This window comes from Crinia signifera, chromosome 1 (assembly GCF_055691185.1).
Source record: "Crinia signifera chromosome 1, ASM5569118v1, whole genome shotgun sequence".
Lineage (NCBI taxonomy): Eukaryota > Metazoa > Chordata > Amphibia > Anura > Myobatrachidae > Crinia > Crinia signifera.
This window is the reverse complement of record NC_139217.1, coordinates 345,001,383-345,073,471: the sequence shown is the minus strand read 5'-3', so window position 1 is coordinate 345,073,471 and position 72,089 is coordinate 345,001,383. Positions and strand designations below refer to the sequence as shown.

The 72,089-nt window shown below is 42.9% G+C and overlaps 1 long non-coding RNA gene across 1 annotated transcript; it reads left to right on the top strand.

Annotated features, from left to right (window-relative positions):
* The first annotated feature begins 37,325 nt into the window (after positions 1-37,325).
* On the top strand, positions 37,326-40,252 carry LOC146081211 (uncharacterized). Its single transcript, XR_014475086.1, has 2 exons — positions 37,326-37,612; positions 40,143-40,252. It is a non-coding gene; the product is annotated as an uncharacterized LOC146081211 (long non-coding RNA).
* Positions 40,253-72,089: the final 31,837 nt, after the last annotated feature.

Genomic DNA, 72,089 nt, shown 5'->3' with positions numbered 1-72,089 from the left:
CATTCGCAGAAAAGGTATTTTTGAAAAGTTTACTAAATTCTGCAAAATAATATATTCATTCTGAAATCTTTATTAGAAAAACAAGCTATGTTGATAAGCTATGGCAATAAGGGTTCATAGTTACATTTGAAAATAACTTTTTTTCTTATAACACCTTATTTAATATTAATATTTATTTGTGTATAATTTGTTGTGGAACATGGGCTGTATTTTATTTAGATAAAAAATGTAGTGGCTCATAGACAAGTACACTGTATACTCTATAAGTCATATACTTCATACAGTGTACTTGTCTATGAGAAAATACATTTTTGAGGTGAGGGCATGGGTCTTTTTAAAACCAAGTCATACAAATACAGTATGGATGACAAATTCATCACGTCATCATATGTTCTATTTTACTATATGCTCAAAAATTTTGTTTTTTTTCCCCCCACTATCATTTTATAACCAATCTTTTTTTTACCATCAGCAAATCATGCTATGTTTCATTTTCAAATCATGCTATCTGCATCTTGTATGAATTGCATAACGATACCATGTGTTCAGGAAGAGAAATTTGGTATTTTTGAAGTACAGTTCTTGAAAAAAAAAAAAAAGAATTCCACTGAAAAATCCTTATTTATTTGTGAGGTTAAAATAGGTTATTTTTTTCCATTTTCCTTTGTACTTTCACTCTACGTTGCAATTACTACTTCCAATATGTTCTGCTTTACTAATAATTAGAACTGTGGTCCAGATGATTGCTCTTTTAATGTCTTCCATTCTTATTTTTTGGCCATCAAGTCAAAATTAGTGTCTAAAAATGGATCAGATGTTTTGATTGAAGACTTTTTGATATTTAGAAAAATATATAGCCATCTGTGACTAATATTTCTGTGAGTTTTGAGCTCATTTAATGTCTGTTTACTTTCCTAGTAACAGTTGGAGCTTGTTAGCGTGTCTCGCCACCACCATCATTCTGCAGAACACTTGCGTGAATATAAATACATTTTTAGCTTTCTAAATGTTTAAATTTAAACTTAATTTAGATATTAATAAATACATTCCAATGTGGGATGCAGTGCTGCGGGTTTAGACTATTGTTCTGATATACAGTAAAGGAGGTACAGTGTACAATGCAACTGTGCATCTATAATGTAAGATATAGGGATTTCATGGAGATACAGTAAATGTTCTTAAGGGTGGCTTCATACCATATGGAAAGACAGTCACCAAGATCTCTACTGAGCATGTGAGGCAGACATCTTGATGTGTGAAGTGGCAAGGTGGGAGAAAGAAGTCTCCTACTTAGCTTCTATGAATGACATAAAGCTGTTCCAGCATACTTGCACCAATACCCATTTGCAGCGTATGCTCACCAGGTGGTAAGCTGTATGAATCCCACTCTGCTCAAACTAAGCTCCATCACCAGCAGCACGGATGGTATAATAGTTAGAATAACTGCCTAACAGCACAAAGGTCATGGGTTCGATTCCCACCATGGCTCTAACTGTGAGCAGTTTGTATGTTCTCCACATGCTTGTGTGGGTTTCCTCTGGGTACTCCGATTTCCGCCAAATCCAAAAATATATAGTAGGTTAATTGGCTCCCAACAAAATTAACCCTAGTGTAAATGTGTGTGTACATGTGGTAGGGAATGTAGATTGTAAGCTCCACTGGGGCAGGGACTGATGTGAATATAAAAAAAAAAAATCACTGTAAAATGCTGCAGAATATGTGTGTGCTATATAAGAAACTGGTAATAAATAAATAATACATAATAAACAATCACCAGTACACATGTAACAGTGAGTATGTCTGTTTCTGGTGTCTATCGATAAACCAACACCTGCTCTTAAGTAAATGCAGAACGGGGGGGAGGATATGTCATTCGCACAAGACAAAAATAGTGATCGGACCCCTTATTTGTCCTTTATATTTGTGACTATTACTTCTGGGAACAGGGGTGTGCTACCTTTGGACACAGCAGGATTAGAGCAAAATACAAGAAAGAAGAGAAAAGAGTGTCCTTTTGTTGGTGCACCTCTAACAAACAAACATTAAAAATTAACCTTTATTAATTAATTTTAAAAGGCTGCGTAAATTAAAAAAAAAACATATATCGACATACACGGTTGGGATGACACACATAAAACAAGGGTGGCGGGCAGGGATTGCTCTATGTATAATCTTTATTGGAAATGTGTTTGATGTTTTACACAGTGTGTAGATACCCGGATCCGTGCGGTAGATTGGGAGTTTTAAATCAGATCCAATCTCTTCCTGCTAACTGGATCCTCTTAATGGGTGTCTTATATGGACTGGGTTATCATGCCCCAAATGTCTCTTTATGTCACAGATAATTTCTAATGGTATATTAGGTGTGATTGATAGAGGGTTTTTACCCGGATGCTGCAACCATGTATGGTAGGGTGCAAGCTGGTAAATGGACCCATGTACTGTATATCTAATAGAAATAGTGTGGGGTGTCACTCTGTCTAATGCCAGAGGTACCTCTACCCCAGGAGTTGGCCCAAATGCAGACTATCTAGGCACCTACTCTGTTTAACACGAATACTGCCACCATAAATGGTAATCTGCAGATTGGTGAGATAAACAAAGCTCAGTTATCTCCAACAGATATTCAGCGGGGTGTCACTCTGTAAAATGTCAGAGGAGCCTCAACCCCTGGAGTCAGCCCCAATATAGGCTATCTCAGCACCGGGTGAGTCTGTGGGAGCACACCAAGAAGTTAGAGCCCTTACAAGGGCTTCAGTGACATGTCACTGCTGAAACACACAATCAAAATGCAGTATATAGAAAATAAAGAAAAGAGCAATCACAACTGCCCGCGCACCGCTAGCCGGCACGCGCTTCGCAGTTCAGCTTCCTCAGGGCCAACCTGACTGAGTACCCATGAGGGCTTAAGTACCTGTAGGGAAATCTTAAGATCCAATGGCGGCGGGGGATCAGGACGCACCTCCGGGAAAAACCTCGGGAGATCGTCCATCCTATCAGCTGGTGTTTCTCAATGGTAGCGTCTGGGTTGTCATAGCTACCCGTGTCACTAATGATGTGTTCAGGACAGAGGCCTGGTGTGGCCTATTCCGACTGGTGGAGTCCGTGTGGTTCCTATGGTTACCTGCGTCTTCACCGACGCATTATAGACGGAAGCCCTTCTGGTACATTTTACATAAGTCGCATCCGAAAGATCTGTGAGGATGCTGGTTACGCTCAATCTAGATTAAATTATCTTCGGGACAGAAGTGAGTCTGTGAGGGGGTCATATATGGACAGAATAGATGGGATTATACATAGAGCAATCCCATTTTAAAATGAATTAATAAAGGTTAATTTTTCTTGTATTTTGCTCTTAAGTAAATGGACTGTTCATAGTTGAAGTCATCGTCCGTTAATACATATAAGTAACATATGCAGTTAACAAATAATTTCCAACTAAATAAAAGACATAGGGTGAGATTTAATAGGATGAGAGATTCAGAAAGTGAGATATTTGGTAAGAAATCTCCAGTTTTTTTTAAGCAGCAATCATTTACACTGCAAATTCAGTTTGATTTTGCAGTGTAAATGATTGCCGCTTTAAAAAAACTGGAGATTTCTCACCAAATCTCTCATTTTCTCTCATCCCATTAAATCTCACCCAGAGTTTCTTTTTCAGATTAACCCCTTCCCAACATTTGACGTACATTTACGTCATGGTCGGGATGTACTTCCCGACACATGGCATAAATGTACGTCATGACTTTAAAGTGTCACTGCGTCTAGAGACGCAGTGACAGAGGGACGATGTCTGCTGTCCCTGACAGCAGACATGTCCCTGCATGCCCAGGGGGGGCTGCGATGCCGCCCCCCCGTCGGCGATCGCTGTGATTGGCTGTTCAGTGTGAACAGCCATTCACAGCGTTTTCCTGTGTTACCAGCGAATCAGACGCTCGGTAACACAGGTGTCAATCACCGCCGGGCGTCAGGGGGCATGAGGGGGTCATCGGTGACGACGACACCTCACCCCACCTGCCCCCAAGGCTGTGATTGGTCCGTGGGACCCACGGACCAATCACAGCCAAGGCGCGACATTTAAACTAACGGTGACTGCGCTGCAGACGCCATTCCGGTCTGGAATTGCGTGCAGAGCGGTCACCGTGCCTATCTGCCGTGATACTGACCTGATCCTTGCAAATACTTACCTGATCCTTGCAAATACCTTACCTGATCACCTGATCACTGCTTGTAGCGTGCTGGATGCTTCCTGGATCTGACTTCTTGTGACTTCCTGCTGCTGCTGCAGTGTGATAGAGAGATAGAGAGAGAGATAGAGAGAGATAGAGAGAGATAGAGAGATAGTGATAGAGAGTGCTATATTTTGTGTCTGCTACCCCCCCTTTTTGGGGCTGCAGGTTTTTTTTTTATATATATAACTGTCAGTGCTGCTGCTGCAGTGTCATAGAGTGATAGATAGTGATAGATAGTGAAATATAGAGAGATAGAGAGATAGTGATAGAGAGTGCTATATTTTGTGTCTGCTACCCCCCTTTTTGGGGCTGCAGTTTTTTTTTTATATATATATAACTGTCAGTGCTGCTGCTGCAGTGTCATAGAGTGATAGATAGTGATAGATAGTGAGAGATAGAGAGATAGTGATAGAGAGTGCTATATTTTGTGTCTGCTACCCCCCCTTTTTGGGGCTGCAGGTTTTTTTTATATATATATAACTGTCAGTGCTGCTGCTGCAGTGTCATAGAGTGATAGATAGTGATAGATAGTGAGAGATAGAGAGATAGTGATAGAGAGTGCTATATTTTGTGTCTGCTACCCCCACTTTTTGGGGCTGCAGGTTTTTTTTTTATATATATATAACTGTCAGTGCTGCTGCTGCAGTGTCATAGAGTGATAGATAGTGAGAGATAGAGAGATAGAGAGATAGTGATAGTGAGTGCTATATTTTGTGTCTGCTACCCCCACTTTTTGGGGCTGCAGGGTTTTTTTTATATACAGTATACCTGTCAGTTGCTGCCAGTTGCACTGTCAGTTGCACCAAAGGTTGTGCACCTGCTGCCCCTCACTGGTAATCAGTGTCGCATCAGTGATCACCTTTTTTTTTTTTGAGGGTGCTGTGGGGTCTTTTTTTAATTTTTTTTTTACACACACTGTGATTTTGTGGGTGTCCTGTGGCCACTGTGCGCTGATCAGTGACGTACATCACTGATCAGCTTTTTCGGCACAGGGTTGATCTTTTTTTTTTGATCAAATTCCTGTTGCCTTTGAGCGCTGTTCAGTGACGGACGTTACTGACCAACATCTGTGCTAAATTTTTGGCGCAGGACCTTTTTTTTTTTTTTTTCTGCACTACATACACACTACATTAAAATAAAGTTTGTACCCCCCCTACACTATACACGTGTTGAAACATTTCACTACCAGAAACACAAAAATAAAAATGGCATCCCAAATGTCATCCCAAATGTCATCCCAAATGTCATCCCAGTCATCCAGAAGAATGTATTCAGCGGAGGAGGCATATGCCATGCTTGCCTCTGACTCTGACACAGCCAGTGATGCAAGCGGGGAATTTGAAGGATTCGTCTTAAGCTCCTCTTCCTCCTCTGGTGATGAGGGACCCCCTCAAAGACGCCCCCGTAGAGCAGCTGAGACCCCCCCAATAATTGATCTCGTATGGACCCCACCACCAGACAATTTTGAGCCCCAGGTTCCTGAGTTTTTGGCCATGCCAGGAATCCAATTTGATTCCACAGGTCTCAGAGAAATTGACTTTTTCAAATTATTTTTCTCTGATGATTTTATAAATTTAATGGTGGACCAAACTAATTTATATGCCCAGCAGTTTATTGCTCAAAACCCCACGTCATCATTTGCTAGGTGGACCCCTGTAGATGCAGTAGAGATGATGACGTTTTGGGGTCTGGTGTTTCATATGGGCATAGTAAAAAAGCCAGAAATTAGGCAATATTGGAGTACAGATGTTCTGTACAGCACCCCATTTTACCGTATGGCCATGCCCCGGGCTCGATTTGAGACGATCCTTAAATTTTTGCATTACAACAATAATGCACAGTGCCCACCCAGAGATGATCCCACCTTTGACCGGCTATTCAAAGTCAGGCCGGTTATTGATCATTTCAGTGCCAAATTTGAAGAGATGTACATCCCAGATAAATTCATTTGCATAGACGAGTCCCTTATACATTTTAAAGGAAGGGTTAAATTCCGCCAGTACCTTCCCAGTAAGAGGGCAAGGTATGGCATAAAAATGTATAAGCTGTGTGAAAGCACCTCAGGGTACACTCACAGGTTTAGGGTATATGAAGGGAAGGATTCAAGAATTGAACCGCCAGAATACGAACTCCCTCGTAGGTGTTAGTGGAAAAATTGTCTGGGATTTAGTGCACCCCTTCCTGGATAAAGGTTATCACCTCTATGTGGATAACTTTTACACTAGCATCCCCCTGTTTAACCCCTTCCTGACAGAGCCAGTTTTTGCGTTCCTGACAGAGCCCTTTTTTTCAAATCTGACATGTCTCACTTAAGTGGGGATAACTTTTTTTTGCTTTTACTTATCCCAGTGATTTTGAGATTGTTTTTTCGTGACACATTGTACTTCAAGTTAGTGGTAAATTTTCGTCGATACGGTCTGTGTTTTTTTGTGAAAAATACCAAAATATCGTGAAAAAATGGAAAATTTAGCGATTTGCAAAATGTTAAATTTTCTGCTTGTGAGACAAATAATCTTACCACTCAAAATAGTGAATAACTAACATAGACCATATGTCTACTTTATGTTGACATCATTATTTCAACTTCCTTTTAATTTTTTTGGACACTAGGAGGCTTACAATATGAATAGCAAATTCTCAATTTTTCAAGAAAATTTCAAACACTGATTTTTTTAGGGACCAGTTCAGTTCTGATGTGACTTTGAGGGACTTGTATGTGAGACACCCCCATAAATGATGCCATTTCAAAAACTGCACCCCTCACAGTATTCAAAACAGCATTTTGGAAGTTTGTTAACCCTTTAGGTGTTTCACAGGAATTAAAACAAAGTGTAGGTGAAATTTCAAAATTTCTTTTTTTTTGCAGATTTGCAATTTTAATACATTTTTCTAAGGAACACAGTACATTTTACTAGAGAAATGTGACTAAAAATTGATTCCCCCAATTCTTTTGTTTTCATAAATATCCTATATGTGGCCCTAGTGTGCACGGTGACCAAACCACAGGCTTCATAATAGAAGGAGCACCTACTTGATTTTGGAGCCTCCTTTTTATGAGATTATTTTTTAGGCACCATGTAGGTTTCTAGGCACCATAACATGCTAAAAGTTAGGAACCCCCCCACAAGTGACCCCATTTTGCAAACTACACCCCTCAGGGAATTCATCTAGGGGTATAGTGTACATTTCAAACCCGCAGGGGTTTCACCAATTGTGGTACAACTGGGCAGTGAAAATGAAAAATTATTTTTTTTACACAAAAATGCAGTTCTGGCTCCAAATTTGTCATTTTCAGAAGGTATGAAGGAGACAAAGCACCCCAAAATCTGTGCCCCAATTTCTCCCGAGTACGGCAATGCCTCACATGTGACCAAAAAATACCAGTTGGGTGCATGGCAGGACTCAAAAGGGAAGGAGTGATTTTTGGATTTTGCAGCTCAGATTCTGGTGGAATTTTGGTGGGTGCTATGTCGCATTAGCAAGACCCCCCAAGCACCAATACAGTGGAACCCCCCCACAAGTCACCCCATTTTGAAAACTACACCCCTCAGGGAATTCATCTAGGGGTATAGTGTACATTTCAAACCCCCAGGGGTTTCACCAATTTTGATACAAGTGGGCAGTGAAAATGAAAAATTACATTTTTTTACACAAAAATGCAGTTCTGGCTCAAAATTTTTCATTTTCAGAAGGTATGAAGGAGAAAAAGCACCCCAAAATCTGTGCCCCAATTTCTCCCGAGTACGGCAATGCCTCACATGTGACCAAAAAATACCAGTTGGGTGCATGGCAGGACTCAGAAGGGAAGGAGTGATTTTTGGATTTTGCAGCACAGATTCTGGTGGAATGAATGGTGGGTGCTATGTTGCACCAATACAGTGGAACCCCCCCACAAGTCACCCCATTTTGCAAAGTACACCCCTCAGGGAATTCATCTAGGGGTATAGTGTACATTTCAAACCCCCAGGGGTTTCACCAATTTTGATACAAGTGGGCAGTGAAAATGAAAAATTACATTTTTTTACACAAAAATGCAGTTCTGGCTCACAATTTTTCATTTTCAGAAGGTATGAAGGAGAAAAAGCACCCCAAAATATGTGCCCCAATTTCTTCCGAGTACGGCAATGCCTCACATGTGACCAAAAAATACCAGTTGGGTGCATGGCAGGACTCAGAACGGAAGGAGTGATTTTTGGATTTTGCGGCTCAGATTCTGGTGGAATTTTGGTGGGTGCTATGTCGCATTAGCAAGACCCCCCAAGCACCAATACAGTGGAACCCCCCCACAAGTCACCCCATTTTGCAAACTACACCCCTCAGGGAATTCATCTAGGGGTATAGTGTACATTTAAAACCCCCAGGGGTTTCACCAATTTTGATACAAGTGGGCAGTGAACATGAAAAATTACATTTTTTACACAAAAATGCAGTTCTGGCTCAAAATTTTTCATTTTCAGAAGATATGAAGGAGAAAAAGCACCCCAAAATCTGTGCCCCAATTTCTCCCGAGTACGGCAATGCCTCACATGTGACCAAAAAATACCAGTTGGGTGCATGGCAGGACTCAAAAGGGAAGGAGTGATTTTTGGATTTTGCAGCTCAGATTCTGGTGGAATTTTGGTGGGTGCTATGTCGCATTAGCAAGACCCCCCAAGCACCAATACAGTAGAACCCCCCCACAAGTGACCCCATTTTGCAAACTACACCCCTCAGGGAATTCATCTAGGGGTATAGTGTACATTTAAAACCCCCAGGGGTTTCACCAATTTTGATACAAGTGGGCAGTGAAAAAGAAAAATTACATTTTTTACACAAAAATGCAGTTCTGGCTCAAAATTTTTCATTTTCAGAAGGTATGAAGGAGAAAAAGCACCCCAAAATCTGTGCCCCAATTTCTCCCGAGTACGGCAATGCCTCACATGTGACCAAAAAATACCAGTTGGGTGCATGGCAGGACTCAGAAGGGAAGGAGTGATTTTTGGATTTTGCAGCACAGATTCTGGTGGAATGAATGGTGGGTGCTATGTTGCACCAATACAGTGGAACCCCCCCACAAGTCACCCCATTTTGCAAACTACACCCCTCAGGGAATTCATCTAGGGGTATAGTGTACATTTCAAACCCCCAGGGGTTTCACCAATTTTGATACAAGTGGGCAGTGAAAATGAAAAATTACATTTTTTTACACAAAAATGCAGTTCTGGCTCAAAATATTTCATTTTCAGAAGGTATGAAGGAGAAAAAGCACCCCAAAATCTGTGCCCCAATTTCTCCCGAGTACGGCAATGCCTCATGTGTGACCAAAAAGTGGCAGGACTCAGAAGGGAAGGAGTGATATTTGGAGTTTGCAGCACAAATTCTGGTGGAATGATGGTGGGTGCTATGTCGCATTAGCAAGACCCCCCAAGCACCAATACAGTGGACCCCCCCCACAAGTGACCCCATTTTGCAAACTACACCCCTCAGGGAATTCATCTAGGGGTATAGTGTACATTTCAAACCCCCAGGGGTTTCACCAATTTTGATAAAACTGGGCAGTGAACATGAAAAATTACATTTTTTTACACAAAAATGCAGTTCTGGCTCAAAATTTTTCATTTTCACAAGGAATGAAGGAGAAAAAGCACCCCAAAATCTGTGCCCCAATATCTCCCGAGTACGGCAATGCCTCACATGTGACCAAAAAATACCAGTTGGGTGCATGGCAGGACTCAGAAGGGAAGGAGTGATTTTTGGATTTTGCGGCTCAGATTCTGGTGGAATGAATGGTGGGTGCTATGTGGCATTAGCAAGACCCCCGAAGCACGGTGAAATGATGAACCTAATATTCCATAGATGTGTGGTATATTTTAAAACACTCTTTTATACATAGGCCGGGTTTGTCGGGGCAAGTGTCACACTGGAAAATAGTTTGCTTTCTTATTCCCTTTTTATAGCAAACTTTGCACCTTTTTTGTGTCCTGCCCTTTTTTCCAGTGGAGGGGATTTCATCAGGAAAATGCTGCCCTGGTACAATACGGGGGCCAGTACTAGAAGTACTGGGGCCCTCTGCCTGCTGGTTCCCAAATATTAGGCCCTTTATGACTTCCTCTTGAAAGTGCATAAATGTCCCCCTCTGGCCGGTAGAACGGAATAGCACGTAAGCGTTATACAGTGCCATCTGGATGATATACACGGCCACCTTCTTGTACCAGATTTTTGTTTTCCGCAGGGCACTGTACGGCTTCAGTACCTGATCTGAAAGATCCACTCCGCCCATGTACCTATTGTAATCCAGGATACAATTAGGTTTTGAGGTGTGGGTACTGGTACCTCGTACAGGGACGGAGGTGGTACTGTCTCCGTGAATTGTTGTCAGTATAAGGACATCCCTCTTGTCCTTATATTTGACCAACAACATATTTTCGGTGCATATTCCCCTGCTTTCACCCCTTCTCATTACTTGGGCAATGTGCGTTTTTGGGAGGCCTCTTTGGTTCTTGCGCACAGTACCGCAAGCTGCTGTACCTCTTGAACCAAGGGCCTTAAACAGGGGGATGCTAGTGTAAAAGTTATCCACATAGAGGTGATAACCTTTATCCAGGAAGGGGTGCACTAAATCCCAGACAATTTTCCCACTAACACCTACGAGGGAGGGGGGGCATTCTGGCGGTTGAATTCTTGAATCCTTCCCTTCATAAACCCTAAACCTGTGGGTGTACCCTGAGGTGCTTTCACACAGTTTATACATTTTTATGCCATACCTTGCCCTCTTACTGGGAAGGTACTGGCGGAATTTAACCCTTCCTTTAAAATGTATAAGGGACTCGTCGATACAAATAAATTTTTCTGGGATGTACACCTCTTCAAATTTGGCACTGAAATGATCAATGACCGGCCTGACTTTGAATAGCCGGTCAAAGGTGGGATCATCTCTGGGTGGGCACTGTGCATTATCGGTGTAATGTATAAATTTAAGAATTGTCTCAAATCGAGTCCGGGGCATGGCCATACGGTAAAATGGAGTACTGTACAGAACATCTGTACTCCAATATTGCCTAATTTCTGGCTTTTTTACTATGCCCATATGAAACACCAGACCCCAAAACGTCATCATCTCTACTGCATCTACAGGGGTCCACCTAGCAAATGATGACGTGGGGTTTTGAGCAATAAACTGCTGGGCATATAAATTAGTTTGGTCCACCATTAAATTTATAAAATCATCAGAGAAAAATAATTTGAAAAAGTCAATTTCTCTGAGACCTGTGGAATCAAATTGGATTCCTGGCATGGCCAAAAACTCAGGAACCTGGGGCTCAAAATTGTCTGGTGGTGGGGTCCATACGAGATCAATTATTGGGGGGGGGTCTCAGCTGATCTACGGGGGCGTCTTTGAGGGGGTCCCTCATCACCAGAGGAGGAAGAGGAGCTTAAGGCGAATCCTTCAAATTCCCCGCTTGCATCACTGCCTGTGTCAGAGTCAGAGGCAAGCATGGCATATGCCTCCTCCACTGAATACATTCTCCTGGATGACTGGGAGGACATTTGGGAGGACATTTGGGAGGACATTTGGGATGCCATTTTTATTTTTGTGTTACAGGTAGTGAAATGTTTCAACACGTGTATAGTGTAGGGGGGGGTACAAACTTTATTTCAACCTGGGGGGTATGTAGTGTGTAGTGTTTTTTGTAGTGTGCAGAAAAAAAAAAATACTTTATACAAAAAAAAAAAAATGGAGGGGTTAAAAAAAAAAAAAAATTGAAGGGGTTAAAAAAAAAATTGAAGGGGTTAAAAAAAAAAAAATTGAAGGGGTTAAAAAAAAAAAAAAAAAGGTCCTGCGCCAAAAATTGAGCACAGATGTTGGTCAGTAACGTCTGTCACTGAACAGCGCTCAAAGGCAACAGGAATCTGATCAAAAAAAAAAAAAAAATTGATCAACCCTGTGCCGAAAAAGCTGATCAGTGATGTACGTCACTGATCGGCGCACAGTGGCCACAGGACACCCACAAAATCAGTGTGTGTAAAAAAAAAATTAAAAAAAGACCCCACAGCACTCACAAAAAAAAAAAAAGGTGATCAGTGATGCGACACTGATTACCAGTGAGGGACAGCAGGTGCACAACCTTTGGTGCAACTGACAGTGCAACTGGCAGCAACTGACAGGTATATATATAAAAAAAAAACCTCTGCGCCCCCAAAAAGTTGCTGATCAGCACAGATATACTGATCAGCAAAAAAGGGGGGGTAGCAGACACAAAATATACACTCTCTATCACTCTCTGTCACTATCTCTCACTATCTATCACTATCTATCACTATCTATCACTATCTATCACTCTAGGACACTGCAGCAGCAGCACTGACAGTTATATGTATAAAAAAAAACCTGCACCCCCAAAAAGGGGGGGTAGCAGACACAAAATATACACTCTCTATCACTCTCTGTCACTATCTCTCTCTATCTCTCTATCTCTCACTATCTATCACTATCTATCACTCTATGACACTGCAGCAGCAGCACTGACAGTTATATATATAAAATAAAACCCCTGCACCCCCAAAAAGGGGGGGTAGCAGACACAAATCTCTCTATCTCTCTACCTCTCACTACCTCTCACTATCTATCACTATCTATCACTGTATGACACTGCAGCAGCAGCACTGACAGTTATTTATATATAGAAAACCCCTGCACCCCCAAAAAGGGGGGGTAGCAGACACAAAATATAGCTCTCTCTGTCACTATCTCTCTATCTCTCTCTATCTCTCTCTCTCTATCTCTCTATCTCTCTATCACACTGCAGCAGCAGCAGGAAGTCTCAGGAAGTCAGATCCAGGAAGCGTCCAGCACGCTACAAGCAGTGATAAGGTGATCAGGTAAGGTATTTGCAAGGATCAGGTAAGTATTAGCAAGGATCAGGTCGGTATTCACGGCAGGCAGGCACGGTGACCGTTCTGCACGCTATTCCAGACCGGAATGGCGCCTGCAGCGCAGTCACCGTCAGTTTAAATGTCGCGCCTTGGCTGTGATTGGTCCGTGGGTCCCACGGACCAATCACAGCCTTGGGGGCAGGTGGGGTGAGGGTGGGGTGAGGTGTCATCGTCACCGATGACCCCCTCATGCCCCCCGACGCCCGGCGGTGATTGACACCTGTGTTACCAAGCGTCCGATTCGCTGGTAACACAGGAAAACGCTGTAATTGGCTGTTCACACTGAACAGCCAATCACAGCGATCGCCGACGGGGGGGCGACATCGCAGCCCCCCCTGGGCATGCAGGGACATGTCTGCTGTCAGGGACAGCAGACATCGTCCCTCTGTCACTGCGTCTCGAGACGCAGTGACAGTTTAAACTCATGACGTACATTTATGCCATGTGTCGGGAAGTACATCCCGGCCATGACGTAAATGTACGTCAAATGTCGGGAAGGGGTTAAGGCCCTTGGTTCAAGAGGTACAGCAGCTTGCGGTACTGTGCGCAAGAACCAAAGAGGCCTCCCAAAAACGCACATTGCCCAATTAATGAGAAGGGGTGAAAGCAGGGGAATATGCACCGAAAATATGTTGTTGGTCAAATATAAGGACAAGAGGGATGTCCTTATACTGACAACAATTCACGGAGACAGTACCACCTCCGTCCCTGTATGAGGTACCAGTACCCACACCTCAAAACCTAATTGTATCCTGGATTACAATAGGTACATGGGCGGAGTGGATCTTTCAGATCAGGTACTGAAGCCGTACAGTGCCCTGCGGAAAACAAAAATCTGGTACAAGAAGCTGGCCGTGTATATCATCCAGATGGCACTGTATAACGCTTACGTGCTATTCCGTTCTACCGGCCAGAGGGGGACATTTATGCACTTTCAAGAGGAAGTCATAAAGGGCCTAATATTTGGGAACCAGCAGGCAGAGGGCCCCAGTACTTCTAGTACTGGCCCCCGTATTGTACCAGGGCAGCATTTTCCGAACGAAATCCCCTCCACTGCAAGAAAGGGCAGGACACAAAAAAGGTGCAAAGTTTGCTATAAAAAGGGAATAAGAAAGGAAACTATTTTCCACTGTGAAACTTGCCCCGACAAACCCGGCCTATGTATAAAGGAGTGTTTTAAAATATACCACACATCTATGGATTATTAGGTTCATCATTTCACCGTGCTTCGGGGGTCTTGCTAATGCCACATAGCACCCACCAACATTCCACCAGAATCTGAGCTGCAAAATCCAAAAATCACTCCTTCCCTTCTGAGTCCTGCCATGCACCCAACTGGTATTTTTTGGTCACATGTGAGGCATTGCCGTACTCGGGAGAAATTGGGGCATAGATTTTGCGGTGCTTTGTCTCCTTCATTCCTTGTGAAAATGAAAAATTTTGAGCCAGAACTGCATTTTTGTGTAAAAAATGTAATTTTTCATTTGCACAGCCCAGTTGTATCAAAATTGGTGAAACCCCTGGGGGTTTGAAATGTACACTATACCCCTAGATGAATTCCCTGAGGGGTGTAGTTTGCAAAATGGGGTCACTTGTTGGGGGGTTCCACTGTATTGGTGCTTGGGGGGTCTTGCTAATGCGACATAGCACCCACCAAAATTCCACCAGAATCTGAGCTGCAAAATCCAAAATTCACTCCTTCCCTTCTGAGTCCTGCCATGCACCCAAATGGTATTTTTTGGTCACATGTGAGGCATTGCCGTACTCGGGAGAAATTGGGGCACAGATTTTGGGGTGCTTTTTCTCCTTCTTACCTTCTGAAAATGAAAAATTTTGAGCCAGAACTGCATTTTTGTGTAAAAAAATGTAATTTTTCATTTTCACTGCCCAGTTGTATCAAAATTGGTTAAACCCCTGGGGGTTTGAAATGTACACTATACCCCTAGATGAATTCCCTGAGGGGTGTAGTTTGCAAAATGGGGTCACTTGTGGGGGGGTTCCACTGTATTGGTGCTTTGGGGGTCTTGCTAATGCGACATAGCACCCACCAACATTCCACCACCAAAAATCACTCCTTCCCTTCTGAGTTCTGCCATGCACCCAACTGGTATTTTTTGGTCACATATGAGGCATTGCCATACTCGGGAGAAATTGGGGCACAGATTTTGGGGTGCTTTTTCTCCTTCATACCTTATGAAAATGAAAAATTTTGAGCCAGAACTGCATTTTTGTGTAAAAAAATGTAATTTTTCATTTTCACTGCCCAGTTGTATCAAAATTGGTGAAACCCCTGGGGGTTTGAAATGTACACTATACCCCTAGATGAATTCCCTGAGGGGTGTAGTTTGCAAAATGGGGTCACTTGTGGGGGGTTCCACTGTATTGGTGCTTGGGGGGTCTTGCTAATGCAACATAGCACCCACCAACATTCCACCAGAATCTGAGCTGCAAAATCCAAAAATCACTCCTTCCTTTCTGAGTCCTGCCATGCACCCAAATGGTATTTTTTGGTCACATGTGAGGCATTGCCGTACTCGGGAAAAATTGGGGCACAGATTTTGGGGTGCTTTGTCTCCTTCATTCATTGTGAAAATGAAAAATTTTGAGCCAGAACTGCATTTTTTGTGTAAAAAAATGTAATTTTTCATTTGCACAGCCCAGTTGTATCAAAATTGGTGAAACCCCTGGGGGTTTGAAATGTACACTATACCCCTAGATGAATTCCCTGAGGGGTGTAGTTTGCAAAATGGGGTCACTTGTGGGGGGTTCCACTGTATTGGTGCTTGGGGGGTCTTGCTAATGCAACATAGCACCCACCAACATTCCACCAGAATCTGAGCTGCAAAATCCAAAAATCACTCCTTCCTTTCTGAGTCCTGCCATGCACCCAAATGGTATTTTTTGGTCACATGTGAGGCATTGCCGTACTCGGGAGAAATTGGGGCACAGATTTTGGGGTGCTTTGTCTCCTTTATTCCTTGTGAAAATGAAAAATTTTGAGCCAGAACTGCATTTTTGTGTAAAAAAATGTAATTTTTCATTTGCACAGCCCAGTTGTATCAAAATTGGTGAAACCCCTGGGGGTTTGAAATGTACACTATACCCCTAGATGAATTCCCTGAGGGGTGTAGTTTGCAAAATGGGGTCAGTTGTGGGGGGGGGTCCACTGTATTGGTGCTTGGGGGGTCTTGCTAATGCGACATAGCACCCACCAAAATTCCACCAGAATCTGAGCTGCAAAATCCAAAAATCACTCCTTCCCTTCTGAGTCCTGCCATGCACCCAAATGGTATTTTTTGGTCACATGTGAGGCATTGCCATACTCGGGAGAAATTGGGGCACAGATTTTGGGGTGCTTTTTCTCCTTCTTACCTTCTGAAAATGAAAAATTTTGAGCCAGAACTGCATTTTTGTGTAAAAAAATGTAATTTTTCATTTTCACTGCCCAGTTGTATCAAAATTGGTGAAACCCCTGGGGGTTTGAAATATACACTATACCCCTAGATGAATTCCCTGAGGGGTGTAGTTTGCAAAATGGGGTCACTTGTGGGGGGGTTCCACTGTATTGGTGCTTTGGGGGTCTTGCTAATGCGACATAGCACCCACCAACATTCCACCACCAAAAATCACTCCTTCCCTTCTGAGTCCTGCCATGCACCCAACTGGTATTTTTTGGTCACATATGAGGCATTGCCATACTCGGGAGAAATTGGGGCACAGATTTTGGGGTGCTTTTTCTCCTTCATACCTTATGAAAATGAAAAATTTTGAGCCAGAACTGCATTTTTGTGTAAAAAAATGTAATTTTTCATTTTCACTGCCCAGTTGTATCAAAATTGGTGAAACCCCTGGGGGTTTGAAATGTACACTATATCCCTAGATGAATTCCCTGAGGGGTGTAGTTTGCAAAATGGGGTCACTTGTGGGGGGTTCCACTGTATTGGTGCTTGGGGGGTCTTGCTAATGCAACATAGCACCCACCAACATTCCACCAGAATCTGAGCTGCAAAATCCAAAAATCACTCCTTCCCTTCTGAGTCCTGCCATGCACCCAAATGGTATTTTTGGTCACATGTGAGGCATTGCCGTACTCGGGAGAAATTGGGGCACAGATTTTGCGGTGCTTTTTCTCCTTCATACCTTCTGAAAATGAAAAATTTTGAGCCAGAACTGCATTTTTGTGTAAAAAAATGTAATTTTTCATTTTCACTGCCCAGTTGTATCAAAATTGGTGAAACCCCTGGGGGTTTGAAATGTACACTATACCCCTAGATGAATTCCCTGAGGGGTGTAGTTTGCAAAATGGGGTCACTTGTGGGGGGGTTCCACTGTATTGGTGCTTGGGGGGTCTTGCTAATGCGACATAGCACCCACCAAAATTCCACCAGAATCTGAGCTGCAAAATCCAAAAATCACTCCTTCCCTTCTGAGTCCTGCCATGCACCCAAATGGTATTTTTTGGTCACATGTGAGGCATTGCCGTACTCGGGAGAAATTGGGGCACAGATTTTGGGGTGCTTTTTCTCCTTCATACCTTCTAAAAATGAAAAATTTTGAGCCAGAACTGCATTTTTGTGTAAAAAAATGTAATTTTTCATTTTCACTGCCCAGTTGTATCAAAATTGGTGAAACCCCTGGGGGTTTGAAATGTACACTATACCCCTAGATGAATTCCCTGAGGGGTGTAGTTTGCAAAATGGGGTCACTTGTGGGGGGGTTCCACTGTATTGGTGCTTGGGGGGTCTTGCTAATGCGACATAGCACCCACCAAAATTCCACCAGAATCTGAGCTGCAAAATCCAAAAATCACTCCTTCCCTTCTGAGTCCTGCCATGCACCCAAATGGTATTTTTTGGTCACATGTGAGGCATTGCCATACTCGGGAGAAATTGGGGCACAGATTTTGGGGTGCTTTTTCTCCTTCTTACCTTCTGAAAATGAAAAATTTTGAGCCAGAACTGCATTTTTGTGTAAAAAAATGTAATTTTTTCATTTTCACTGCCCAGTTGTATCAAAATTGGTGAAACCCCTGGGGGTTTGAAATATACACTATACCCCTAGATGAATTCCCTGAGGGGTGTAGTTTGCAAAATGGGGTCACTTGTGGGGGGTTCCACTGTATTGGTGCTTTGGGGGTCTTGCTAATGCGACATAGCACCCACCAACATTCCACCACCAAAAATCACTCCTTCCCTTCTGAGTCCTGCCATGCACCCAACTGGTATTTTTTGGTCACATATGAGGCATTGCCATACTCGGGAGAAATTGGGGCACAGATTTTGGGGTGCTTTTTCTCCTTCATACCTTATGAAAATGAAAAATTTTGAGCCAGAACTGCATTTTTGTGTAAAAAAATGTAATTTTTCATTTTCACTGCCCAGTTGTATCAAAATTGGTGAAACCCCTGGGGGTTTGAAATGTACACTATATCCCTAGATGAATTCCCTGAGGGGTGTAGTTTGCAAAATGGGGTCACTTGTGGGGGGTTCCACCGTATTGGTGCTTGGGGGGTCTTGCTAATGCAACATAGCACCCACCAACATTCCACCAGAATCTGAGCTGCAAAATCCAAAAATCACTCCTTCCCTTCTGAGTCCTGCCATGCACCCAAATGGTATTTTTTGGTCACATGTGAGGCATTGCCGTACTCGGGAGAAATTGGGGCACAGATTTTGGGGTGCTTTTTCTCCTTCATACCTTCTGAAAATGAAAAATTTTGAGCCAGAACTGCATTTTTGTGTAAAAAAAATGTAATTTTTCATTTTCACTGCCCAGTTGTATCAAAATTGGTGAAACCCCTGGGGGTTTGAAATGTACACTATACCCCTAGATGAATTCCCTGAGGGGTGTAGTTTGCAAAATGGGGTCACTTGTGGGGGGTTCCACTGTATTGGTGCTTGGGGGGTCTTGCTAATGCGATATAGCACCCACCAAAATTCCACCAGAATCTGAGCTGCAAAATCCAAAAATCACTCCTTCCCTTCTGAGTCCTGCCATGCACCCAAATGATATTTTTTGGTCACATGTGAGGCATTGCCGTACTCGGGAGAAATTGGGGCACAGATTTTGGGGTGCTTTTTCTCCTTCATACCTTCTGAAAATGAAAAATTTTGAGCCAGAACTGCATTTTTGTGTAAAAAAATGTAATTTTTCATTTTCACTGCCCAGTTGTATCAAAATTGGTGAAACCCCTGGGGGTTTGAAATGTACACTATACCCCTAGATGAATTCCCTGAGGGGTGTAGTTTGCAAAATGGGGTCACTTGTGGGGGGGTTCCACTGTATTGGTGCTTGGGGGGTCTTGCTAATGCGACATAGCACCCACCAAAATTCCACCAGAATCTGAGCTGCAAAATCCAAAAATCACTCCTTCCCTTCTGAGTCCTGCCATGCACCCAAATGGTATTTTTTGGTCACATGTGAGGCATTGCCGTACTCGGGAGACATTGGGGCACAGATTTTGGGGTGATTTTTCTCCTTCATACCTTCTGAAAATGAAAAATTTTGAGCCAGAACTGCATTTTTGTGTAAAAAAATGTAATTTTTCATTTTCACTGCCCAGTTGTATCAAAATTGGTGAAACCCCTGGGGGTTTGAAATGTACACTATACCCCTAGATGAATTCCCTGAGGGGTGTAGTTTGCAAAATGGGGTCACTTGTGGGGGGGGTTCCACTGTATTGGTGCTTGGGGGGTCTTGCTAATGCGACATAGCACCCACCAAAATTCCACCAGAATCTGAGCTGCAAAATCCAAAAATCACTCCTTCCCTTCTGAGTCCTGCCATGCACCCAAATGGTATTTTTTGGTCACATGTGAGGCATTGCCGAACTCTGGAGAAATTGGGGCACATATTTTGGGGTGCTTTGTCTCCTTCATTCCTTGTGAAAATGAAAAATTTTGAGCCAGAACTGCATTTTTGTGTAAAAAATGTAATTTTGCATTTGCACAGCCCAGTTGTATCAAAATTGGTGAAACCCCTGGGGGTTTGAAATGTACACTATACCCCTAGATGAATTCCCTGAGGGGTGTAGTTTGCAAAATGGGGTCACTTGTGGGGGGGTTCCACTGTATTGGTGCTTGGGGGGTCTTGCTAATGCGACATAGCACCCACCAAAATTCCACCAGAATCTGAGCTGCAAAATCCAAAAATCACTCCTTCCCTTCTGAGTCCTGCCATGCACCCAAATGGTATTTTTTGGTCACATGTGAGGCATTGCCGTACTCGGGAGAAATTGGGGCACAGATTTTGGGGTGCTTTTTCTCCTTCATACCTTCTGAAAATGAAAAATTTTGAGCCAGAACTGCATTTTTGTGTAAAAAAATGTAATTTTTCATTTTCACTGCCCAGTTGTATCAAAATTGGTGAAACCCCTGGGGGTTTGAAATGTACACTATACCCCTAGATGAATTCCCTGAGGGGTGTAGTTTGCAAAATGGGGTCACTTGTGGGGGGGTTCCACTGTATTGGTGCTTGGGGGGTCTTGCTAATGCAACATAGCACCCACCAACATTCCACCAGAATCTGAGCTGCAAAATCCAAAAATCACTCCTTCCTTTCTGAGTCCTGCCATGCACCCAAATGGTATTTTTTGGTCACATGTGAGGCATTGCCGTACTCGGGAGAAATTGGGGCACAGATTTTGGGGTGCTTTTTCTCCTTCATACCTTCTGAAAATGAAAAATTTTGAGCCAGAACTGCATTTTTGTGTAAAAAAAATTTAATTTTTCATTTTCACTGCCCAGTTGTACCACAATTGGTGAAACCCCTGGGGGTTTGAAATGTACACTATACCCCTAGATGAATTCCCTGAGGGGTGTAGTTTGCAAAATGGGGTCACTTGTGGGGGGGTTCCTAAATTTTAGCATCTTATGGTGCCTAGAAATCTCAGAAAAAGGAGGCTCCAAAATCAAGTAGGTGCTCCTTCTATTATGAAGCCTGTGGTTTGGTCAACGTGCACACTAGGGCCACATATAGGATATTTATGAAAACAAAAGAATTGGGGAATCAATTTTTAGTCACATTTCTCTAGTAAAATGTACTGTGTTCCTTAGAAAAATGTATTAAAATTGCAAATCTGCAAAAAAAATGAAATTTTTAAATTTCACCTACACATTGTTTTAATTCCTGTGAAACACCTAAAGGGTTAACAACCTTCCAAAATGCTGTTTTGAATACTGTGAGGCGTGCAGTTTTTGAAATGGTATCATTTATGGGGGTGTCTCACATACAAGTCCCTCAAAGTCACATCAGAACTGAACTGGTCCCTAAAAAAATCAGTGTTTGAAATTTTCTTGAAAATTTGAGAATTTGCTATTCATATTGTAAGCCTCCTAGTGTCCAAAAAAATTAAAAGGAAGTTGAAATAATGATGGAAACATAAAGTAGACATATGGTCTATGTTAGTTATTAACTATTTTGAGTGGTATGATTATTTGTCTCACAAGCAGAAAATTTAACATTTTGCAAATTGCTAAATTTTCCATTTTTTTACGACATTTTGGTATTTTTCACGAAAAAACACAGACTGTATCGACCCAAATTTACTACTAATTTGAAGTACAATGTGTCACGAAAAAACAATCTCAAAATCACTGGGATAAGTAAAAGCAAAAAAAAGTTATCCCCACTTAAGTGATACATGTCAGATTTGAAAAAAAGGGCTCTGTCATGAACGCAAAAACTGGCTCTGTCAGGAAGGGGTTAATACTACAAAAATGTAGTTGTTGTTGCTTCTGACTGAGGTTGTTTTTATCTTTTATTTTTTAATGTTTTCTTTATTTCATATTATATTTAATTAAAATTGGTTTCTATTTTAGCGCAGTTTGTTCATTTTTTCTTGTCTATTTTTTAAGTGGTATGTTATTTATATAGCGCACACATATTCTGCACACATATTCTGCAGTGCTTTAAAGAGAATATTTGAACATTCACATCAGTCCCTGCCCCAGTGGAATTTACGCAGACACACAGACATTCTAGGGTTAATTTTGTTAGTAGAAAAATAACCTACCAGTATATTTTTGGATTGTGGGACCCAAATGCTGTACGCACGCAGTCATACTAGAATCGATTAGCATTTACTCCATGCCGATTTTGGTCCTGGGCTTGGATTTTTGAAGCAGGTTGCCAGAATAATACTAAACTTATTCTTTACATATCAAAAATGGGGATAGTGGGATGAACTGTTGCGCTAAACCTTCGCTGAGGGATGTACAGGAAAGTGTGGGTCACCTACTCACACCAAAAAGTGAACAATGTAGAAAACGTTACCAGTATATCCCCTTAGCGCTGGTTGTAAGTAAGTTTGTTGTTCTCTTATTGGTTACCCAAAAAGGAAAAACAGAAAAAAAAGGACACACTAGTGTGATACAGTTTTTTCACAATGCTAATGGCAATAATGACACAGGTGATTTAGCTGACTCGTACCCTTTCTCTATGTCTACTATCATGTAGACATTAGCGTTTTGTCAGGGGAGCGGTCACATCACCGATGGATCAATTGTATCTCTTGCTCATAAAAAAGAAGAAGGTACTGGATGGTGTAATACAGTTTTTTTTAATTTCTATGACATGGATACAGAAGAATAAAAGGTAGCAAGGTGGACTCTCACCAGATCGTGTGGTCCACACACAAAGATGTAGACAACAGCGCAGATGTTAAAATTTGGGGGGATCCCAGGCGTCCCTGATAGTCTCCCAGCAGTGCAGTACCACCAAGCTTCCTGACTCCAGCCGCCAACGCGTTTCGAAACACACCGGTTTCTTTATCAAGCATACAGCCTTATGCTGTATTTTATCATCACACCCTTGTAATTTGTTTTTATGTTTGTTATGTACGGCACTGCGGACACTTTGTGGTGCCTTATAAATAAACAAACTACTACTACTAATAAATCTTGTTGCTTGTGCCTTTGGAGAAAAAACATCTAACCTATATTCATACCCATATATCCAGTGGTATCATGCGATATTCATTGATATATATGAATTTTTATCCATAGAATTCTATATGTTTTAAGATAATGCTGTTTTAATATATTATTGTACTTATATGAAATATTTTTTCCTGTATAAATAATTATAATATCTAATCAAATCTTATGAAATTAGAAGAAATGTATGTAATTGACATTTTTTTATTTAAATTTTCAGCTGGCGCGGGTACACCCCATATTCTTTAGGTTTTACTTTTTATTGGGGCTAACAACCCCAGTATCTGCTGCCAGATAGTAGCGCTCCCTCCATTTTTCTTCTTTTCCAACAATCCACGTTCATTTCCGACAGATTACAGACATTGGCCCTTATTCTAGTTGGATCGGACTATGCGTATTTCGGACGGGCACCGAGTGTTCTTAGCCCCACCTACCATACGGATCACTCACGACCGGATTACCATACGTACGGCCAGCGTTTTCATGGGAATGCCCATAAAACGCGGGGTGTATGCATATGGTAATGAGCCCAAACATCCCTTACGCCTCTCTCCACCCCATGCTTGGATTGTTCCGACCGATCGTTTTATGTATGGAATTCACGCTGTATTCGGATGTGCGCAGAAACGCCTCCACACATGCGCCTCCACACATGCTATCTAACCACCACCCCCTCGCTTGCACCTCTTGTAATCTGTCTCCCCTTCCTACTAGATTGTAAGCTCCTCCGAGTAGGGCCCTCTTTCCTCCTGTTGTCAAAGCCCTCTTCTCTTCACATTTCACTCACAGCTCTCTTATGCTCCAACACTCAGTGACCATCTTTGTCTGCATACTCATCTCCATCATTGGCATCAAGCCTCTAGTTGTATGTTGATTGAGTCCTCACTACTTACATTTAAGCTGTAATGTGTATTGATCTGGGGCGCTCTTTATTTGTACTGTATTTTTGTTATTTATTCATTGTTATGCCAAGCTTTGTCTCCCTGTATTGTTCCTTTGTACGGCGCTGCGAAACCCTTGTGGCGCCTTATAAATAAAATTATAATAATAACACCAAACATCGACCATCCGACCACACACACAGCCGTCCGTCTCAATCAGAATAAGGGCCTTTCTGACACTTGGTAAATTGCATTCCAACTGTCGAGTTAGTGTCGGATCTAACGAAAAACAACCAAGATTCCGACTGTTGGGATGTTCCGACAGTCGGAATGCCATATTGATTACCCCCCCCTTCCATAGTCTTTGGCCGGGTTATGGGCAGCCCCGTAAAGAGCAAGTATTGCTATAAAGCACTCTCCTTTTGATTTGGATGAGAGGTCCATAACCTTAGGGGTGGGCCTGGCAGGGCAGGGTCATTACTGGATAAGAAGAAAAAGGAGAAAGATTGTCACTACATTAACCTTGTGCGCCATGCCCAAGGTTAATGTAGTGTAAATATTAAACTATAACTTTTATTCCGTCCTTATTGCAAATCGTCTATTAAATATGACCGGTATTGATTTATTACAACAAAACAAACATTAAAATACTTTATATATCTGTGTCTTGGTCGATATTTATTTCAATATAAACTATGTTGATATACAGTATTATCCTTATTATTGTGTCTATATAAAGTGTATCTCTCAGCCAACAAGGATTGATGGATTATCATCTGATAATTCTTGCCAGTTTTTACGATGTGATATTTTGATAGTCTCCAATTAAATTGTGCAACTAAAGGATAAAAAGGAGACAACAATGTATTACTGCCACATTGGGGAACTACTATACATTAAATTACACTTAAGCAGGCAATAGATATACAGGTATCACAGGGTAATGAGGATTCAAATTTGTTCTATAACGTACTGTAAGGAACGAACAAAGTGGCCGGTAATCAAGAGGTATCGATCAGATGATAAATCATGTGCATACTCTGATACTGGGCGAGATGTAATACTGTAGGTGCGATTATTTAGACAGCTAAAAAATTGCACCATATCGCAGCCCCTGGCTCATTAAGCTGGACCTGGTTCCCCAAATATGGTGGAAGAAAATTGTGGGGATCTCCCGTATTTATGAAACCAGAACCAGGTTCTTGCACCGCTCCTGGATCTAAAAATACAGGGGACAAAAAGACTTGGGGTGACCTGTATTTAGAAACCAGCACCAGGCTCCAAAAGCCAGCGGTGTAATTCCCCAGCTGGGAGACACTTTTTAAGCAAGGTCCTTTGGCCAAACCATGATTACCCTTGCTGGTTAGCCCTTGACGGGGTACCTGGGGAGTGGGCACCCTCCAATAAAGGGGTTGCCCCATCAGGCTTCACTAGGGCTGAATCCTGGGGCTGTCCCTGCCACTCCTGAGCTGTGGGCGGCAGGCTTTCTTCATTTCCACCAGCACAACAGACGCTCATATCTGGCACGCCAGCAAACATGGACACGTGAGCGTCGCACACACTCGCGCATCCATTGTTGAGGATGGTGCGCGCGAGCATCTCCGACGTACACGCACCTCATTTGGCGGCGGGAGCTGGCAATCAGCGTGCCGGGAGCCACTCAGATGAGAGCGGCTCCATCTGTAGTTCACATGTGAAAACAATGAAGGACTGGGCAGTGTCAGCGGGACAGCAGTCACTGGGAAGTTTTTTGACAGAACCAAGCACATTAGGGGAAAACTATTCACAATTAGCAATCTATTGGTTTTCCTCTCTGTTCACAGCAGCGAGTAAGCCAGGATTTACAGCAACAGGAATACGTTTTGATTTGATCTGTACTTATGCAGTTATGCTATGCATTGTGGCAGGTATGCTCTCTGAGGAGCTAATTATTCATGTACAAATAATTGACCTATATTATACTGTAGGTCAGATTCTAGAACACTAGATAGTATAGGTGCTATGAGTTTACTTTCCAGTTGTCAGCACAGTGTAATGTTATTATCCTGCTCTATTGCTTTGAAATTGCTGCTATATATTGTGGTAGGTATATTTGCTGAAGGACTGGATGTTAATACATGTTGAGTATCCCTTATTCGAAATGCTCGGGACAACAAGCGTTTTGGATAAGGGATTTTTGTGGATTTTGGAATGTATTTTTTTCATACTTATCTGGTCCCCTGGTGGTGCCCCGTCGTCCATGGTGTCCCCGGTGGCCTTCAGGATCCTCTTCACTGGAATCCGGTCCCAGGGGTGCAATGCGCGAATGCGCACCTGCACAATGCACCCCTGGGACCGGAGATGCCGCTGAAAATGAACCCAAAGGTCACAGTGGACATCGGAGGATGAGGTAAGTATGAAAAAAATGGGTGGGGGGAAACTAAAAAAACCCCGGAACATTCTGAAGAACCACGGTTTTCTGAATATTTCGGTTTTTAAAATACATGGATAAGGGAGACTCGACCTGTACTCATATTCTCCATAGATGTCTCCTCAAGGCGTGCTTCACCTAGTCTATTAATACAGGATATTTCCACCTGTCAACATAAATATATCTAGGTAATCCTGTAATGCAGTCTGTTGCTGCTAATTACTATTGAAGGTTAATTCTCTAGAGCAGTGGTTCCCAACTATTACCCCTGGGGGAACTCTGCAGACCAGTTGGGGTACTTGAAAATAATATTGGTAATGGCGGAAGATGAAAAAAAGTATTTTGATGGCAGAAGAAGAAGACCCATTGCTATGGAGAAGAACCATGTTGCGTCACTTATGGTTCTGTCTTCAGCGTCTGATTGTGCTTTTGCCTGACCAGCAATCCACATTAGGTCTACACCAACTAGGTCGAAAAGCATTGGGTCAACACCACTAGGTCAACAGGCAACAAGGTCGACATGAGTTTAGATCGACTTGGGTCAAGGTTAACGTGGGTCTAGGTCGACAGGTCATTAGGTCGACACAAGCATTAGGTCGACAGTCAAAAGATTGACATGGGTTTTTTCACTGTTTTTTGTGCTGACAGGCGGTATTTCCTGCCCTACTATCAACTAGGGCGTGGTGGGAGAATAAAATAGTGTGCCGAGCGCAGCGAGGCACCGTGCCCGAAGCATTGCGAGCGAAGCGAGGGGATGCGGTGCACTTCAAACTGTGTCCATGTCGACTGTGTTGACATTCGGGTAAAAAAAAAACAGTGAAAAACTCCATGTCAACCTTGCCCATGTCGACATAATGCTTGTGTCGACCTAATGTCCTGTCAACCTAGATCCATGTTGACCTTGATCCACGTCAACCTTGCTGCCTGTCGACCTAGTGGTGTCGACCCAATGCTTGTCGACCTAACAACCCACACCCCTGAGGCTAGATTGCAGAAAGTCAGGTGACTATAAATCAGGGATATATGTTCATATAATCCTGCACTTATGCAGTGGATTGTTGCTATATTATAGAAGGTGTATTTGCTGAAAGGCTGAGTATTAATATGCAAATGAACAACCTGTATCTCAAATTAGGTTATGGAAGTTGAGATGACATTGCCAACAGTGTATTCAAAGCAAATCTATATTTGTTCATAAGTCAGTTATTAAAAACGAGCCAATATTTACGTGTATCAAGATTTTTGGCAGAAATAATTATTTTGTCATCCTCAAAAAAACATTTGTTTTTTAAAGAAAATCGTAGACGTTGGTGGAGGGGGGGGGGGGGGGGGGAATTGCTTTTCCCTCCTTGGTTTTCAGTTGGGAGTGGGTGTGACATTTCATCTAAAATTACATGTGGAAGGAAGGAAAAATCACACTAGTTAAATAGAGAAAAACACAGGCACAACTATTCCAATAGCATTTCTAAAGACAAAAGAAACTCCTAACAACTAGGGAAACAGGTTCCCATCTCAACAGTGATGTCAGCGGACTCCCCCCATTAGCGATGCTGGCGGGCCCGGGCTGATGAGCTTTCCCCCTCCATCCTGCCTTGCCGTGATCCTGGAGAGATCACTAAATGCTTGATCCTAAAAATCTCCATACATTAGTAAAAAAAAAAAAAAATACACATGCCCCCACAGTAATAAAATGAAAATAAAAAATACACTGACCCCCACAGTAAAAAATATAACACAGTGGCCTTTACAGTAAAAAAAAAACCCAACATATTTGTTGTCCCATCCCCCATAGAAAGATTCACCTGAACTGTCTGTAGTACAGTAGTGAAGAGCTCCCAGTCCTTTGCACCCCACCGACACCAGCAGCACTGTAAGCGCAGGCCGGACCCAAAGTAATGGTGCATACACATATGTTCACTTGACTGCCAATATATTGATGCACCATCGGGCAGTGTGTACGAGTGATATATCTGTGAACGGCGTTGTTCACAGATATATATCCCGTCGACTGTGCAACACAGCCAATATGTCTAAAGATATATCATGTATGAAGAACACACTGCCCGATCCGTCTGTACATATATCTGCAGACTGATTGATCTGCAGATATATCTATTAGCATGTACCCAGCTTAAGGTTGCTGTGCCTGCACTCTCATTTTCCGCTATGATGATCAATGGCAGCACGGGTAGGAGCACCCTTTGTGATTGCATGTCTCACTCTGACTTAGAAATGGCCCTGTAAAGCTTATATATGTAAAAATTAGACTTATATTAAAGGTTAACTATAAACTTGTATCAACAAGAGTGGGGAATATGTCCTACAGATACCACCTATTATTGATGAATGTTCTATATTTATTACAGAATGCTCCCCAAAAGAGTAAGCATACAGTATAGTTAATCAACACGGAAGTAGAAGAAAGGACTCCATTGCATTATTTGGGCACCCATTAAACAATTGAATCTGCATTTAACAATTAAATCTGCCCCTATCGTATAGGGCACCCACCGAGCGATTCAAGTGTTGCCCAAGGTTGAGCACGCATGCCCCATGTGTGCTCTGATTAACACAGGGTTTTAGATACGTAAAGTGGTGTGTTTAGTTTAATGTTTCAAACTGATGTAAAACTTGTATTTACATTCTAACAGGTACATAATTGACTTTAAATGTGTCCTCTGACATCAAGTCCTTTCTTCTACTCCCTTACTCATTAAGCTCTTCAACATTGCTGGGAAATTTCTGTGCATGCCAATTATTCCTAGGTGTGTGCCAGTGATGCCTTCAGTCCACCATCTGGCAGCACCAGTCATATGGCCGCCCACCCGCCTGTCACTCGCACCTGCCGAGAGCCCCCCCACCTGGGTGCCAGAATGCCTGAGCGCTCCCAAGCATCCAAATGCCAGACAGCAGCAGCAGGGGAGCAAGCAGTGCTGAGTATTTCTGGGGCAAAAAAAAAATAGTGTATAGTGTGGCGAGCGCAGCAAGCCACCGAGCCCGAAGCGTGGCGAGCGCAGCGAGCCCCGAGAGGGGACGCGGACTACTTTACATGTATTCTGCGTCCGCTCGCCACACTTCGGGCTCGGTGGCTCGCTGCGCTCACCACACTATATAGAGTCAACGTGGACGCCGACGTGGATAGTGGGGGTATGAAAAGGTCGGAGGACGCTTTCGCCGCCCCTCGTGGGCTCGCTGCGCTCACCACGCTTCAGATTGGCGTCAATAGTGGGGTGGCGTTAACAATGGGGGCGGGGCATTTCACCCATGAGGGGGGGTTAGCAATTAAAATTGGGGTTTTGGGGCCTTTTTACATTGATTCCAATGTAAAAATCTCGTTCATTGCGTTGATTGCATCATCTCATGCATCTTATGCCGCACAAACACATAAGATGCATGAGATGCTTGAGATATCAGCCCCACACATACAATCTAGATCGTGGGCGCCGTGCTAGGAAAGCAGTACCGAAGTGTTTTTTTTATATATGGCCCGCGAGGCATTTTTCGCCAATACAAACGGCCCTTGTCCCCAAAAAACCCTGCCCTAGACACCACTGAAGGGGTTAACGTTAAAATTGTCATGCAAAGATACTATCAATGCTTAAGATGGGTACATATAAGAATGATGGGTAATTGGGCTGTTGGTTAGGATGATTTCCTTTTGCCCCTGTTAATTACCAGTTGCATTTATACACTACATGAGTTAATAAAGGACAGTTATCCTGGAGAGATTTAATGCTGCATTTATATTAACAGTGCCACATACAATATTGTTTAATTAAACGTGCTGCAAACTCAATACAAAAACCTGGTATGCTGTCCCTGGGAGCGTGCAATAGTGCCTGATGTGTACCCCGCTTTAGAGAGATAAAAAGTGCTAACTAATCATCTCCTAACTGCCCTTATACAAAATGGGGCAGAATCAATTGTTGGTCTTCCCAGGCTCCACTAGATAAAGCCCAATGGAGCAATTCAATTTTAGCTGTATTCGCACATGCAGCCGCGGAGACACATTTCAGCCTATAACCTCCCGAGGTGTAAACTGAAATATGACTAAAGTTTTGTGCGACTAAGAGGCCTATTTATTATTAGTAATTACCCATATATTTCTAAGTTTTACCTATAGAGCAGTTTATATAGCTAATAGCACAGTTAAAATATTTAGAGAGCTAGAACTAAGGGCCTTATTCTGGTTGGTGCGTACTTTTCCGTATACTTTCGGATGGCGTTTTTTAGCCGTCTGCGCATGCGTGGGGAACGCTATGCGCATGTGCCACGCATGGTCTCCGTACTTGTACTCACTAATACCGTACATAAATGTGCACTGCAATCACTCGTGAAATATGGGCGTATTATGGGCGTCATTCGGAATGACACAGGGGCGTACTTTCAAAGTGGGCTAAACTGGGCAGAAACATGGGCGGACACGGGGGAGTGCACTTATTTTGGTGGGCGTGCATTCGGACAACACACCGAATGCACGCGAACAAAAAGGGAGGAAATGTGCGGTGTCAATAAGCAAGTATTGCTTTGCGGACACCACTCCGTCATGCGCTAGGCAATCGGAACGCCTAATCAGGACAGACGCACCTCAACCAATGTCAGCTGAACACAATACAATCACCTACTTTACTCATTACTTGTTAATTACACGCTTGTCACTGCTTCAATTGGAACCATTGCAGCTTAAATGGAACATTACTAAACACACACATATATGCTGCACTTTTCACACACTTTTACACTGCAAATAATGAACACAACTTCATATTAATAATACAAATACACATGTCACTCCTACATGTATCAATTAAACCACACATTTGGGGGAAACAAAAAAACATTTATTAAAGGAACTTATAAAATAAATTAGAAATCGCAACAAAATAAAAGGTAGCATAGCAGGAAGACAATTAAATAATATATAATAAATCCATGTCTTCTAGACATACATAGCCACAGCAGAATCATTAGGAACACATCAGGTAGCTTCACAACAAAAGTATAGCACCAACACTTCAAGTACAGCAGACAGTAATGCTAGCCGAAACAGGGCAACAGGGGAACCAAACATGACATTCGAAGCGAGGGCAAATGTGGGTACCCTTGGCACGGAATTGGACACAGGAAGCTGACACACACAGCTCAATGAAAGATTTGGGAAGACATAACGGTGGAGATTAATGCGGACACAAGTTCATTTGCGGGCACGTTTTCCCCTGGCAGGCTCCTTGCCACGTGCAGCAGCTCTCCGGCCACGGCCACGGTCAGATGGTGGGCCAGGTGGAGCAGATGCTGGGGAGGGGGTGGCTTGTCTTCCCCCTCTGGCAGCAGGGAGTGCTGATGGTGGTAATGCACCAGAAACGGATGACATTAGGACCCTATTGCTGGCAACTAGCTCCACCATAAGATCATTATGGCGGAGGAGGAGGTCATTTTGCCGCAGGGCTTGATCAGCCAGTACCTGCAGGCTAGCAGCAATTGATTGCTGGGTGGCAGTCATAGCCTGCAGGCTCTCAGCGATAGTCTGCTGGCTGCTGATCAAACCCTGCAACACCTCCTCGGTCCTACGCAACCGCTCTGATGCCGACTCTCCCTGCTGCTGAATATTGCCAAGCACATGCCCCCACGTGGCCGATTCAGCCGCGGTCAGTGGCTGCTGCTGCTGCATGGGCCTGCTACTGGGGCCAGGTGGCACAGACTCCTCAACCTCCTCAAGAGATTCTTGACCAAGCGGTGGGGATGCTGGTGAAAGAGAACATTACAATTACAACACATTCCATGCAAAATTAGAACCAGCTACTTATGGCATGGCAAATAATTACCTTCAAGCAAAGAAGATATGACTTCCGCTGGGGACTCGCTGTCCATGGTGCTCACCCCCCGGACCTCCTCGACTGCAATGCAGCACTCGGCCATCTCTTCCAGGGGGGTGAGCTGCAGCTTTCCAGGCATGGGGCCAGCCCCAGAGGTGTGGCTGTGTTCCCACCGCTGGGTCAATTTCTTCTTGAGGTTCGTTTTGAAGTCGTGCCACCTGCAATCAAAGTTTACATATTAATACATGTCACTCCTCATGTTTGCTGTAGCACCCATTGCAGTCTGCAACATAATACAACATGTGCCTCATGACACCAAACTTAGAATATATTAAATTTGAAAACCAAGCCTTAGAAGATACACTCACACTCACCCTACAATAACTATCAATTAAATGACATGGCAAACATGTCTGTGCCTCCAAGCAACGTGACCGCCCATTGACCAACTCCATCTAATATCTAATGTAAACATTACTGGTCTTGTACTGCTCAAATGTAACACACATGAACTTGCCTCTTCTTAACGTGCTCCGTCTCACGAACTTGTGGAGCCACCGCATTAATCTCCACCGTTATGTCCTCCCAGATCTTCCATCTCCATGTGTGTGTCAACCGGTCCTGTGGACACTCGATCCAATCCCGTGCCTGGGGCACCAGGATGGCAAGCTCCTGCGATTCGAATGCCATGTTTCTGGTGGTTGGTTCCTCTGTTGCCCTATTTCGGCCACTGCCACGACCACTGGCACCGCCACTGCCACGGCCACGGCCACCTGTCGCTGTACTTGAAGTGCTGGCCAGGCTACTCTGTTGGGAAGCCACCTGCTGTGTTCCCAATGATTCTGCTGAGGCTGAAGATGGGCCAGCTGCCGATTGGCCTGATGTCGATGGCCCATCTGGCTGCTCTTCCCCCAATGGCTGGTCTGGGTTGATGGGCACATAGGTGGTGCTGGAGTCCATGCGTGCAAATAGGTCCTGCCACTCCTGCTCTTCCTCAGATAGAGATGCAGACATGTGTGCAACAACATTGCATTTGTCAAACACACCTTTATATACTATTTCTGTAATTGGCGTACATCAGCGACACCCTACGTTCCGTACGTCAGCGTCAACCGTGCGGCGCATAGGCCACGCCCCTAGCTGCGGAAAATTATTTGAAAAAAACCTGGGAAACTTAGTAAGTCTGATTTAGTAGGTAAATGCAGATTTGTACACCAATGACCAAATAAAACTGAGGTCAGACATGAAATGTATATGTGAATGTACATCTGTACTGAGCACTTGTTTGGTATGTAGTACAAATGACAATACCCATTCCATATGTAAATCCACTCCACCACTTAGGCACAAGTAATCAGTGCTAGCATCCAAATCACATGTGAAAGCTCTCCAAATTCAGCCTTGATGCTAGCTACTTTTCATTCCACCTCTCTAGTATGGCCCAGTAGAAGGTAAATGTACACATGGCAGCATGGCCTAATTTTGGGAAAAGGTCTGGCACTATTTGCTATGGGGGAAATTTAACAATATGAAAAACCTAGTTTTTCGTATTGGTATTTTCCCTACGGTTGCATACGACTGTTTAAGTCGTATGCAAACTCGTGTTCCGGAGGGTCAGTTACAAAGCAGTCAGATACGACTGCTTTGTAACCCTCCGATGGTGTAACCATCCGTATTAGCGGCCGTATATACGGCTGCTAATACGAATTATTTCTAGCAGTCTGCACGGATCAGTCAGATCAGTGCAGGCTGCAAGGTGTAAAAAAAAATAGAAAAAATAAATAATAAAAAAAAAAAAAACGGCGTGGGGTCCCCCCCACAGCTGTAACCAGCACCAGGCTGAAGGAGCCGGGCCGGTAATTAAAAATCAGGGAACCCGACAAATAGGGGTTCCCTGATTTTTAACAACCAGCCCCAGGCTCCTGCTCTGGGGCTGGTTCCCAAAATACGGGGGACAAAATGACTAGGGGTCCCCCGTATTTTAAGAACCAGCCCCAGGCAAAACCAGCCAGCAGGGTAATGTCACAGCCGGGGGGAGACTTTTTATGCAAGTCCCCCCGGCCAAAGCATTAACCCTACCGACCAGTCAGCCTGGCCAGGGGCCCTGGGGGAGTGGGGACCCCCCTAATAAAGGGGTCCCCCCCCCTCCAGGACTTACCTGACCAGGCTGAAGCCTGGTGCTGTCCTCGATGCCCCTGGGCGGTGGGCATCGAGCTGATAAATGGTGTAAAAAAAAGATGAACCTATTGTTTTTTACTGTGGCACTACAAGTGCCAGCAAGCCTCCCCAGCAAGCTGGGACTTGGAGAACCACAAGTCCCAGCCTGCTGGGCATTAAAGGGCCCGCTGGCACTTGTAGTTCCACAGTTAAAAAAATAGTGCACAAAACACACTGACACACTTTTAAAATAAAATTTTATTACATACAAAGCCCACACATTCTAATACTTACCTATCTTCTTTCCGTAGGTATCCCTGGTCCTGTGTCGTCGTCTTCTGGTCCTGTGTCGTCTTCTTCCTCCATGTCGACCGTCGCTGTCCCCGTCCGGGTCCGACGAAATCCATTTGGGAAGCTGTGGAAGGAAACCATACTCACCTGTCCCAGCGCGACGTAGTCCAGGTAAGTGTCTTGGCAAAAAAAAAAACCGACAGCCCGAAACCAAGCGGACACGGAGACGCACAGTGTTTGTTTACATCGTGCGGCTCCGCCTCCCGAATGCCGCTATTGGCCGCCTTGCGGCCTAGCGGCCAATCAGGAGCCGCTAGGCCGCAGCTTGCTGGGGAGGCTTGCTGGCACTTGTAGTGCCACAGTAAAAAACAATAGGTTCATCTTTTTTTTACACCATTTATCAGCTCGATGCCCACCGCCCAGGGGCATCTAAGACAGCACCAGGCTTCAGCCTGGTCAGGTAAGTCCTGGGGGAGTGGGGACCCCCCTAATAAAGGGGTCTATTAGGGGGGTCCCCACTCCCCCAGGGCCCCTGGCCAGGCTGACTGGTCGGTAGGGTTAATGCTTTGGCCGGGGGGACTTGCATAAAAAGTCTCCCCCCGGCTGTGACATTACCCTGCTGGCTGGTTTTGCCTGGGGCTGGTTCTTAAAATACGGGGGACCCCTAGTCATTTTGTCCCCCGTATTTTGGGAACCAGCCCCGGACCTGGAGCCTGGGGCTGGTTGTTAAAAATCGGGGAACCCCTATTTGTCGGGTTCCCTGATTTTTAATTACCGGCCCCGGCTCCTTCAGCCTGGTGCTGGTTTCGGCTGTGGGGGGGACCCCACGCCGTTTTTTTTTTTAAATTTATTTATTTTTCTATTTTTTTTCACTGAAGCCTGCATGGATCTGACTGATCTGTGCAGGCTAAAATGCAAATAGAACAGGAAAATGGTGTTCTATTTTCCTGTCGTATTTGCGTGGGTGTTTTACACCACTAAGCAGCCGTATTATCAGTACGGCTGCTTAGTAAATCAGAAACCACCATTCTTTTGAATGGTGATTTCTGTCGTATCCTATCGATGGTGTAGGACATTCGTATTTGTAAATACAAATACGAATGTTCCATCTTTAGGACTACGAATTGTTGTATTTTTGGGATTGTAAATCCCGAAAATACAAATTCGTAAAAAAAAGGTGTATTTCTGCCTACGAATACACCTTTTTTCTATGAATCCATTTTGGTAAATGTCCCCCTATGTTTCAGCTGCATAGCTTTCACTATAAAAAAGCGGTACTTATGTAGTATCTGGGCGTCCGATTTTGTGATTGTATGCCTTACCTTAAGGCATACAATCAGATGCAATGCGATGCGATTCGATGCGATTTTGCATAGGATTCAATGTTAAGAAGGTCCTGTTCATTTCCCCACTATCCAAGTGGGCATAGAGTTGATTTTATACAGCGTGGCGAGCGCAGCGAGCCACCGAGCCCGAAGCGTGGCGAGCGAACGCATATTTCTTAAAAAGTATTCTGTGTCCGCTCGCCACGCTTCGGGCTCGGTGGCTCGCTACGCTCGCCACAGGTTTTTATCCAACTCCATGCCCACTTGGATAGTGGGGAAAGGAAAAGGACCCCTTTTTCCCATTGAATTCTATGTTAAAATGGACTCTGACCATTTTAACATTGAATCCTATGAAAAAATCTTGACCATCGCATCGCATACGATTTGGTCGCATGCGATGCGATCCGATCCGATTTCTAAATCGGACGCCCAGATACTACATAAGTACCAAAAAAAGCTGTTTAGTACCTTGTTGAGTTAGGTGTAAGTGGCTAGTGATGCAGACTATTTCACCTGTTGCTTATACCCTTGTTTGGTGAATGTAATAGATTATATATAATGGGTTACCATCTTATTTTACACTGTCTGTTTAGGAGTTAGTAAGTAATGGCATGGTGTGCTAAACTATGCAAAGGTACAGCAAGTGTGGGTTTGCGATGCAATGGGTTAGCCGTCTGTTCTGGCGCATACACGCTGTTAGTGTAAAAATGAACAATAAAGTTAATACCAAATATCACTCTGATCAACCAATGACAGCACATGATTGCTTGAATTGTGCCATTGCTAAGATGGCGGTCTATGGCAGAGCAGCACCGTTTTCAGCTGCGGAGCTGAGGACACTGGTCTCCGTTATGGAGACCAGGCTGGGGCGGGCGGGCCCTTTTATCACTAACCGCCAGAAGCGGAATGCCTATGCGGTGGCCCGCCGGCGCATATACGCCCGAACACAGGTGAGGCGGACCATCGCTCAGCTGGAGCGGCGGTGGTCAGACCTGAGGCGTTGGCAGCCGGATTTGCTCCAGCAAATAAGGGCCAGGATTGCTAGATGTGAGTGTTTATACATTAAATGGCCATTTGTACATGATTGCTTACATGACATTATTTAAGCCAATAAGGTCACAACCTGATCATGAGTTAAACATGGCATACAGTATATGTGTGCTACTTCCTGTTTGACACCCTGTAATGGTCATAAAATATGTTATTGGGGAGGAGTAATGTTTGTGATGCTTGCAATGGGCCAAATGTCACAGCATACCTGCCATGTTACAGGCTGTGTTTTGTAAAGGGCACTAAGGAGCTGTTTGCCTGTCCAATTATCTGTAATTATAACCTTTGCATTTATAGCTTGATAAGGCTTAATACAAATGACCCCTAATTGGCACTTTTTTGTTTTTTCACAAACACAGCACGGGATCGAGCAAGACAGGCCCGGGAGGAGGCAGAGGTGGCCCAGGAGGAGCTTGCCGAACCAAGGGCCGAGGAGGTGCTTCCTGAGGAAGGGATGGCGGAGGAGGTGGCAGAGGAAGTGGAGGAGGAGGGGTGGGCTGTGGAGGCGCTGCCAGCAGAGGAGGAGGTGCCACCAGAGGAGGCCCCTGAGGAAGAGGAAGAGGAGGAGGTGGAGGCCTGTGAGGTCGTCCAGGCGGCCGAAATTGGTATGTATACATAAGGATTAATTTTTCCTTTTGTCATCTACTATTTGCTATGTAGCACTGGTGATTCAATTGTGTTTTAAAATACTATAAAGTGATAAAACAAACTGGGTAGCAACAGACACACTTAGGGGTTAGATAGGGTGGGCAAACCATCCCTTTCATCCAGGACACATATTAATGACACAGGTTGTGGGGATGGCTTTCAGGTCGATTTTAAGTGCCACTGAACCTGTGTAGTTAATCTGTATCCTGGAAGAAAGGGATGACGTGCTCATGTAAGGGTTACATGTCCCTGCTGCAAGCGTACAATCTGTAGCCTCATATAGGTGAGTAGAGTTTACAGGTGATTAATTTGACCAAACTAGATTCAGTATGGCATAAATGGAGTATGGGCAGGCGTGCCTTAGACTGGAGTAACAAGTGGTCAGTGCCCCTGGGCCCTCCTCTAGCTAACCACCACCTGCGGTGTGCATGTATGTTTGGCACCATAATTGTGTGTTGATTTGGTCTTAGTAATGATTTTGTGCATGGGAGTGGGTTAGTGCTGCAGCTTCACCTAACTGGCATTATGACAATGATTTATGGAGCAGACCATCAGCAGGCAAGCCATGCTTGATTGCACAAATGTACTGAGCATTCCTGAGAGTTGACTAACTCCCCTGCCACGCTCCATCATATAACAGACACTGAACTTTGTTTGCAGAATTGGGATTGGTGCAGCGCGTGACATGCTTCTCAGAGCTTAGTCATGGGTGGGTTTGGATTCAGAAGAAGCACTATGACTGTGAGGTGTTCTACAGAGTAAAGGGTAGAGGGGAAAAAACAGGCTTTCCATGTAGTATGTATGCATGTATGTATAGATGTATGTGTCATATATATAGTTATATATGTGTCTATATACATATACATATATATATATATATATATATATATATATATATACACACATACAGAGTACCACAACACTCGCCATCCCTGCGAATGGGGTGCAAACAGCACTCGCCATTCCCAGGTTGGGGTGAAAGTGGCCTGTGACCACATGCTCTAATAAATACAAATACAGGGACTCAACACTCTCCATAATGAACTAACTCACCTTAGTATACAATTAATCAAATAAATAATGGGGTTTTAGTTCATGAATTGATCAATGCATTTAAGCTTGCAGCCCATCGCCAAGGGACCCCATTTCACTGCAAGTCCTACACTAGCATTTGTTTCTCAAGAGCCTGCCAACTGCCGACACATCATAGCTAAAGTGGACATGTGTATTTTCCTGGTTTAAAGCTCACCTGCCAAGTGAGGTGAGTTAGTTCATTATGGAGAGTGTTGAGTCCCTGTATTTGTATTTATTAGAGCATGTGGTCACAGGCCACTTTCACCCCAACCTGGGAATGGCGAGTGCTGTTTGCACCCCATTCGCAGGGATGGCGAGTGTTGTGGTACTCTGTATGTGTGTATATATGTGGGTTAATTTTTATTAACCTTTGTTACTGTGATCATAGCTTTCTCTTTCACCCCAGATGAGCTAATTTATCTGTAACCTGTTACAGCTGCCCCTTTAATTCTAAGTCAGGTGTTGTGTTAGGTGACTGCCTCATCTTTAAAAGCCATAAGGCACTTGGCAGGTGAGCTTTAAACCAGGAAAATACACATGTCCACTTTAGCTATGATGTGTCGGCAGTTGGCAGGCTCTTGAGAAACAAATGCTAGTGTAGGACTTGCAGTGAAATGGGGTCCCTTGGCGATGGGCTGCAAGCTTAAATGCATTGATCAATTCATGAACTAAAACCCCATTATTTATTTGATTAATTGTATACTAAGGTGAGTTAGTTCATTATGGAGAGTGTTGAGTCCCTGTATTTGTATTTATTAGAGCATGTGGTCACAGGCCACTTTCACCCCAACCTGGGAATGGCGAGTGCTGTTTGCACCCCATTCGCAGGGATGGCGAGTGTTGTGGTACTCTGTATGTGTGTATATATGTGGGTTAATTTTTATTAACCTTTGTTACTGTGATCATAGCTTTCTCTTTCACCCCAGATGAGCTAATTTATCTGTAACCTGTTACAGCTGCCCCTTTAATTCTAAGTCAGGTGTTGTGTTAGGTGACTGCCTCATCTTTAAAAGCCATAAGGCACTTGGCAGGTGAGCTTTAAACCAGGAAAATACACATGTCCACTTTAGCTATGATGTGTCGGCAGTTGGCAGGCTCTTGAGAAACAAATGCTAGTGTAGGACTTGCAGTGAAATGGGGTCCCTTGGCGATGGGCTGCAAGCTTAAATGCATTGATCAATTCATGAACTAAAACCCCATTATTTATTTGATTAATTGTATACTAAGGTGAGTTAGTTCATTATGGAGAGTGTTGAGTCCCTGTATTTGTATATGTATATATATATATATATATATATATATATATATATATATACACACCTGTCACGGTGCATGTTTAAAATTTAGGTATGACTATGTTAAATGTATGCATGAATATCATTAGTAATTTTACCATTTTTATTTTGTCCACAGATGAGCCAGCCCAAGCACAAGAGGGTCTCCGTGGGGCCCTCTTACGTATAAGAGGCCACTTGCGCCAGGTCCTGGCGGAATTAGACCAGCTCGTGGATGGCGATATTTAATTTATATATTTTTTTTGGTTTAAAATCACTTTTGTATGAAAAATAAATTGTTTATTACAGTTCGAAGTTGTATGTGTGATTTTTTAAAATTTAAAAGTATATTTGTAACTTGTTTATAATCTTTTAAATAAGCAAAATGTAAATACTGTATATAGATGTATGTTAGGATCACATGCTGTAAGGGTTAATGTGTGTAATGAATGTAGTAGTAATGTGGTTCAGTATATATTAGGATTTAATTGATTAAAATAGATAACAATCCCTTATTAATGAGGTTGCCTAATTGCCTAAGTGGGTCATGTGATCGCTGTGTGTGGTCAGAAAAATCGTGTTGTATTTAGCGAAAATACTCCGCATCGGTGCGTACGGCCAGCTTCCCGTCCGTTCTAACGCGGTAAGACCGTGCTTACGCTGCAAGACCGTGCAAGATTCTGTACGTGTCCACCGCACACGCATGGTTTGTATGTCGTCCGTACACACGCCCTGTTCTTAAAGAGTGAGTCCGTCCGAATGCGGAGGACCGGTGGGCGTTTCTACGGACGATGTCCGTACGCCACCGCACAGCGTGGCGTGCGGACCGCTCCGTAGGAAATCGGGAAAGTACGCACCGATCAGAATAATGCCCTAAGGGACATACACACGGAGTGAATTTCACCCCATTTCTAAGCGATCTCATCCCGGGGCAACGGCAATGCATGGTCCCGGGAATCGCTATCGCCCACAGATATAGACAGTGCTTGCACTGTCTATCCTGCTAGATTGCAGGCTTTGCCTATAAACAATAAGCAAAGCCACTTTCTGCACAGATCGCTCAGCACACATTGCGGTTTGCATCGCAGGTGTGCCACGATGTGTGCTGAGTGATCGTGCTTAAGCACATCTCTCAACAAGAGTGGCCTGGTGTGTATGGGGCTCTAGTAAGGAGAAAAGCACAACTATAGGAAATAAAGTTGTAAGGATATAATAAATAAAACAAAAAATATAAATAAATAATAAAATAAAAAAATAAGCAGCCCATACACGCTGCGATGCGGGCTGTCCCGATGTGTGCTTTTGAGGTGCGCGCTCCCACGGCACCTCATCGCACAGTACAAAAAAAATATGTGCTTGCATATACTTTTTGTACTTCGTTTTTATCACATTGCATCGCATTGCATGCACAACGTGTGCACAGGCAATGCAAAGCGATGTGATCCGTGCTATTTAAGCACGGAAAGCACGCCCGTATCGGGGCGTGTATGGGCAGCATTAGAACTAAAATATAATAAATAAATAAGGTACTCTTTACCTAGAACGGCGCCCACGATTGAAATCGCGGGCGTCGGGGGTAAAAATCGCGGTGATCGCGGTCATCGCGGGCATCGCGGGTAAATCGGGATGGCCGCGATGCCCGCGATCACCGCGATTTTCCCATAGGGAACAATGTTAAAAAGCCTGATTGACCGCGATTTTACACTTAAATGCCTCAATGGACCCGATTTGGGCATAGAAATCAATGTAAAATGGGCCACACAGCCCAAATAGGGCCAATGAACCGTTAAATGTCCCCCCAAATTTTTAACGCCACCCCACGATCCACGCCAACCCGAAGCGTGGCGAGCGCAGCGAGCCCGCGAGGGGCGGCGGTACGCGTCCTCCGACCTTTTCATGCCCTACTATCCACGTTGGCGTGGTGTGAGAATAGAATAGTGTGGCGAGCGCAGCGAGCCACCGAGCCCGAAGCGTGGCGAGCCCCGCGAGGGGACGCGGATACCTTCACAGGTAGACGCGTCCCCTCGCGGGCTTCACAGGGCTTACCTGTGAAGGTATCCGCGTGCGCTCGCCACGCTTCGGGCTCGGTGGCTCGCTGCGCTCGCCACACTATTATATTCTCACACCACGCCGACGTGGATAGTAGGGCATGAAAAGGTCGGAGGACGCGTACCGCCGCCCCTCGCGGGCTCGCTGCGCTCGCCACGCTTCGGGTTGGCGTGGATCGTGGGGTGGCGTTAAAAATTTGGGGGGACATTTAAGGGTTAATGGGCTCTGTGGCCCATTTAACATTGATTCCTATGGCCAAATCGGGTGGATTGAGGCATTTAACAGTAAAATCGGGTCCATCGCGGCTTTTAACATTGATTCCTATGGGAAATCGGGAGCATCGCGTCGCGGGCATCGCGGGTACATTTATGGCCGGCCGCGACGCGACCGACACGATTTCCATGTTTAACATTGGTTTCAATTGGAAATCGCGGGCATCGCGTCGGTCGCGTCGCGGCCATACATAAATGTACCCGCGATGCCCGCGACGGGCGCCGTACTAGGTAAAGAGTACCATAAATAATCAGCAACTAAGATGAAAAATATTATAGAAACAATAGATACAAATAAAATAAAAAAGCTAAATAAATAAATAAAAACAAAATAAAAATGGCACTAAAGGGACATACACATGGGGCAATTTCAGCCCCATTTCTAAGCGATCTGACTAGATTGCTTAGAAATGAAGCACAAATCGCTGTGTGTGCCCCATAGTGATAGCGTCGCTATCTCCAGGCTAGATATTTCAAGCATGCATTATAACTGGTAATAATAATAAATATCTAGTCATTGCCTGTGCTCTCTCTATTGAGAACACAGGCAGTGACAGATTGCACAGCACACATTGCTGGTGCAGTGGTTCAGTGTCGCTCAACACAAAGCTGAACTCGCCCCATGTGTATGAGACATAAGCGATCTGACTTGATTGTTTAGAAATGGAGCATGGATCACTCCATGTGTATGCCCCATGTGCGGTCCTATCCATCGCCATCACCCACAATGACAGTCCATGTGAGGTATTTCTACACTGACCCTACCTCTATGATGGCAGATGGTGACTGCGTGGAGTAGCTCTGTGATCAGTCGGTCACTGCTCTACTTCTCCCCGCTGCCCAGCACGAAGCTTCTTGTTGGCTGTGGAAATCCATTTATTATGGGATTGCGTATGCATTGCAATCTGGATGGGATCTTATCGTCCAGGATCACATTGCAATATACCACCCTATTAGAAGCATACATGATTCTGCAGACGAATGGACAAGGAATCCCAAAGGATCTGTTTTGATGGGTGTCAGGGCCAGTGGTACAGTAACCCATAAGCCATATTCAAATGGCAGTAGCCAAAATTCTGTATGCTTTGCATCCTCCATAAAAAGCTATGGGGGATGCGGTTGCGTGCAGAAACGGGGGGATCACAGCAGGTATAAAAGATTCCTAATCCGAACATGCTGGGAATCTGTACTACTATACAGTGGTAAATGGGTCCTTAAACCAAGTGCTAATGTGTGCGCCAACTGGGATCAACACTCAAATAGCCCTGGTGGACCGGACCCCACAAATCAACTGCATCTACCCCAACGTGTTCTAAACATGACAGTACTTTCTCCCCAAACTTTAATAAATCTGCCCTCCCATCTTACCATATCATTCTCTATGTTGCTATTCCAGAACTTCAGGGAGAATTAACCGCTAGGGTGGAACCTGAAGGATTCTTTCCAGTGTGAGAAATCCAAACGTCAGTGTTCTAGTACAGATGTAAGTGCCCCCTGCGGCTGCCATGTTCCTGTAATTCGCAGTATGCAGCCAGTACAGCGGGCACAATTTTATACAGAAGGTCCAGGCAGGGAACAGGGCAAAATATATGGGAAAACAAATGTATATACTGTACCTACTCTATATACTTATGCAGCAGAGTGTATCCAACGCTTCTGGATCCCGGTGAGGAGGAGGACACAGGGTGCAGGATCCGTTGAGGAGGACACAGGGTGAAAGAACCGAGGAGAATATGCAGCCGCAGTGTGTTGCACCAGCAGCTGGGCGGCAAATGACTGACTGACTGGCAGAGGACGTGCAGACAGTGCAGAGGTCATGTGGTGCCCCTCTGTCATGTGACGGAAGGACAGGGTTCGTGTCTTTCAGCGCAGGAAGAAGAAATAGTCCCGGTTATAGAGATAACGCACGCAGCTGCCTAGGTGCACAGTGTAGCACATACCCCGGGACCGTCACCCGGGCCTAGCTAGTGGATGGGCAATGAGCGGCGGCTGTGCAGGGAGTCCGCGATGCTGGGAGGAGGAGTGACTGTACATTGGTGAGCTGTAATACCTCCGAATTGTGCTACAGAACCTGGCAACATGGCTGCCACCGCCTTCCGTTCCCTTTATAAAATATATACACATCACTTCCCTCCTTAACTATACACACAAATCCCCACCTACCCCCGTCCCCTACACACACACACCACTACCTGCCCCTATAACTACACATCATCGCCTACCCCTCCACTATACACACAAATCCCCACCTACCCCCGTCCCCTATACACACACACACACACACACACACACCACTACCTGCCCCTATAACTCCACATCATCACCTACCCCTCCACTATACATACAAATCCCCACCTACCCCCGTCCCCTACACACACACACACACACACACACACAACTACCTGCCCCTATAACTACACATCATCACCTACCCCTCCACTATACATACACATCCCCACCTACCCCCGTCCCATACACACACACACACACCACTACCTGCCCCTATAACTACACATCATCACCTACCCCTTCACTATACACACAAATCCCCACCTACCCCCGTCCCCTATACACATACACACCACTTCCTGCCCCTATAACTCCACATCATCACCTACCCCTCCACTATACATACAAATCCCCACCTACCCCCGTCCCCTACACACACACACACACACAATTACCTGCCCCTATAACTACACATCATCACCTACCCCTACACTATACATACACATCCCCACCTACCCCCGTCCCATACACACACACACACCACTACCTGCCCCTATAACTACACATCATCACCTACCCCTTCACTATACACACAAATCCCCACCTACCCCCGTCCCCTATACACATACACACCACTTCCTGCCCCTATAACTACACATCATCACCTACCCCTCCACTATACATACACATCCCCACCTACCCCCGTCCCCTATACACATACACACCACTTCCTGCCCCTATAACTACACATCATCACCTACCCCTCCACTATACATACACATCCCCACCTACGCCCCTCCAATATACTCACCTATACACATCCCCATCCTCACCTACCCCCCTGCACTATACACACGGCATTATCATTGTTTGGCACATGTCAGCTTTCTTCTCTTGTTTCATGTTTCTGTAATGTTTATTTGTATATAAACTTAGTTGAGGTATAATACGCTATCTGCACATTACTCCCTTTACATAATTTCCACATTAGAAGTTTGGGGGCCCTAACCTTAATAGCACATCCTAAAACTCTATAATCAGATTATTCTGTACATTTATATATCAGGTTGGTGCCGGAGATATTCCATTTACAGTCTAGGTCGATCTGCCACTCACATGGCCGTGTATGATGTACTGTAGTTACGTGGGAGGAGGGATTGCGACAGAAGACATTAAGGGCCTGATTCAGACCTGTTTGCTAGTCTGCGTATACCCACCGCCCGAATCCCTCGTGAACACATCCCCTCCCACCTGGCTGAAAGCAGGAGAAATCATTTAAACTGAACCACCTGATCAGACCACGTTTTGTCTAGTGTGTACCAAGCTTTAAGGTGGCCATACATCTACAGAGCGATTGTCAGATTGGGCTGGTTGGAACAAAAACCTGGTAATATCTGAATGACAGCTTTTGGCAGTTTTCCAGAAATTCAAAGCAAATGGTCAACTGTCATTTGCTCTCATCCATTTCCAGGATTTTGTTGCAACCAGCCCAATCTGACAATCGATCTGTAGATGTATGGCCAGCTTAGACAGAAGCCAGGTCCACCCCTAATGCGATTGCTATCTTGCACAAACTAAATCTTGTTCCATATGGTGCTGTTGGTCATACCTTCCTGCCAAAAGCCATGACTCTTAAGAACAGCAATAATGAGTGGGCTTAAACCTAAACCCTGCCAAAGGCTATAGAAGGCAATTATATAATAAATATATGCAATCAACTAGGACTAACAATTCCATTTGATTGATAAAATTGTCCTCGAGCAATGGTTCAGAAATGCAGCATGTCTGGTGGTAGGGGAAGATCTTCTAACCATAGATAAGTAGATCAGAATCCAGTTTATTACTATATACTTATTAGAACCATATACAGTAAATGTCTTGAGAGCATGGGCTACTGATCTTTAGGTCCTCCTATAAGGAAAACAGGGTTATCTTACCCCCATTCAGTCTGCGCAGGGCTAGTGAGGGCCCATAAAGGACCTACACACGTAGAGATTTGCTGAGAATTCTGAACTATGCTAGATCACTCAGAACTGTCAGCAAGATTGCTCAGCACACAGTGATGTGTCAGTGCTCTGTGCTGAGCGATCTCTGAGGGACAGTGTTCTCCGGTGAGTAAAATATCCAGCATGCTGCGCGATAGCAGGGCTACCCAATGCTATCACTATGATCCCTACACACAGAGCGATGTAGGGGAATTTTCTAAGCGATATTACCCCTAAATCGCTACATATGTAGTCTCCATTACAACTGAGATCTGATACACACTACAGGTATATGGACTATACACAGGATCTAGTGGGGGTGGGGTGATCCCCACTGAGATTAGATATCCAATAAATAGTCTTGTGATCTGCATGGTAGTAGTATGGTTCTGCTTTTCCAAAACACGTTTTCATTATTTTCATCATCACGATGGGCAAGATGCACTAAGCTTCAAAAGTGATAAAATGGAGAGTGATAAACAGCCAACCAATCAGCTCCTGCCTGACATTTTTCTCTTTCAATTATCCTGGTGACACAGCTTCACATTGGGATGTAGGAGGGTCCGAAGGAGTTGGGCACCTATGCTAAAAACTTTGAGAGGCAGACTTCTCCCTTCTGCATCTCAGAATCCCCAGTTCGTGTTAGGTACCCACCGGAGTGGGTGCTTTGCTGAAGCGAGCTGCGATAGCAGCCAGAAGAAAGGTAGCTAGGTGTTTAAAAAAATAATAATTTTACACTTAGCTAGGTAGGCAACAGTGTGAGGATTCTAGGATTCTATACAAAGAGACTGCCTGGGCCCTGGGGAATCCCTGAACCGGCTCCCCGCAGGGGGGGGGGGTGGTCATGGGGGATAAGCGCAGCCGTCCATACTGCCGGGATCCGCAATTACGGAGGTACTAACTGTATTTTAGAAGAAAAGAGGGGAAAGACTCTCTCTTTGTTGGGGCACTCTTATAATGAAATTTTAGATTTCAATTGATCAAAACAGTATTCAAGTATAAAAAAGGGACACACACAAAGGCCCCCCCAAAAGAACGGTAAGTATTGATTAGGATAATTAGTGCGACATTCGCTTTACATATGTATATGAATTTTTTTTTTAAAATTCTCTTTAATAGTATATTCATTAAAACTAAGCACTAAACACAAACAGACAAAAATACATGTAACATAGAACAAGAGGTACTAACTGCACAGGGGGGGGGGGTCTTAACACATTGCGGGGGTGGGGGGGATGTTAACCCTCAGGGGGCGGCTCCAGTGCTATGAATATTTAATGAGCGCTCATTAAATATTCACTGCACTGAATTTAGGACCCAGCTCATTGGCTGGGTCCTAAATACTGATTCAGACCCGATTTTGATGCCAAAATACTGGGTCTGAAATGGGTAGGACCCTCCATTTTAACCGTTTTACAAAAACGGCTTTTGTAAAACGGTAAAGTGGTCCTGCACCTTTCAGACCGCACAGATTACCGTTTTAAAACGGTTAAAAATCTGCAAAATGCCGGTTTTTAAGTGCGGTCTGAAAGGGGCATAAGAGACTCCAGATGCCAAAAATGTTTTTGAACCTATATCCTATGCCTGAAGAGCATGTAAACCTTTGGGAAAATGTTCCTTTGGTAGATGCACTGGTTGCTAGATTATCAAAGGCTACCGTGCTGCCTGTGCAAGGAGGAGCTGCCTTCAAAGATTTGGTTGAGAAGAGGTTAGAAGGTAGTCTCAAAGCAGTTTTTTAAGGCGTGGGGTTTACCCTTAGACCTATTATTGCTTCTGCATGGGTGTCCAAAGCTATGATGGTGTGGGCAAATTCCATGTGTGCATTGCTACAGCCAGATTCAGAGGCCTTAGTTCTTGTTGAAAAGTTGAAAGTGGCAGCGGAATATAATTTGGAGGCTGGAGAGGAAGCTCTCAAATTGCGTCCAGAGTGTCGGCTGTCTCTGTTAATGCAAGGAGAGTTTTGTGGTTCAAAGCTTGGGATGTGTACAATGAGTCCAAGAAGTCTTTAGAGGCTTTGGCTTTTAAAGGTGATTTACTGTTCGGATCGGAATTGGAAGCCATCATTAAACAGGCTAGAGGTGGGAACTTTTCTACCTACACCAGCCGCAAAACAAAATTCTAGGTTCTCTGCCTTTTGTTCGTCCTTTCGTCCCTCCTCTAGAGGAGGTGAATCCTTTAAGGGTCAGTCCAGCAGAGGAAAGTTTCAGATTGGGAAAGGAAAAACCCCAAAATCCAGTTTTGATGCCTTCAATAAGAAACAGGGTGCCAAGAGTGAGGAGAAGCCATCAGCGGGACAATCAGGAGACTCCCCTATCTGTCCTCAGAGTGGGGGGTCGCCTCCTGCAGTACCGGGACACCTGGACATAAACCTGAAGGGGGTTCTACCAAGAAGGTTTTTGCCTACACCATTGCCCAAAGAGACACGCCTCAGAGCAGCCCTTTTGGGGGCGGTGCAGTCTCTTCAAGAGAAAGGCGTGGTGGTCCCGGTACCATGGGAGGAAAGAAAGAAATTGTTTTACTCCATTCTTTTCTTAGTGCCCAAGCCAGACGGGTCATTCAGACCAATTCTAAATATGAAGTATTTAAATCTCCACCTATGGATGGATCATTTCAGAATGGAATCCTTGAGGTCGGTTCTGCTGAGCCTGGACCAAGGGGAGTTCCTAGCGTCTATGGATATTCAAGACGCATATTTACACGTGCATATTTGCGCAGAGCATCATTCTTTACTGCGTTTTGCAATAGGGGACTTACACCTCCAGTTTTAGGCGTTACCCTTTGGGCTGGCAATGGCCCCGAGAATATTTACAAAGATTATGTCAGTAATGGCGGCAGTTCTCAGGCGAAAAGGAATAGTGGTTATTCCTTATTTGGATGATTTTTTGTTCAAAGCGGAATCTGCAGAGAGGTGCAACAGGACTTGGCAGAGGCGAAGTCTCACCTGTGCCCCACCCAGAGACTTCAGTTCCTGGGAGTCATATTGGACACACACTTACATTGTGTGTTCCTTCTGGAGTCCAAGGCCAGGGACATTTGCATCCCAGAATCCTCAGTTCAACTTCCAAAGCACAAGAGGATACATTAACTCAGTACAACGCCTGAACATATTACATGCACAATTAATTTAACCCAACCATTACAACATGACCATTCATGAAAATGGCAATACTTAGGATCGCTGTGTCACCAGGATAATATCAGAGAAAGGGATTTGAACGGTAAGTTCTTACAAAAATCCCTTTTTCTCTTTCAATTATCCTGGTGACACAGCTTCACATTGGGACGTTCAAGAGCCGGTCCTTTGGGAGGGTAGACTCAGGTTTTCAGTTCTCATCACTGGTCGCCAGGTTGGTATGGAGGAGATAGAGAGATGCAGACTCAGGGGCCATCATTAAACAGGCTAGACCTGTATAACCTGTTATACCTGTATAACCTGTACTTGCAGAATCATGTCCATCACAGCCAGACATCCCTTCTTTTTCTGTGCTTCCATCAGTCCAGGTAGACTCTGATGTCCCACTACCATGAGTAAAGTAATGATAGGGGAGGGATCGATGTCGGTGGTTGGAGGGAAATGCTGTACTAGGGCGGCGCTCACGCTCCTGCTTCTGTTGACTGCTCCTGTGTTCCAGGCTCTGCCATGGTGCAGTGACCCTAACAAAGAAGCATTTCACAGGAGGGATCAATGGCATGCTGCGGTTCCCCTGTGTTCCTGGACATGGGGCCCTATTTAGACCTGTTTGCTAGACTGTGTATGTTCGCAGCCTCACGAACGTGAATGCCTCCCACCGGCCAAACACCCACCCCCCACTAGCATGCTAGGAGATTTGTACAGAAACACATCACACGCTGCTGCCCGGAAGAAAAATCATTGGATGATCGCAGACCATCCAATGATATTTCCATCGTTCGTGGATAAAAGTAAGTCTATACTTTATTTTATCCTGGCCAGAGTTGGCCGAAAAGGAAGTTGGCACTGATGTCAGCCGCCCACCTCACGCAGGCAACAACATGCCGGCGATCACAAGGGAACACCCAGTGATTTTATGGAGATGCCCATAAAACTTTGGGCGTTCCCCTGCTACCGCACTCTACCCTCCCCAGCCAGTCCGAATACCTTGGCGAGTGTGATACTCATCAAAGGCATTTGCACATGTGCATATTTGCGCATGCGCAGATCCCCACAATCGGAAACGGTGCCAAATTTGTCCCCATCTGATCAGGTCTGAATCAGGCCCATGCTACAGTAGTGCCATCTATAACACCTTCATGGTGGTCCTGGGTGCAGGCACTGACACACACAAATACAGTACACACACATTCACTGACACATACACACACACACACACACTGACACATACATTACACACACATTCACTGACACATATACACCCACACTGACACATACTATACAGTACACACACATATACACTGACACATACACATACACATACAGTACACATACACACACACTGACGCATACAGCACACACACATTCACTGACACATACACACACATATACACTGACACATACACACACACATACACTGACAAACCTTACCTTCCACTTCTGGCTGTGATACTTTGCTCCATCTTGATGACTCCCTCCATCATGACAGGGCTCAATGTGATGGCTGCAGATCCACCTGCAGCAGCCAGTCATAGGGGAGCAGCAAAGGCAGAGCTGCACCGGGTCCAGGCAAAGAGGGGGCGTGGCCTAATTATGGACCCACCATGGCCATGACCCAGTTTGAAAAAACCCTCCAGTGCACATCAAGCCGGCTGGGAGAGGACAGGGGAGGCAGAGGTGCAGGACCTGACAGGCGCAGACTCAGAGGAGTCTGCGCAAAACTGCCACTGCCCTTGTCAAGGTGAGCTGGCCCTAGGCTAGGCAATGGGCCTAAATGCCCCTAGGCATTTGGCTAGTCTGCCTATGCCTAGGGCCGGCTCTGGGCAATTGTGTATGCAAATGCAGATGCCGGCTCCACTGTCGGGTGCCATCACTAACTAGGTTGTGCTGGGAACACATCATTCAGCATTACTTGTAAAAGCCTATCCAGGGTTTATATGTAATATTTTGCTTTATGTTAAACCATAATTAACCTCTGCTATTTACATTGTGTTGTTTATAGAGAAAACACTTTTCAAATAAGTTTATACACACACACTTAAACATTTCAACTATGTACATAATATAAAACTTAGAAACGCATATTCATTTGCTTTCTCTTATAGAAAATTGAATTTGAATTAGAAAGATGAAGTGAATGTTCTATATGATTTGTTTTCAGAGGCATCAACAGGTATGGTGACACCCACTTAACACCCTTCCATCCAAATGGGGAGTGGCCTAATTAAAGGGTTTTTCTCACACTGGGCCAGATGCACAAAGCTTCAAAAGGTGATAAATGGAGAGTGATAAACAACCAACCGATCAACTCCTGTCGGCCTTTTTCCAAAAGAAGCTGGCTAATATCCCTGAAGAGCAGATGGTTTTTCAAGGCGTCTTGCACATACAGCCTCCATTTGTGGCCCCTACTCCACAATTGGACTTGGATTCCTGACGTTTTTGCGATCCTCTTGGTTCGAACCATTGGAGGAGATAGATTTGAAACACCTAACGTGGAAGACGGTGGTTTTATTAGCACTAGACTCGGCTAGCGGGTCTCTGAATTGGGGGCGTTAACCTGTAAGAGCCCATACCTTATCTTCTATGAAGATAGGGCGGAATTACGCACTAATCCACGTTTCCTGCCAAAGGTGGTGTCGGCATTCCACTTGAACCAGCCTATTGTGGTTCTGAGCATTATCACTTTCATCCTCGAAATACAGGAGGACCTACCCATGTCACCTGCCTAAGTGCTGCATATTCTAGGAGACAACTGTCATCCTGGGACATACAGTGCAGGTACAGGGAGGATACCTCCCCTTCCTTTTTTATTTTTTTTATATTTTGAACTTTTTACTTTTGATGTCTGGCCAGATAAAATTCAGTGAGAGAAGGTCTCTCATATAGAGGAGTACAAGCATCCTCCTTCCACCTCGCAGTGAGAACTTATGATTGAAACTAAACAACAGCTTTTTTCTCATACAACACTGAACTTTTTAAACCAAATATGGCAGACTAAAATATCTTTTTTTCATATTTTAATGAAATTATTTATAATAATTTGATTTTTATCACTGGCCAGTGTATTTCAATTTAATAAATTCTATTTATTTGTATACATTGTTTCTAGTGCATTATATGTGTTATTTTTTGTTTTTGTTTGTCCTTGCTATTTGGGGAATAGGCAATTCCCTTACATTATGCTGCGGGAACCCACTGCTCATCTGTACATGTACATCCAACAGGTACATATGCACAGTGGTGTATTGGGTCTACAGCTCAAATCATTTCAATAAAGACAGGGTTTCTTTATAGTTTAGAGCCGATATTGGTTTTGTGTTTGGCAACCATAGATATTGTTAACTTATACACCATTATTCCTCATTCTTTGGGTATACTGTCTGTTGAAAAATGTCTTCAATGTAAGAGTGATTTTAATGAGGCTAAAATTGCATTTGTTCTGTTATTGCTTGAATTCATTTTAAATAATATTTTTTTTTATATACAATAAGGAGTTTTATCTCCAAATCCCTGGCTGTGCAATGGGTTCTTCAATAACACCAGCCTATGCAAATATTTTTATGTTTTCCATAGAATCATCTTTTTTTCATCAAGCAGCATCAGTGACAAAATTATATTATTTAAGGGGTACATCAATGACCTGCTTGTTATATGGCATGGCGATGATGTATCCTTTATTGATATTATTGAAAAACATAATGTCTTAGAGAGCCCTGTTAAATTCACGTTTGAAATTAGTGATAAATATGTTAATTTTTTGGATATTAATATTACTAATGGTCAGCTTGTTACATCCTTTTATTCAAAACCCACGGACCATAACACTCTTTTGCAGCCACAGAGCTGCCACCCCAGTAATTTGGTCCGTGGACTCCCTTATTCTCAAATGATACGAGTTCATCATATCAATAGTGATAGATCCACAGTGGAGATACAAATTTATGAACTTATTGCTAATTTGTAGAACGTGGATACTCTATTAAATCGCTACTACAGTGTAAGGAAAGAGTCTTAAAATTGTATAGGAGCTCTTTGCTATCTCCAAAATATTCACAATTCTCTTGAGATTTCTCGGATACCCTGGGTGACACGCTATAACACCTCATCTGATCTAATTGCTAAAACAGTGAAAGATTGCTGTGTCACCTGACACATACTGTTTCTACTGAATAGACATAATGTTAAACTACCGTGTCCATAAAAAGGACCCAGATTGCACGGAGGCATAAAGTTTCAGATGAAACAATTGAAATGACAGTGTTCGTTGAGACCAAATGTATACACCGTATTTAACTTATGTATCCATCTGGTCTCACATTGCAACATCAACTTATTGTGAACACCACCCCTGTGATTGGCCGGGATCTGGTTAATTATTTTGTATCTTAGGGGCAGATTTATTAAGCTTGGAGAAGAGATAAACTGGAGATAAAGCGGTGAAAAGGTAAAAGGAAATAAAGCACAGCCAATCTGCTGTGTTTGAAAAAGACAGTTGGGAGTTGATTGGCTGGTGCTTTATCTCCTTTTACCTTTTCTCTGCTTTATCTCCAGTTTATCTCTTCTCCAAGCTTAATAAATCTGCCCCTCAAGGTGGATAGACCATGTCCAAATTCCCTTAAGTGTCTGGGTACCGGTTGTTCATTCTGAACTATTTTACCCTCGATAGCCTGCCTGATGGTGAAACGGTGGGTCCCCATCCATTCTTTAAACTGGCTTAACGTTTTACCTCGGTACAGTAACCCGCAGGGACAATGTATGGTATACACAAAATACAGAAAGCTACATGTCGTGCAATTAATGCACTTATAACACCCCTTTTTTTTGGTTAAAAAGGTGCTGTTTAGTGCAAAAGTTAGAGATGTAATTTCTAACCAGCCAATCTTTCGGGTTTCTGCGAAAACTGGGTAACATTTCAGTATGGGCAAATGATTTAAGGCTTGGGTCAGCCTGTAACATTGGCCATAAGCTTCTGGCCACTTTAACCACTTCATTGCTGTGTGGATTATAATTTTGTACCAGCGGAACCTTTTGAATATTGGTAGCCTGTTTGTCTGTCATGGAATTTAGGGTTTGTGCCCTCGTTATACTGAGTGCTTTTATTTTTGCTTTCAATAGGTCTGCCTTGTTATATCACCTAACGAGGAAATTGGTCATCATTAAATCAATTTGTTTTTCGGCCTCCACTTAATCATCACAGATACTCCAGGCTCTCAAAAACTGTGAGAAAGGTAGTCCCTTCTCGGTGGCTGTCAAAATGTAATGTTGTATTCCTATCTGTAGTTTTTTTTATAAAGATTGTTTTTTATCACACCCTGCGTCAAAGAGATACAGACATCCAGGTAGTTAACAGATGTGGTGCTGGTCTCATAGGTAAATTTTATTGTGCTGTCTTCTGCATTGATATTGGACATAAGATTGTCCAGCTTGTCTCTGGGGCCTGTCCAGATGAGCAATAAATCATCTATGTACCTGGTAAATAACATGATGTCAGCAGTCACCCCCGGATCCATCAAGAAGAAATCTCTTTCTACGCCAAACATATAACACTTTGCAAACGCCAGGGCTACGCAAGATCCCATCGCGCAGCCCCGGTGCTGCACATACCATTTGCTGTCAAATAAAAAATTGTTGTTACTCAAAGTTAAAGTCAACAGCTGTAAAAAGAAGTTAAGGTCAGGACCATTGTAAGTAGCACTTGATGAGAGCAATCTACGAGCCACCTCCACACCCGCCATCTGCAGAATACTTGTGTAAAGGCTAACTACGTCTATGGTGCAAATGATGCTGTCGGCTGGTATAGGCGGTAATGACTGCATGGCAGCTTCTTTACGTGTTGGAGGTGTCTATATAGGTAAGTCCAATGTTTGCATTATGAGCCTGATGATGAGCATTAAATGTTCAAAACATTGCTGCTAACTGAGACCTCTGTGTCCGTTCTTTCATACTTATTATAAGATGTCTATTGAGTGCCACTGATCTATGCTGATATATATATATATATATATATATATATATATATATATATATTATAGTCCCTGCCTATATATTAGGCCCTGCCTAAGTGTGTCTTATTATGCCGAGAGTGCCGCACCACACCTGCCCATACCATCTTCTGTGAGGGCACCGGCTCAAGCTACATGCACGTTACTGGGAGTGCCGATTCCTGGATAATATATATATATATATATACATAAAATTCTTGGATGTGTGAAAGGACACACTCGCTATAGGTGTCCGTCTGAAACAACCATAAATGAGAAGACTAGATGAAAAGCATAACATGGGATGTCTTTTATCTAGGGTAACTCCAGGGGCACTGAGGGGGGATATATACTACATATGGGAAAAAATTATTCTACATGTACTGTACAAGGCAGAATACATTTTGTTTGTACCAAACTTGGTGGATGAGCAATAGCCCCCTTGGTGTGCACGGTCATGAAGTGGCAGTTTCTATAGATAAAAATATATTTATAATCTAGAGTGTTTTATTTGGCTAACACATTAGCTGTAAGGACAAGCAAATGAAAAATGCCACATATTTTCATTTTGCTGCATTCAATGCATAAATGTCAAGGATAAAAGTATAACATAGAGAACGTGCATTGACTGAAGCATTGACCCACAAGGAGATTGAACCTTATTGTTGGGGCTTTAAATATGTGTCATTGTAGATTTTGTAAATCAACACAGTTCAAACAACTCATATTATGTTGGTTTAAAAACCAAGTGATCCCTAGGATATTGCTAGTTGACCTTTGTGGCTTTGTACAGATTGCATTTTACCAGAAAGAGCTACAGGAAAGAAAGGCAGTGTATGGACATGACATTTCAGCAGTAGGGTAACATTAAATGCCAGTAAAAGGTATCATTATATTGGAGTTATGATGGCAGGTCTATTTCACATGACATGCTTAGGACTTTTGGATTAAAGGCAAGTTGTTTGCTATTTTCAGAAAGTAATACTGCTTTGTTATTAAATATGTAATATATATATATATATATATATATATATATATATATATATATATATATATATATATATTAAAGAAAAAGATACCCAAACCGTGCTTAAGTTTGCTAGTGGCAGCAACTCTGAGGGATCCTCTGTTAGACAGGAACCAAAGTAGTAGAAATGAGATAGAAGGGAGTTCAGAGTGCGCCTCTATTTACACATTACAATCACAAGTAATTTTTCAATAAATTACAATATAAAATATTTTAAAAAACAACTTTTATTCAAAAGTGTCTTCTGCAAGATGTCGGTAGCCCAACGCGTTTCGTCAAAAACCTGACTTCCTCAGGGGCATTATAGCAGATTTGTACAGACAAATTTCACACTGTGAATCATAATAAAAATCTGTGTGATTTTACACATACATAAAATGAGTACCATACAAATGTTTTTTTATATATAAAAGAGAAGAACATGATGAAGGGAAGGAAAAAGATCTAAGGACGAAGAGGATTAAGGAGAGGTCATTAAATGAGAATAATTTTTCTTAGCGGAGATGTCATATTGGTAGTGGGGACATTGCTGGGAGACCAGACAGAGGGGAGTCAGGGGAGAGAGCAGGGAAGGAATAGAGGGGCAGTGCCAGGAGAAAAGGCAGAGGGGGGTCAGGGAGAGGTCAAGAAATAAGTAGTGTAGTGGGGACAGTGCTGGGAGAGCAGGCAGAGGGGAGTCAGGGAAGAGAGGCCGGGCAAGGGAGTAGTTGTAGGGACAATGCTGGGAGACCAGGGGGAGGGCAAGGAATGAGTAGTTGGGAGAGCAACCAAAGGGGAGTCAGGGGAGAGAGGCCGGGCAAGGAGGGAGTAGTAGTGGGGACAGTGCTGGGAGACCAGCGGGAGGGAAATGAATCAGTAGTGGGGACAGAATAGTGCTGGCAGGAGAGCAGTCAGGTAGAAGATAGGCCGGGCAAGGAAGGAGTTGTCATGGGGACAGTGCAGGCAGTGTCTCTGTGACAAACCTTGGACAAACAGCCATGGAGCAGAGCAGTTCATTGCTCCTCTTCCTTCTCCTGCAGTGTTATCACCAGGGGGAGAGAGAGGCTGGAGGTGCTCCTTACAAGACTTTCCCCCGGCTGCAGAAATGGGGGATGGGGCAGGTCACTATGTATACACAAGTGACCTTAGATACGCTTAAATATAACGGCAGCTGCTCAATAGATCCCCCCTCCCTGTTAGCGGGAGATAGTAAGGGATAGAAATGGCAGTACTAGAGTGCGCTAGTAAATTCCACCACCTTAGAATCCTCACCACAAACATCAGGTGAAGGATAGTTTCTCCAAATATTGTTACACATTCAATGCATATACTGTAATAAACACATTTTTATTAAAATCAGCATAAAAGTTGTACATCTGATCATTGAAATTTAAGTTAATGCTTGACAAATTTGAAACCCTACATGTTTTGTTTACAAGACTTCAGAATTCATGAGGATGAAATGAACGAACAGTATGTTGGAGAATAAATTATAATCGCAATGGGTCCTTTTTAGCGGATTCCTTAGTGCAGTGTATCTCCAATAAATCAAATGGTGGTATACTTCATATACTTTCTGCTTTGGAGGGGTGGTCTCAAGTGGATTAAAACCAGGTATTAGATCCAACTGTGTGTCTCCTCAAAAGCAAGTGTGCCACGCTATACTTCACCTTATAAGCTTGTGGTGAGGATCCTATTACATATATACAGTGCTATTTTTCAGCAGGAACCAGCAGGAACTCAGTTCCTGAACCTCTAATTAAATATGACATCATCAGGAACTAAAAATGTACTTTCCATAAGATAAGTTTAATTTTAAAGTCACCTGTGAGTGTATTTGTTTCTAAATACTATATATACATCTATCTCTCCCTCCCTCTCTTCATTATATATATATTTTTTTATTTAATTGATCAACCCCAGACCTGGAGTTCCAGGACCTATTTTTCCAGAAAAATAGTACTGCATATATATATATATATATATATATATATATATATATATATATATATATATATATATATATATATATATATATAAATAAATATATATGTGGGGGATAGCAGCGGCACTCAGGACTTATCTCAGCAGAAAAAACGACTCGTAGCCAAAAACAGTGACGTTTCAGCCCTTCAGGGCTTTTATCAAAAAAGCTTACATGTAAGCTGTTTTGATAAAAGCCCTGAAGGGCTGAAACGTCACTGTTTTTGGCTACGAGTCGTTTTTCTGCTGAGATAAGTCCTGAGTGCCGCTGCTATCCCCCACATGTATTTGGGAACAAGCCTTTGCTGCATCCCCACTGATGGCACCAGGCCCTAAGAGATTCCGTTAGGAGAAGATTGCCAGCCGAATACACTATATATAAATATATATATATATAGCTGCAGCTCTTTGGAGTGGTAGCTTGGGAGATACAGTTCTACTACTAAGAGGATTGACGGACAAACCTCTCAATATTGTCCCATTCCACATTGAAATTGAGACACTAATCTAGTCTTTTCAAGAATTAACAGAGGAACCAGCCTAGTCGTTTTTTAATCGAAAGCTCATTCCTATTTGAGTCATGTTTGTTACACCCCTGATGAAGTCCAAGTGACGAAACGCGTCGGGTTATTGAGATTGAAAAGATCTAGACTCCATATGGAACAACATTGGAAATTGTCTTGTTGATTTTTAATAAATTGTACAACTGTTTTATGAAAGTGTTTATCTCCATCAAATTCAAGGTGGTGGTGGTGATATAATAGAAGGTGCACTCTATATCTTTGCTGCATATATATATATATATATATATCATCCTGATGACGGGGAGTCTATCCCCAAAATGTAGATCACCTGATATGTGTGCAATACACTCTTAAATTTCTGCACAAGCCTCAGAGTGCCGCCTCTTTCTTTCGTCTGTATATATATATATATATATATATATATATATATATATATATATATATATATATATATATATATATATATATATATATATATATATATAGCCAGGGAGTTCAGCACTCACATCCAAAAGTGTTGAAGATAGGGGTGCACAACAAGGGTCATCCAAGCCAGATGGCCAAATAATAAATGCAGGTGCTTAATGAAAAGCGGAGGCACTCACCAAATGCAGAAGAGTCAGTCACTTTTATTCAGTGGTCATATCATATGACTTATGATATGACCACTGAATAAAAGTGACTGACTCTTCTGCATTTGGTGAGTGCCTCCGCTATATATATATATATATATATATATATATATATATATATATATATATATATTCACGGTACCCCCTGGGTTTTCAGTCCAAGGAGAAAAGCGGCACTCCACGGTCTTATAGGTAAAAAGGTTTTAATCCATACAGTGAAAAAAATCCGTACAGTACATGTAAGTCGACGTTTCAAGACCACATAGGTCTTTTCTTCAAGACTCGTACTACAGTGCAGATAGTGCTGTGCTGGTGACCAAAAGAGAAGTAAGTGATGTCTTACCTTAAGTAGCAGACCTGTCTCGTGTGTGTGGCGCTCCGTCCCCGTCTGTGTCCTGCGGTCGCGTTTCCGGAAGTGCCGGTGACGTCGTTCCGCTGCTGCGTGTCGGTCTCCTTGGCAACTGCCGGACGCTTCTCCCGCCTGACTCATTCAGGGTTTCTGCGCTGTCAAAACAAAAAACCATAAGACCAACTGAAAACAGCAAGTTGGATGCGTGTCACATCTAATGAGTGTAAAATCAAAAAAGATGTCTGCTACTTCGTGAGCGATATGTTATGTTACTTAGTGAATGTTATGAGCCCATATAGTAACGTGTGTATGTCCCAAATTAGGACACTTAATTGAATGTGCAATAAGTAAAAAATAAGTGATACATTAAATGGAGGCATCACGGCATTCTATATGGAGGCAATACTAATTTATGTTGTAATAGGAGACAGGAGAGCATATATTATATGTGTATGCTTGATCTAGCATAGAACAATCTGGACCCTAGTCATACACACTATGAAAGCAAAAAACAATTTAAATACCCAATTTATGATATCTAAAGTACATATATCAATAGGTTATTTCTATTAATGCTTGTATGTATATACATCAATTCTTTACTATATGAAGACATTCCAATCTATTTTTTCATTCATGCCTGCAGGTTTTAGAGAATTTAATCTGAATATCCATTCAGATTCTCTCTGTGTTAGTAATTTCCTCCTATTACCTCCTCGGCTTAATGGGGGTATGTGGTCGATAATTTTACATCTTAGGCTGGACAAGTTATGTCCGTATTCCCTAAAATGTTTGGCCACCGGTTGATCTATATTCTCCCCTTTGAGGCAGGCGTTGATGGCTGAGCGGTGTAAGGCCATCCGCTCACGGAAGGTCCTGATGGTTTGGCCAACATAGTATTTGCCACATGGGCAAATTATTATATATACTATGTATGATGATTTACAACTCAAAACATGTTTTATTTTGAACCTCTTCCCGGTGTGAGGATGTTTAAAATCCCTACCAGGTTCCATTGAGTTGCACGTAGTGCAGGATGGACACCGGTAGCACCCGGGTTTCTTTGTTTGAATATTAAATAATGTTGGAGGATCTCTGGGAGTTATGTTGGTTTTCATCAGGATATCTTTTAAATTACGGCCTCTCTTGAAGCTGGGCATGATGGTTTTATGTTTAAAAATAGGGATGTTTTTGTCCCCTGAAACAATGGGCCACAATGATTTTGTTGCTCGTGATAACCCCTGTGTTGCTGGGGTATAGGTTGTAACAAAGGGGATTTTGTTAGAATTAGTTGGTTTGTCTTGTTTAGTAAGTAGTTGTTCTCTAGGAATTTTTAGAACTTCTTCCTTTTGTTTAAGTAGTGTCGGCCTATGGTATCCCCTGCTGGCAAATTTTTCAATCATTTCCTCCAGCTGTGGCTCTAGGTCTAAGGGTTCACTAGTAATTCTTGCCACCCTTATCATCTGCGACTTGGGGAGTCCCCGTTTTAGGGCGGGTGCATGGTGACTACTGAATTCCAACAAGGTATTCCTGTCAGTGCTTTTATGGTGTACCGACGTACTGATTTTCCCTTCATTTAATGAAATAGTGACATCTAAGTAATTTACTTGTTTGTTACTAATATTGTAGGTAAATTTTATGGGGCCCTCTTGCTGGTTGATGCCATCGATTACTTGGATCAGCTCATCCTCGGGTCCTGACCAGATTAACAATAGGTCATCAATATAACGTGTAAATAAAAGTAATTGACTGCTAATGGTGAAATCTGTAAAGAAAAACTCATTTTCTTGTTCAAACATGTAGATATTTGCTAATGAAGGCGATACGTTGGAACCCATTGAGCACCCTGTCAACTGCAAATAATAACACCCATTGTGCAGAAAATAATTTTTGGTTAAAGTTAACTGTAATAATTCCAAAAATAAAGGGATGTCCAAGGCAGAAAAGTTTACTCTGTATAGAAAAGCTCTCACAGCTGACAAAGCCTGGCTGTGAGGTATTACGGTGTATAGGTTTTTTACATCCATTGTACACAAAAGGGAGTGTTCTGGTATCCGTCCTAGTTCTTGTAGTCGTATTAGTAGTTGGCTTGTATCCTTTAGATATGTCTTCTGGGTCATAATATATGGCTGCACCAATGTGTCCAGGAACTGTGAAACAGGTTGTAAAAGTGACTGTCGTGCTGAAATGATTGGTCTTGCAGGAGGGTTATGGAGATCTTTGTGAATTTTTGGCAGTGTATAAATCACAGGACATACTGGAGCTTCTTGAGTGAGGGTTGTGAGTGTTTTTTTGCTGAAGTGTCCTTGTTGGTGGGCCATTTGTAGGACTATATCCAATTCTTTTTTAAAGGCACTCGTCGGATCCCCTGAGAGTTTTTTATATGTTTTTTCATCGGATAATAGGTCATCCAATTGTTTAATATAATTCAGAGACCAATCGGGGTATACAAGCGAGGTATACAAGCGACAGCGACTTCCAGGTTGAGGACTCAGACGAAAATAATGTAAATACAGCGCTCCCTTTAGGACGGGCAACCCGAGCAAAAACCGGGGGAAAGCCCGCAGTCGAACCCGACGTGGGGGCCAATCGCTCCGAATCCAAAAAGCCGCCGACAAACAGAAAGAGAAATCAAAATTAATATTCAACTTGTCCTCCCACCATCTGACAGCGACTGAAGAAAAGGTGTTGAATCGTGGACTCTCTTTTGTCCCAACTACCCAACATAATGACTTTAAATGGAATGTAGACCTCCACAAATTCGGGAGAACACTGAGGGTTAAAGAATTTTTCCAGAATAAAACAATAGCAAATCCAGACATACATGAGAGCTTCTTACTCAAACATGGCCATTCCTCCTTTGATCCACAATCCCATAATCCATCAATAAAAATCATTACGCGATTAATAGATGAAACAGTCAATAAATGTGACCAAACCACTAACAAAAAGTGGGGAAATATGACCAAGGATGAAGCTAGAGCTTTGAGGGAGCTTGCAAACAATTCTGAAATAACTATTCGCCCCGCAGATAAGGGTGGGGGCATAGTCCTGTTAGACACCGTGAATTATATTAAACAATTGGATGACCTATTATCCGATGAAAAAACATATAAAAAACTCTCAGGGGATCCGACGAGTGCCTTTAAAAAAGAATTGGATATAGTCCTACAAATGGCCCACCAACAAGGACACTTCAGCAAAAAAACACTCACAACCCTCACTCAAGAAGCTCCAGTATGTCCTGTGATTTATACACTGCCAAAAATTCACAAAGATCTCCATAACCCTCCTGCAAGACCAATCATTTCAGCACGACAGTCACTTTTACAACCTGTTTCACAGTTCCTGGACACATTGGTGCAGCCATATATTATGACCCAGAAGACATATCTAAAGGATACAAGCCAACTACTAATACGACTACAAGAACTAGGACGGATACCAGAACACTCCCTTTTGTGTACAATGGATGTAAAAAACCTATACACCGTAATACCTCACAGCCAGGCTTTGTCAGCTGTGAGAGCTTTTCTATACAGAGTAAACTTTTCTGCCTTGGACATCCCTTTATTTTTGGAATTATTACAGTTAACTTTAACCAAAAATTATTTTCTGCACAATGGGTGTTATTATTTGCAGTTGACAGGGTGCTCAATGGGTTCCAACGTATCGCCTTCATTAGCAAATATCTACATGTTTGAACAAGAAAATGAGTTTTTCTTTACAGATTTCACCATTAGCAGTCAATTACTTTTATTTACACGTTATATTGATGACCTATTGCTAATCTGGTCAGGACCCGAGGATGAGCTGATCCAAGTAATCGATGGCATCAACCAGCAAGAGGGCCCCATAAAATTTACCTACAATATTAGTAACAAACAAGTAAATTACTTAGATGTCACTATTTCATTAAATGAAGGGAAAATCAGTACGTCGGTACACCATAAAAGCACTGACAGGAATACCTTGTTGGAATTCAGTAGTCACCATGCACCCGCCCTAAAACGGGGACTCCCCAAGTCGCAGATGATAAGGGTGGCAAGAATTACTAGTGAACCCTTAGACCTAGAGCCACAGCTGGAGGAAATGATTGAAAAATTTGCCAGCAGGGGATACCATAGGCCGACACTACTTAAACAAAAGGAAGAAGTTCTAAAAATTCCTAGAGAACAACTACTTACTAAACAAGACAAACCAACTAATTCTAACAAAATCCCCTTTGTTACAACCTATACCCCAGCAACACAGGGGTTATCACGAGCAACAAAATCATTGTGGCCCATTGTTTCAGGGGACAAAAACATCCCTATTTTTAAACATAAAACCATCATGCCCAGCTTCAAGAGAGGCCGTAATTTAAAAGATATCCTGATGAAAACCAACATAACTCCCAGAGATCCTCCAACATTATTTAATATTCAAACAAAGAAACCCGGGTGCTACCGGTGTCCATCCTGCACTACGTGCAACTCAATGGAACCTGGTAGGGATTTTAAACATCCTCACACCGGGAAGAGGTTCAAAATAAAACATGTTTTGAGTTGTAAATCATCATACATAGTATATATAATAATTTGCCCATGTGGCAAATACTATGTTGGCCAAACCATCAGGACCTTCCGTGAGCGGATGGCCTTACACCGCTCAGCCATCAACGCCTGCCTCAAAGGGGAGAATATAGATCAACCGGTGGCCAAACATTTTAGGGAATACGGACATAACTTGTCCAGCCTAAGATGTAAAATTATCGACCACATACCCCCATTAAGCCGAGGAGGTAATAGGAGGAAATTACTAACACAGAGAGAATCTGAATGGATATTCAGATTAAATTCTCTAAAACCTGCAGGCATGAATGAAAAAATAGATTGGAATGTCTTCATATAGTAAAGAATTGATGTATATACATACAAGCATTAATAGAAATAACCTATTGATATATGTACTTTAGATATCATAAATTGGGTATTTAAATTGTTTTTTGCTTTCATAGTGTGTATGACTAGGGTCCAGATTGTTCTATGCTAGATCAAGCATACACATATAATATATGCTCTCCTGTCTCCTATTACAACATAAATTAGTATTGCCTCCATATAGAATGCCGTGATGCCTCCATTTAATGTATCACTTATTTTTTACTTATTGCACATTCAATTAAGTGTCCTAATTTGGGACATACACACGTTACTATATGGGCTCATAACATTCACTAAGTAACATAACATATCGCTCACGAAGTAGCAGACATCTTTTTTGATTTTACACTCATTAGATGTGACACGCATCCAACTTGCTGTTTTCAGTTGGTCTTATGGTTTTTTGTTTTGACAGCGCAGAAACCCTGAATGAGTCAGGCGGGAGAAGCGTCCGGCAGTTGCCAAGGAGACCGACACGCAGCAGCGGAACGACGTCACCGGCACTTCCGGAAACGCGACCGCAGGACACAGACGGGGACGGAGCGCCACACACACGAGACAGGTCTGCTACTTAAGGTAAGACATCACTTACTTCTCTTTTGGTCACCAGCACAGCACTATCTGCACTGTAGTACGAGTCTTGAAGAAAAGACCTATGTGGTCTTGAAACGTCGACTTACATGTACTGTACGGATTTTTTCACTGTATGGATTAAAACCTTTTTACCTATAAGACCGTGGAGTGCCGCTTTTCTCCTTGGACTGAAAACCCAGGGGGTACCGTGAATATACCATTATCGATGAAGGCACCCCGGCAGTAAACTTTTTATCCTTGTGAGTGCCGGACAAACAGGACTGTATATATATATATATATATATATATATATATATATATATATATATATACACACACACACACACTACCGTTCAAAAGTTTGGGGTCACCCAATTTTGTGTTTTACATGAAAACTGATTTTTATTTATTAAATGAGTTGCTAAATAATCAGACAATATAGTCAAGACATTGTCAAGGTTATAAATAATTTTAATTTGAAATAATAGTATTGTCCTTCAAACTTTTCTTTCATCAAAGAATGCTCATTTTGCAGCAAGTACAGCAATGCAGATCTATGACATTCTCGGCGAGATTCTCTATTACAGAAATGCGATAAAAACCCCGTTATCAGGTTTTTACCGCATTTCTGTATTCTCTAACCCCCCTCCGCAGTGTCACCGCTGCCGGAGGGAATCGCCAGCAAAAGCCTATGGGCTTCTTACCGCAGCGGTGTGTGAGGGATCCGTCACGGATCCCTCCCAGCATGCCCTGCGGCCGGCGCGTCAGTCTGCGCATGCGCAGACGGACTCCCGGGTCATAGACCCGGAAGTCCAGCAACGGCGCCGCATCGCAAGGGACAGCTCTTACCGCAAGAGCTGTCCCTTGCGTTAATGACCGCATATTTTAGAGAATATGCGGTCATTAGAAATGCGGTGGCCGGCGAAGAGGGCTGCGGATTTTAGAGAATCCCGCCCTCTATCTCTTAATTTATTGAGGTCATCTGAAGAAATGTCACCACACGATTCCTGAAGCACCTTCCACAAGTTGGATTGGCTTGATGGGCATTTCTTGCATACCATACGTCAAGCTGCTTATACAACAGCTCAATGGGGTTCAGATCTGGTAACTGTGCTGGTCACTCCTTAACAGACAGAATACCAGCTGCCTGCTTCTTCCCTAAATAGTCCAATGTCTGTGTTATTTTGCCCATATTAATATTTTCCTTTTATTTGCCAGTCTCAGATATGGCTTTTTCTTTGCCACTCTGCCTAGAAGGCTAGCATCCCTGAATCGCCTCTTCACTGTAGACATTGGCGTTTTTTGTGGGTGCCATTTAATGAAGCTGCCAGTTGAGTACATGTGAGAAGTCTATTTCTCAAACTAGAGAATCTAATGTACTTGTCTTCTTGCTAATTTGTGCATTGGGGCCTCCCACTTTTCTTTCTTTGGTTAGAGCCTGTTTGTGCTGTTCTCTGAAGGGAGTAGTACACACTGTTGCAGGAAATGTTCAGTTGCCTGGCAATTTCTCGCATGGAATTGCCTTCATTTCGAAGAACAAGAATAGAGTGTCTAGTTTTCACATTATCCCAGTACCCCTACTCCATTGTTGATTTGCTGTTTACTGCTGCTTGTAATTGCCATCACCTTGACAAAGGTTCGCACCAGGACCGATACGTCGGCAGGTTATCGTTTGGATTAAACTCTGGACTTATACTTTCATGAGAAGACTGGTGAGTGCTGTTTTACCCTCTTGGGATTTCTGGGTATGTAATTGGGAGTGCTGACTCATTACAGTACTCTCTAAACGGCACCCCAGTGGACGCCTGGGTCAACACATTACCTTCTCACATTTTAACATTGCTGCATTATAACTGTCAACATTGTGGTGTTGACATTATGAATGTCGATATTGTCATTGTAAACCTTTTCACTTCATACCTTACAGACCCGCACCTCACTTCCTTACCCACTAGAAAGTGTATTTTCACCAGCAGGACCCATAGGTGGGCTCTAACACTATTAACATGCCAGTGATAGGAAAGGCTAAGTAGGCCCTATGGTAGGACTACTGCAGGTTACAGGATCTCTGTAGGGAAAATTGTATTTGTAAAATACATGCTTTGTGTTTGAACACAATAATAAATTAATTTAGCCATTGCTGGACAGTAACGTCCGGACGTCCTAGTTTTGAAAGATTTAGTGCCCAGGAGTTGTTGTTTGTTAAAATACTATAAGACGGGGATAAGGACAGAAAAGGGGGCGGGGGGGGGGGGCTGACCTGGTGATCCCCTATTTCACTTTACAGTGCATAGTTTTAAGCATAGAATTTCAAATAAAGTTCTCTATGTTTGTCTGGACTCCATAAAACTTACTTTTACAAATACTGTATATTTATTTAACACATTTTCCTTTGTATTGGTCAGCTTTTGTAAGTGCTTGGGTGCTCATTGTTTTGCTGAAACAACTTAAAATGTGTCCATTATTATTAATAGAGCATTTAATGAATGAATATGATAATTCGAAGAAAACAAATATGCTGGTGATTAGTAGCAGAAGAAAAACTATAGCAATTTATGTAAATACTAGTTAAATAATAACGTTTATGTGTATCTATCATATTGCTCCATTAAAATACATCACAATAAACATTTGCTTAAGATGTGCCCAGTACTAATATAGAAAATATAGGGGGTTATTCTAGTTCATTCTTTCTAACAAAATCCTTCTTAGATGGGCAAAACCATGTGCACTGCAGGGGGGGCAGATGTAACATGTGTAGAGAGAATTAGATTTGGGTGAGTTATTTTGTTTCTGTGCAGGGAAAATACTGACTGCTTTATTTTACACTGCAATATAGATCTCACTTTGAAGAAAAACCCCACCCAAATCTAATTCTCTCTGCACAAGTTACATCTGCCCCACCTGCAGTGCACATGGTTTTGTCCATCTAAGAAGGATTTTGTCAGAAAGAATGAACTAGAATAACCCCCTATGGGGGTTATTCTAGTTCATTCTTTCTGACAAAAATCTTCTTAGATGGACAAAACCATGTGCACTGCAGGTGGGGCAGATGTAACTTGTGCAGAGAGAATTAGATTTGGGTGGGGTTTTTCTTCAAAGTGAGATCTATATTGCAGTGTAAAATAAAGCAGTCAGTATTTTCCCTGCACAGAAACAAAATAACTCACCCAAATCTAATTCTCTCTACACATGTTACATCTGCCCCCCCTGCAGTGCACATGGTTTTGCCCATCTAAGAAGGATTTTGTCAGAAAGAATGAACTAGAATAAACCCCATAGGTTTGAACTGCATTTCTTGTACACATTAACTCTATCTTAAATAATGTTTGTTTCCTTTCACCTTCCATATACAATTTGTAACCTGAGTTTTTACATTTCAGAAATGTTTTCATCCTTTTTCTATCAGTCAAGCCAATTCAACTTTGCTGGTGTTCTGTGGTTCAACTCAATTTTCTCAAATTAAATAAAATCCCAGCATGTCAGTCACAAGCAAATGGATTGGGCTTATTTCTCTTACCCTTTCCTGGTCCAATTACAAATTTTAATCTATATGTAGATAATGGTGAACAAAAACCCTGAAGAAATGTCAAGAGTGAGGAGGTTATTACCAGCTAAGTTTTAATTACTGTCCATCATTCTTAGAACACTGCTATAAACTGATATAAGCTAATAAATGAGGTGGTAGCATTCACGGAAATGCTACCAAATGGCTTTAAATGCTTGAAATGAAAGTGTCCATTTAAAATGGGTACAGACAAAGAACAATACTTACAGTATTCCTTTATGAAAAAGTGTGTATTTTTGTAAGTACAGTATGTATGTATGTATGCATGTGTTTTGTATAGGTATGTACAGTGCAGTATATACAGCATTAGAGATGAGTAATTTGAATTTGGAGAAATAAAATGGCACTGAAGGTGCCATGTTGAACTGAGAATGACAGTCCAAACTTGTTGTGGACTGCATGTAAGTCCCTTGCTCATGATTTCAGGTGCCATTTCAAGTAGAAGAGTGGGTTGTTGGCTGTAGCTGTGCTGTAATAGTTACCATTATAGAGAGTTTCAAGTGGCTATAGTGGGAGGAAAAGACGGCATCTCTAATCTAAGTGTCTGATGCAATAAAGGGTCTTTTTGTGTATATTTGTTGAAGTGGGCTGTACTTACTTACTTACTTACAGTATCTACAGGTTATATTTTGTATGAGGGCAGCTACAATACAGGTTGAGTATCCCTTATCCGAAATGCTTGGGACCACGAGCATTCCGGATAAGGGAATTTTCCGTTTTTTGGAATAAAAGTGTGTTAGGCATACTTACCTGTCCCCTGGTGGTGCCCTGTGGTCCCTCGGCGTCCAAGTTGTCCCCTGGAGTCCACAGCAGGACTTCAGCAACGTCTCCGGCATCTCCAGCGGTCCCAGGAGTGCTTTGCGCGAGTTCCCAGGCGCACCGGTGACGTCACCGGCGCGCACGCGCACTCACACAAAGCACTCCTGGGACCGCTGGAGACGCCGGAGAGGATGCTGAAGGCCTGCCATGGACGTCGGGGAATTGGTAAGTATTAAAAAAGGGTAAAGGAGACAAAAAAAATTTCGAATTATTAAAAAAAAAAAACATTTTTGGAATAATTTGGATACGGGATGCACGGATAGGGGATACTCTACCTGTAATATGATTTCAAACTTAGCTGACCAAAAATCTATTTTACTCAGTATTGTGTCCAGGTGGAATAGACAGTTTTTTAAATTGTTTTGCTGTGTCCTCATAAATTATTGCTCGAGTAATGCCAAACAGCCCCTATTGGCTAGTAACATTCATCTTTTTTGTGGTTTTTGTTTTGCCAAAAATGCATCTTAGTTGCAATTTGTAAGCACTAGGAGTCCTCAACTTGAGCCCAGAAGACCAGCACTGGATGATGATGCTGACGCCATAATCCCAATTGCTGGTATACCCAAAAAAGGAGTTTAGGCTGTAGGGTACAAAGGTTAGGGTTAAGCACTATCAGGAAGGGAAAATGTTAGGCTGTGTAGGGGAGGGTTAAGGTTAGGCTACAGGTTCGGAGAGTTATGGGGAGCCGGTAGAAGATAAGTACAGTAATTACCAGACCCCTGTCAAGATTCTCTCTATCGGGATGCTGGCATTGGAATTCTAACCACCGGCATCCCATTCGCCAGTCATTCCTATGTATGTATTCTGTTCAATTTCATATGTGAAGCCAATCTTAAGCTTTTGCGTGTGGGAGATGTGGGACAGTGTTAAAATACTAAAGTCTACATACCACATGCTACATCTCTGCCCCTTCTGATCTATCTGTAGATACCCAGTCAAACAAATCATGTCATTTGTTTGACGTAATCTCCCCTCAGTAAGTCTGAGAGTTTTTTCATCAATTTCCCTAGTACTTATGTAAAGCTAAATAGCGAAATGTATCTGCGCTTAAAGAAAATACTGATATCACACAGCGGGTCTGATTGAAAAATGTAATAATGACATACAATAGACATAATTTTAAAAAACATTCACAAGTAAAAAATAAAAAATAAAAAAGAATAAGTAGACTTAATTATTCTTGCTCTGAATATTTGAATAGAGGGGATAGGCACCCCTATTTTCCTCATAATCAGGATCCTGTTGCTATAGTGGGACTGTATTGATGAATAATGGGCAGTTTGTTTGTTTGTACCACTCACAATTTTGGGTAATACGTCCTGTTCTGAATTGCAGATTTTTGGAAGAGACCCTCTGGAGTGGTGCCGACAGCTCTTAATCCTGCTGTGCAAGTTCTGCTCCTTGTAGTTTTTACTGGTTAAGGAATCCTTTTTTGGAATCTGCATGGGCTCTTTAAGGAATGGGGTGTCTGTACTGACGTGTTTCGCTAGGAGAGTTCCCAGCTTTTTCAAACTGCTGTAAGGCTAACTGATCAGAAGTTGTTTGCTTCCTCTTTTGTTTAGTGGGACGACATTATCTCTTTTGCTGTTCTAGTGACTGGTTAAACAATGGTGTTACCAGCATCACTTTAGGTTCTTTCAGTATACCTAGATGTATCCCATTTGGCCTACTGATTTACCAACTTGCAATTTCGAGTTGTGTTAGGACCGTCTGTTTGATTTTTATGAGTATATTTGCAACGTAACAATGGGCCATTCCCCTCTATTTCTGTAATCAATATTGAGTAATAATATTTAGTAAGATTTATACCCCTCAACAAGACTCTCAATCACTGTCATTTGTCTTAATATTCCTCCTTTTTCTTTTCGCTCTTTTATACCTTCAAAAGTTTTTTCACCTATGTCCTTCACCAACTATTTTCACTTCAGCTTGTTTCTTTTCAAATCTGATTACCTTGTTAGCCTCTTTATGTCAGTAACTGTAGCTCTGCACCCCGTGTTTTACCAGTCTGAGACCTGGTCCAGCATCATGTACCTTGCAGGCCATGGAGTTGGACTACTG